Raw genomic sequence first — 72,089 nt, 5'->3', positions numbered from 1 at the left:
AGTAGCACCAAAATATGCTGGTGGTTACCTAATTGAGGAGGTGCATCTAAAAACTATTGGGTTTTTAATGTTTTGCTGAAGATTGATTTGATTTGTTTTTAATTATTCCACAAGTATTTTGGGCTCTTAGATTCACCTGTCCTGAGATTTTGTGCATCGTTCTGTCTGTTTCCACTTTTCCTTCTCCAGTCAATCAGTTAGAGTCCCAAACATGGAATTGTTTCTTAATTTATTCTTTGGAGTTAAGCTGTGATTTATCCTTGTGCTATTTATCCTTGAACAAAACATCAGCATTACACCAAGTCTTTGGCCTTTTCTGTCACTAAGGGTGATGGGCCTGATGTAGGCCCTTCACATTCTTTCTGTCATCACACAGGAGGATACACAAGACATTACTTTACACCCACAAAATTTGACGTACACACTACGCTTATGCTTTAGACAAGGTTGGCTTTGTCTATCAATGCCACCAACAGGATATTAGAAAACTAGTCTTACAGTAATTGCAAATCATTTTCATTTTATCGTAAGATTTCTGTTTAAGGAAAAGATTACCTTATTTTAAGCCGTGGACCACTTTAATTTCATGCATCTAGCTTTAAGCATTCACTCTGCTGTCCAGTGCTGAAAACAAGCAAAGAAAAAAACCTCTTTCTTGCCTTGCTGTCATCCCAACCATTTTCTTTTGATCTTTCAGCTGGTGGAGCGTGGAGTGTGTGTGTGGGTTAACAGGTCTTTAAAAAAAAACAGAAAAACAATTTTTTAAAAAATCATGATTTAACAATTTCCTAATGTCTCTGATCTGTAGGTCATACATGATATCTTACTTTACTTACTCTACTATTTTATCTTTAATTACATTACATCTTAATCAGAGAATGGAAGGGATGTCTAAAGTTCATCTAGTCTATTCCCCACACACATTGTGATAGGTTCACATGGAGCAGGTTGCACAGGATCATGTCGAGGCAGCTTTAAATATCTCCAGAACAGATACCACCTCTCTGGGCAGACTGTTCTTGTGTTTTTTCATTTTCAAGCCAAAGGAGTTTTTCCTCAGAGTCAGATGGAACTTCCTGTTTTACAATTTAGGCCCATTGACCCTTGCCCTATTACACCATTGTAAAGAATCTGGCCCCATCCTCTTAACTCCCTCTCTTTAAGATTTTCTTATGCATTGATACTATCCTTTCTCAGTTCTCTTTCTCCAGGTTAAATGGGCCCAGCTCCCTCTGCCTATCTTCATAAGAGAGATGCTCCTGTCCCCTAAACATCTTTGCCGACATCTGTTGAATTCTATCCAGGAATTCCTAGTCTTTCTTGCCCTGAGGAGCCCAGAACTGGACACAGCACTCCAGATGTGCCTCACTGGGGCTAAACAGATGTGCAGGATCACCTGCCTTGACCTGCTGGCAATGTTTTCCTGATGCACCCCAGGATCTCGCTGGCCTTCTTGCCCACAAGGGCACGCTGCTGGCTCATAGACCTGCTGCTGTCCACCAGGACCCCCAGGTCCTTTTTCACAGGCTGCTTTCCAGCCTGTGCTGGTACATGGAGTTATTCCTCTCCAGGTGCAGGACCCTGCATCTGCCTTTGTTGAATTTCATGGGGTTCCTTTCTCCTTAATTCTCTGGCCTGTCAAAGCCCCTTTGAATGGCAATAAAGCTGTATGGTCTATCAGTAGCTCCTCCAGAACACTAGATGAAGGTGTACTCTGTCCCTTCATGCACATACTCAATTAATAAGTTGGAATCTGCATCAGTACTCCACAGCAGGCCTGACAGCTGAAATTTAAACCTTTGGGTCTTTCCATGTTATGTCTCAGAATGCCTTTAATTTTGGGAATGTGCTGGCAATTTTTTAAGAGATCTTCTTGGAGTGCTTTAGAAAATGCACCAGAGATTGAGGAATTCACAGATTTCTACTTTCTTTAATATGTAACCTCATATATGTACAAGGCTGAACACTGGCCTTTATTGGTCCAATTTCTACAATCATAGACATCACAGAACAAATTTGTGATATCCTGTCTTTCTATAAAGAATATCCTCCACTTTCCTATGGAGCACTATGAAATGGATAAAGGAAGAGAGATAAAGTTCTTAACATTTTGTGCTGGCAAGAGGTACAAGATCACAGAAGCTGACTTTTATACAGGCTTTAAGATTATGTACAAGAGATATAATTAGAGTTTCCCAGCAGACTTGATTTTACCACCGATTGTGATTTTTTTTCCCCCTCCGGGTTCGTTGCATAACATTAAGCAGCTCTGTAATAAAGTTACATGACTACAAAACAATAGCTGCACTCTGCCTCTGTCCACTGTGGTTGCCAGCCACCAGCTAAATGTGAATCCTTCATGTCATTCATAGCTCTGCATGCTTGGAAGAAGGACTGGGTTCAAGTTAAGACTGACATTATTAAGAATGACAGGTCCAATTTTTAACCATACATGCATTTGATGATTTTATTTTTTCCACCGCCCAGTGATAATGTGCAGTACTGCTAAAATTAATTTTTTCCAATGGTATCATGGCCACAGCAAACCTAGAGGAATGGGATGACCTTTGTGCAGATATGTGCAGGTCACAGCACTCTGCCACTCTGCTCTGCTTCACCTCTGTGTGCAGGCAGGGTAATGAAGCATGTGAGACTCAACAGCTTGACTCTAATTATGACATTTGTGTCAGCGTCTCTACTTAGAAGAACTGAATGGACAGGCAGAACAGAGGGGTGGTATGACAAGTTCATCATATACATTCACAAACAAAAATATGCATATTATTTTAGGCTTACCAGCAATCTCTCTTTATAATAAGAGGAACAAAGTAAGTGTTCAGCTCACTAGTAAAGGGAACTTTTACTGTACTAGCAAGATATAATTTTTTATAGGCATAGCTCTGGACCAAGAGAAAGAAGATGCTGTATGAAGTCTGATCTTATGAAACACATTAAGGAAACTGGAAGATTGAGTAAATATCTAGTCCAGATCAGACACAGTCATCCTGACCCTCTGTGGGTTTACAGTCACATTAGCAGCTGTCATCCTCACTGGAAATATTTTAAAATCCGTGACTAACCAAAATAAATTACTATCATGAGTAAGCCTCAATGAACAGAAGCCATAACATCTAGAGTTACACATACGCACTTGAGCTGAGGAGAGTGGCCATTTACATCCTTGTTTGTCAATAGAGAGCCTAAGGCAAATTCATTCATCATGCCTGTATCAGATTTCTGATCTGAGAAAAGAGGAGGTGAACTCAAACTTTCTAAGTCTCTCCTGTACTGTAGTTGCCACCTGACATGTAGCCTTCAGCACTTTGGAAGTGAGGAAATTTCATTTTGTGCTTCAAGGGACAAGTCTCCAAAATATTATGCCTCTGGTCAGAAAGTACATTCTTCTTCCCAAAAACTGAAGTTGTGTAGCACAGAAGCAGCTGTGCCACAGCCATTGCTGAGGTACACCAGCACTATTTTCTTGGAAACTATTGCCTCCAACAGTATTCAGGATTGCACAACATTGGTCTGCAGTAACATGCTTCTGCTTAGGTATCTACGGCATGTCCTGTCAGATCTGTAACTAAAGCAGACACCAATCAACAGCAGGAAAGAAAAGAAAAATCTTGCAGACATGACACAAGCGAGTGGGAACCATTCAAGACAGGGTTTTTATTCTACCTGTCTTGTTACCTAATTTTACTAATGTGTTGGCTGTTTACAAGCTTTGAACCAGACTTGTCACAAAAGAGTAATGTCATATACTTGGTCTCCAAGTTGGAAAGCTTTTCAGCAATATTTTTCTGCTATCACTTAAGCAGCTCATAGTAGTTAACATATAATTGAACTTTCTATAGCAAAGAACCACATTAAAGAAATATTGCACCAAGGACTGAAACTCTACATGTCTTTTTTCTTTATCGACAAATTACTGTGATGATAAGCACCAGCAGATACATCAGAAAGCATTTGAAAGAAGGAAAATGTTATATTTGCACAAATTTTCATCATTCGGTTTAGTCTCAGAAACTGAAGGAAAATCAGAGGTAATGGAAGTGAGTGCAGCTCTTGTATTTATTTAGTCCCATGGGCAGTGCCATGACAGACACTCCTGTAAGTGCAGCTTTTGCCCAGCATTTCATGTTTCCCACGGAACCTATCATTCCCAAACAGCCTTCTTGTCATTCAGCAATTTTCAGAATCAGATCCTTACCCATTACCACATTTTACATTACAATAAATCCCCTGTTATAATGTTTTGTTAACTCACTAGTAAATGAATTTAAATGTGGTCTGCTTCCTCTGTGAATACTTGATCCATTCAATATACTGAGTTCATAGTATTATTCCTCTATCTTTATGTGGATAGATTAATTCATGGACCATAATGCTTACACAAAAATGGTTAGAAGCAGAAAATTATAAGATATATAAATGTAAAGTTAAATCTATACATGTGCTTTGGAAAGGCTTGCAGGTAGTTTTGTTAATATTTGTGAGCTCAGGGTTTTGTTTTTCATCCACACAACTATAGCCATGATGGCCCCTTCAGTGGCGCTGGCTTTAACCAAGTTCATTCCTTGCCTCCTGCCTCTGTCAATTTCTTGTCAACCTTACAAAATGACGCAAGGAAAAAGACTGGTCATTCTTGCCAGCTGCTCACAGCCTGTTGTCAGCATTCTCTGATGATTAATATCTTTGCACTGAATTGCAACTCTATTAAATCTGGTCCAGTAAAACAGAGCTACAATAATAGAAACAACACTTGGGATGTCTTAAGTGTATAAAATAGGGATTGGATTTTTTAGAGCTGGGGCTGATTTAACCTGTCAAATAGCAGGAGGCCTTAATGTTCTGGAAGCCCTTGCTACACATTAGAAAGAAGCACTTTCAGGGGTGGTGCTATGCCAGGATGACTTAAACATCTGGTTTAGAAGAAGGTAAATTGCCAACTAGACTTGCCTCCATTCTTTTGTCAGGGAGCCACCTGCTCACTCTTGCTTTACACTTAACTTTATCTAGGGTGAAGTTAGTTAAGATCACCCTTATCTTTCACAAAAAATGACTGAATTCAGAAAATTCAAGAGCAGCACAGAGCTATGCAAGATCTATTTTTATCCCGAGTCTGAATAAAAAGTATTCACCTAAATTTTTACAAGCTTTTTTTGCTAGAGCTTTGGAAATATCTTGACAAAGAGCAAAGATCTTAATCACATTTCAACTTGCCTATGCCATTCTAAAAAGATAGATGTCTTGACACTCAAATAGCAGAATATTCTGTTTGGTCTTAGTCATGATTATGCATAACACACTGGAGCAGGCCTTCAGTGCCCTGTAAAAGCAGCCCACTGAAAGAAACACAGTGCATGTCATTTACTGATGTAAACCTTACATTTCTGACTGTCACAGTGTTAGTAGACTGATTTATCTGTCCTTTGGGAAAACTCTGGGATGGGATTTGAAAGGTCACTGATATCAGTGGATGTCTGTGCCACATTCTGAAGTACAAAGAGCAAGAGATTTTGTGGAGGATTAGAAAGGAGTTGCGCAACAAAGATTTGGTGATTGTATCTGTGGTAGCAAAAATATTCTACAAAAACTCTTAATATGCTGTCTGTAGAGTTACAATTTGTGCAGAAAAATATAAAAGCAAGAGATAACAGGAGTATATACTGCTTCAATTCAGCACATCATCTCTTATTCACCAGTACAGAGACTGCTGGACTGAAGATTGTACCTGTTTTCACAAGCCTGGGGAGTTTTCCCTGTGAATTCTCTGGCAGCACGGCTGCTTTAGGAGCTTGCTGGGAAGCACAAGAGGGCTCCTGGTGTTTCAGGCCCTCTTCCTGAGGGGCTGGTACTCAGTGCCCCCCTGGGAGCCAGTCTGGATCTGTGAGGGCTGCAGGCTTTGTGGTGCCATCCACTGGACCCCACAGCAGGTCCCTCTCTGCCTTTAAACATTGATGAAACAATGCAGCAGGAAGGACCTCATGGAGAGGTTCCTCTCTTGTTTATCTGTGCTTTGTTCCTGCTGAATTTGCAAGTAGGACAGATGGTGGTTGCAAGGTGACAGACACTTCAGGTGGCACTGGTCCCAACTTGAAACATCCTTCAGGAAAAAGGGGGAAAAAAAGACACCTATGTTGCTCACACTGCTAGGGACTATATCTTGAATTGACTCCTATTGCTGTTTGTAAGAATGATAACTTGGTGGTAAAAAAAAGAGGCAAATAAGACAGAAATATGTATGCTGAAGACAATGAGTTTATAGTATCAGCCTGATTATCAGGAAAACTCAGGTCAGAGTCAACAGAAAATAGGTGAAAAAAAATCTGCTTTTGAAGGTGATCTCAGAACAATGAGGTCTAATTCTAGGAAACAGGCAATAAACAACCACATGCCAGCTTCTTTGTGAAGTAAGGCACAAGCTTGAACACAAAGACTGCTCTGAATATGCTCTAAGTTCTGTCATTTTAAAGCAACATTCCTACACTCAATATAAGTGCACAGATAACTCAAAGCTCTTTGATTTTATCCAAAAGACAGTTGCTGCTTGAATAGAAACTTAACCATGAATGACAGAGCTGGGAAGTAGAGCAGAACCCCTCTCAGCAGGTCCTCCATAGCTTGGCCCATCTGAACTGGGTGGGCTGTACCCATGACAAATTATTTTAGTCACCAGACATGGGAGAAGACAAATAGTAGGATTTGTCTATTGTCTGATAGAGGGAATAATTATTTTTGTGTCACCAGGAAGGGGGAATTCTCAGATTTTTCTGTATTTTAGAATTTACAGGCCACTAGACATCAGGAGTTCTGAGATTTTATTCAATGAGATACATAGCAAGCAAATGTTCTACGTGCATTAGAATTTTATGGGAGTTTTGAATAGTTAAGCATTTTGAATGTTCTCGGGATTGAGTAGAAGCAGTCTATTTTTCCTTTTCACCTACCATTATGTCCTCTCTACATACTCAGTGTTTCTGCACAATTCTTCCCAAGATTCAGCAGTGTTCTCTAAACTCTAGATTAGACATTTTGGAAAATGTTTCTCCAACACAATTACTAATGTAAAACTAAGGGCAAGAGTTTCCACTCTTTTTAGTTAATGGTAAAGCCCCCATCAAACAATACCATTGTTTCCCATTAGACAATTGTGGAAAAGTATCCCTACAGGACAAAGAAAGATTTCCCTTCTTAATGAGACCAAAGAAGCAAAGCAGCTGCTGAAATAGTGTTGTACCCAATGGATTTGAACTGCATAGAGAAATCCTGCACCTGTGGAATGCAATCCATGAAGCAACCCTGCAAATCTCTGACCAGTGTCAGCTTCTTGAGCTTTACCATGAGAGCATGTGTCACAAGGTCCCAATCATCCCAGCCTCTGTCAGCAGATCTCTGGCTTTACTCATCTGCTAGACTCTTAATCTATAAGTCATTGAGTCTTACAGTTTTCTAAACCTTTTAGCTTTTAGCTTGTTTGCCCCTACATTAAATGCAAGATAATGTATCTGACTGCTTAAAGATTTTATTGTCAAGACATAAAACTTTTTCCAAATTATTGTCTTTTATTTTCCAGGTTGAAAAGTGTTTGAATAAGCAAATCTGATTTGATTTTACCTGATACTACAGCTCCATGACTAATTTACTTTTATTGTGTCATAAATGAACTCCATGACCATTTTACTCTTAGTTCCGAGTGCATTTTTTATGAAAGCAGTCTATAATGTTTTGTTTGTGAAGCAATAACACTGAACATGTTGGCATAAGTTACAAAGCCCTAAGTGGTCTGGGACATGTTTTTTTCTTTGCTTTATCTCTTAAGCCATTGAGTTCACCTGGAGTGCTTCTGTTGTCAGTTCCAGTTCCAGTAATGGACAGGAAAATATTTGCCAGGAAAAATGCTCAGTTCTAGAATTTGTTTCCAGCTGGACTGCTAGTCCTGCTAGACCTTAGGGCACAGAGCAAAGCATTTTTGTGTTTCTTCATAAGAAAATCCACATACTTCTTATCTTAGGAGACTTAGTGGGCGAAAAATCCACATACTTCTTCTCTTAGGAGACTTAGTTACACCTGAAGTTTCTAAAGGGCTTTTGTGCTTGTTGATATTAATTAGCTTTGTGATTTTCTTTTCTCTAGGATAGTTGGTAATACATTGTGAATTATTTATTAGGGCTTTTTTGAATGTAAATCCAACCAGATGCTTGGGCAGTGGTGACATATTTCATAGATATGAATGTCAATAAATAAATAAATAGCTGTGGGTGCCTCTCACAGACAAGATTCAGTAATTGTCAGAAGAAAAAAGGTAAAAACAGAGTGAATATTTTGACATTGAGTCAAAATGGTCTTTTTGGCTGATGTCATAGCTTTTCTTTTCTTCAATATCCTCTGAATTCTTTTGTGGTATTTCCCAATAAACTATGTCAGTACTGTAAGTAGGAGGTGCCATTTCTGGAAGGACATTGAATGGATTTTGCAAAGTGCTAAGAGCATACTGGTTACAAGGACACACCTTACAAAACCAACTTCCATTCAAAATATTTTACCCTCAAAGTCCAGGTACAAGACCTTGAACTTAATAAGGGAAATTTTATACTACAGATACAGCCTTCTGCTGCTCTATGCAAACGATCCAAGAGCAGACATGAGCACTTTTACTCATCGTTTACAGCTGTCCAACAAATACTCCCTGTAAATGCATTTCAGGCTACAGGTGGTTCATGAACTATTCAACTGCCTTTGAGTATGTGCTTCTCTCAAGGCTCTGACTCATATTCACTAAGCAAACAGCTGTGGTGGCTAAGGCCTTACTGCCTCTTCTCCCCCATCCCAGCTGTTTGTTACTGACCCTTTGCCAAAAATTCTTGCTTCCGTTCCAGATACAGCAAAACCTGCTGCACCTCAGCTGCTCCAACTCATAATCTGGTGTCTCACTGCAAAACAACTTCTATTGCCCAGTTAAGCTCATGTACAGGGCTGTAAAATGGAACAGCTGAGGTGCAGTAAAAGGCTCTTTTCTGCCAGCTCTTTAATTGGGAGCTATATCTTCTTGAAAGATGTGCTGATTTAACTAGTTCAGCAAGACCTACCAGGGCTTGTACCTGCAAGACCTACATGGTCTCCTGACCATGTACTGGCACTGCACTGCTTTTAGCTGTCTAAAAATATTATAAATAAAGTTAAGAAGTTTTGATGCATATAATAGCACCAAGTACAGTAACAGCACATCATTTGACAGTTTTTTGTTTTAACAACCTGCATAGTAGTTACATATATGAGTATATTCACTTTAAAAGTAGAAATTCTCTACTCTTCTCTAAGCAAGCACCTAAAATTCCTTGAACAGCAAAGATGTATGAACATAAGATGAGAAAATTCAATCAGAATTTGCAAAACTATTCTCAAATGGTTTTCCTCACATCTATCTCAAACTTAATATTAAAGCAGACAGAAAAAAAAAAAAACACTTGGTGTTTTCAGTCTTTTCAGAGTAAGTGAAAAGGGTGTTTCTGTAAAAGTAGCTACTCTGACTTAGATTAATGTGCAGTAAGTGTTTTCAGGAATATTCCATTCAGGCCTGCCCTGTAAAAATCAGTGCACAAGGAAAGATCATACACAACACATATCAATCTCCATTAACTGGATTGTACAAGAAATACAGCAGCTAAAAATTTGGTCAGATATGTAGGTTTCCATGGGAAGAAAATATCTTCTGCTCCAACTGAAGTCAATCTATTACTATACTACACAAGTTGTAAAACATCCAGACAGAGAATTCCCAGGAAACTAATCAGTTGTTCTTTATAACTGACAGTAAAACTGCACCACTGTTGAATTAACACTTGCCAGACAAACAGGTCAGCCACTGAAACATAGCCCAATTTGCATTGTTTTACAAACATAATGTGTTGTGAAGTAGATTAAAGCAGCTGTTGCTTAGAATAAAACTGAGGAGAAATTCAGATTATTTATACTGTTAGACTTCTCCACATTAACAGCTGCTTCAGACCTTTTGCCTTGAGGGAAAGTACAGATGGATTTTGCAATACGAAAAGCACAGTACATGGGACTTCATTTATTGGAAATAACAACGTTTTTAACAGGGAAAGATTAATACCAATGATGATGCAGCTTAATAAGATTTTCATGAAAACAAGTAACTTTTACTAGCATAATCACAGCTTGGGACATAGGCATGTTGGATATATAATTACTCTAATTACAGGGAAAATTGAAGGAATTTGACTATAATTGCCCTGTAGCTACTTGTCCAGAATATGAGATCCACCACACCTGTTTTTGCAACAGCAGATTTCCAAAGGGCAGAACAATACTGGTGACTCTCCATTCTGCTATACAGTTATAGATTATGCTTTCAGCTAACAAGAATTAGTGCTTTCTGAATGTAGCCCCTTCCTCCAGCATTCACTTCTTCTGCTGCTGTGCCATTTACTCTGGCTGTGAAACCCAGGAAGAGAGAAGGTGCACCCAAATTTATTATTATTATTTACTATTATTTACCTTCAACAGTTTTGCTTTGTTTTGTTATTGCTTCACTTCACAGTTACAACAAACTTTGTCCAAAAAATTTATAAGGCAAAAGCTTTTATTTGTTCCCAGAGCAAGCTGAAGCCTTTGAAGAAAAAAAGTTTTTAAAAATAAGTGTATTTTATCATTCCTTAAAATTGCCTTTGGACCCTGAAATTACACATTCACAGAAATACAAAATGGTTGAGGTTGACAGAGATTTCTTGGAGATCATCTAGTCCAAACCCATAACTAAAGCAATTGGCTCAGGACTGTGACCAATAGAGTTCTGAATATCTATATGTACAAAGACTCCACAACTCCTCTGGACAATCTTTTCCAGCTGTTGTTGCACCACCTTCACAGTAAAAATAACTTTTCTTAGCCACACACGGTGAATACACATTCATGAGAACATGTAATATCTTAATTATTGCTTAACAGAGTAATCTTTCTATTGAGTTTCATTTTTCTTCTACATGCTTTATGGACTCAGCCATTTGTCTTCTGCTGGTACCCTCCCCTATAACCCCCAGTGGATCCATTTAACCCTATTTATGTTGACACTCTTCCATTTTATTCAGTGGAGGTGATATTTTGTACTAGGGGAATAAATCCTAGAGAAACTATTCTGGTTTTACACTATGCACAAATAGAATTAGGCTGCTCCTATCTAATCTAAAATATACCTCAATTATTATGCAATTAACATCAAAATGTGATATGATCCATGGAAAAAGCATTCAACAATTAGCAAGTATATCTGGCTACAGTACCTTAGTAATCCTCCTGGGGGGAAAAAATACATAATTAATATATTTCTGTAAGGAATCATCTGATTTCCTATTTAAGTTTTCAGGTTACTGGAATGACCCCATAAGGAAATTCTGACCATTGCAATAGCTTTGCTTTCTCTGTAGTTTTCATAGCATCAATCCAGACAGTAAAGCAAAATCAGGCAGGTGGAAATGCCAAAAAATCTTATCTCAGATACACTATACTTCCATTGGTATAAAAGAATTTGGAGTCTCAAGCTAATTTTCAATCATGTAGCATATATATCATTCAAAACAGCAGAAGAATCACAGGTTAGGACAGGCCTGTGAAATCTTTTCAAGAGTTCAGAATATCTGCCATCACTGTGGTTCTGGCTGTTTGGAGGAGGGGCTGGAAGTAGGAATATTCTCTTATCTTTTTAGAGTCAAGACTCCCCATTTTCTGTTCTAGGCTGGGATCTAAAATTTACCATCAGAAAAAGCTAGATCACCCTTATTAGAACAATTGTGTTTGTTTGTTTATTTATTTATTTATGAAGAAACTGAAATGGGATTCATCTGACATTGAATCTCCTCAATGTACCTCCATGGTCTTTGATGGCAGAAGTATAAGATCTTAAATAAATACTTGAAGCAGACAGCTGTCTAAAACACACACACACACACTAATGAAAAACAAACAAAACAAATAAACAAACACAACAATAACAAATAAAAAAATAAAAACCAAACCAAGGAATACCTTGACAATTTATTACAAAGCTCTACCTGCTGTTTCAAACTGTGTTGCATCCCCAGTCATCAGAGGGAGATCTGATGACTGATCCAAGCAATCCTCCCCTAACTTCTTGTTGTCATACAGTGGCATGGATCACACACATCTGTGTATACAACTGGTGGCTGGGTGTGCTTAGAGTCAGCTTACAGAGGCGCATACAAAGGGAGAGAAGACAAGGTGGCACTTGATATGACCTAGTTTGCAGTCACCCAGAGACCCAAAAGCTAATATTCTCCAAAAGAAAGAAAGGCCAACATGTGAAGAGTAAATCCATATCTAAACAGCAAGCACAGTTGCTGTAGGTAAGCCAACTGGCAGCTCTACCTGCATGTGCTCCCTGGCAGAGGATCACCAGCCAGGCAGCTGCAGAAGCCTGGCAGGTTTGCACACACACATACACACTCTGTCAACACCATTCACACAGGAAAGGAGAGGAAAGGAAGGAAAACTGGATCTAGATCTCCACTGAGATGTCCCCTGAGCAAAGCGATGATACATCTCTGCGTCCTCCCAGTTTATTTCTTCTCCCTAGAGCAGCTTTTCCAGGTCAGTAACAGACTGTGCCATCTGCCCTGGCTGGGAGGAATATGGTGAAAACCCCAGAAGAACAGACAAATCCTGGTAGGGGGAAAACACTGCTAAAAAGCAGCTCCTCAAAGCAAAATGCTTGGAGTGAGTTCTGGTTTGAGTCACCAGCCAAAAGACAAGGCAGAGCAGCACAAATGTTATTAAGTGGATGCATGCCCAGTGCGAAGGGGACAAAATTCCCTTTTTGGTGCCACTGCACAATAGCACAACTGTCCCGTACCTGCAGGCCAGCTTCGCAGGTAATGATGCTTTTACCTTTCGCAAAACCCACAAAGTGCCTTCTCTGAGCATTTTCCTCCTAATGCCCTCAAGGTATTCAAGCTACTGCTGCTCAGAGGCAATGCATTTTCACACTTGTGCTCTCTTCCTTTCACCTTCCACCTCACCACCCCATCTGAGTCCTTAAGGGCTATAATTTGTTTAGTGGTTGAGTTTAGCTGTTCTATAGAGACAAGAAAGTATACCTGAGCTTTTAGCAGCATGACTCACTTGAAAGCTAGTTTTCATGCCCAGCACAATAGCTGAAGTCAGGATCCATTTTGCATGTGCTGTAAGAGGGTTCAGAGCTGCCTTGTTGTAGGAGGATGTAAGGGAGCAGGCAATTACAGCCCACAGGTACAGGTATCCTCCTACCCTGACAGGCTCCTGCAGAAGTCTTTTTCTGTGATTTTTTGCTCATGCATACGGGAATGACTGGATTTATAGCAGTTCTCAGGAGAGGCAGGTACTTAAGGATTTGGAGATATAAGAGCAAATTCTTCTCTTGAACCCACATGGTGGATTGAAGAGGAGAAATTAGCTGTATGAAATAAAGCCAGGTACTGTGACTCTTTCTCGTAGGTAAATATTTCTTTAATTTTTTGGTATATCCAGCTGTGGCCTGTAGCAGAAAGGAATATCTCATAATGAGCTGTGTTATAAATGGCTCTGAAACACAGAGTGTTGGAATGCCACTAAAAATATTTTGTCTGTGGCTTTTGCTAAGGCTCAGCTCCTCAGGAAATACTTTCATTGTTTAATGCTGTCATTTTGTACATATCCAATATTTTCTTAATCTGTCACTGGGAATATTTTATTTATAACATATAACAAGCTTATTTTCCAATTGCATGCTGTAAATATGTCTTAAGTCTTGCCAAAAAACCTAACTATTCACTATAGCTGCTCAGTTATAGACATTTAAGCACTTTATTAGCTTTTAAAAATACCAGAAGTATGTGTCAAATCCTCCCCCTTTTTTTCCCACTGAAACAGTGGACATACAAGTTTGAGTCAGGATTTAGCCCTGAATTTGTCATTCACATCTCTCCAGAAGAAATACCAAGGGGCAGAGGGACTTAAAGACACCTACTCCATGTTTCTTACCTGGCATTTAAAAATTTGCCACTAGCCCATGATAAAAGCAACTTATGGAGCTAGAAAACAAGGAAACCCTCTGGTCTTGCTGGGGCATCTATGAAGAGACTTCAGTGCTATCTTAAGCTGTCTCTTGTTCTCCCCTGGAAGGTACGAAGGGAGCAAAAAAGACCCTCCCTTTCTTAGGTCTTGGGATTTCCTGCTGCATTTTACAGCTGGCATCCAGGTAAAGCTTTTAAAATGTGTTTCATAAGCAGTACAACATATTCTGCCACAGATCCTGTTTGCTTGGAGGAGCTAATTGATCAAAGAGTTTTGTACTCTAAATGTTGCTGAGTCTATACACGTGTGTGCCTGTGTGTGTGTGTGTATGTAGAGGATAAAAACGAAGCTATGTGGAGTACAGAGATCTTGCTAAAGCATTCATACATCTGCCAGCAAGTCTGCTGACAGTTTAGGGTTTTTTAATATATTTACACAGCTGAAATATATATACTTTTATGGGGAACATTTTCCGTCATTAGCTTTCCAACAGGTTAAGAAGGTTATTCATAGATATATCTACACACAATGAGCCAAACTCTGCTCTCAGCTGTAACAGTAAATACAGAGTCACTCATTAAAATTGATTGCTTTTCCTTTTTTTTTTTTTCCATTTAACTTGTACCTGGTAACAAAAAGGAATTTGTCCTCCCTGTATTCCAAGATCTCAGCAAGACTGCTGACCTTCTGTACCCAAGCAGATAATCTGATGGTCATGTCTGTGTCAGAGCAGTGGAAACAGCCTGCCAGCACTTAGTGTGTTCTGCAGTCATATGCTTTGGCTGATAAGATGATAGGAATCAATCTTTCTGCAAGTAGTGTCCAAAGGTTGTCTCTAGGACTGTTTTTAATTCATAAGTGCTGCTTCTACCTTACTAGTGTCTAAAAGACAGTCAAGAATTTCCTCAGATATATATTTCTTCTGACTAAAAGCCATATACGCACTTCAGTCACACTTAGAGCAAATTTTCATTAGAACATCATTAAAATGTGGCTTGTGATATGGGCCCAAAGCTGATACTGCCTCTACAAGTGGAAACCTTTAGTAAATGCACTTTGGTGCTTACAAAGTAATTCCAGATTTCTACTACTATCTGCTAGAGACTGGAGTTTGTTCTTTGTTCAGTCACTCTTTTTAACTGATATGGTTAGACAAGTTTTTAAAGCAAACATTCTTTTTCAGCTGTGTCAAGAGATTTTTAAAAGCTGCCTTGTCAACCATCTTGATGTGGTGGCTCCATGGCTGTAGGGACATTGTGTCTCAGCACTGCCTGCACTGCTGTTGCTTTCCACTGCAAGAAACTCGATGGATGAAAAGGAGCTGGGGAGAACTATGTCAAACCAGAAATACAGGGATCTCCACAGAGAGTAAACTGCACAGTTTTCAGGATCATTTTAATTTATGCATGAGGAAATAATCCAAGTCATCTGAGAAACTTGGGATGCACTCCTGCAGTATATTAGCAAACTAAGCAGGCTGTAAAGCCAAGGTTGGATGTTGGCAAAGCTTGGATGTTGCCTAAACTGAATGATATCTCTATCAAAGCAGTCTTTTCTCTTTGCAAAAGCTAGTTACAAAACAGTGAATTCCCACACAGTGTGGCATTCCATCTCATTGCAGGACAAGCTGCAAGACAAACACGGAAATCACTGAAGTGAATTAGACTGGAAACTATCTTCCACAGGGGCCAAATCTTTTCACATATTTCTACTCTAACAGACAGAACTAAGCCCTGACCCCCCCAATTTAATTCTCTCAGTAAACCTGGAGTGAGTCCCAAATAGGTCCTAGGTTTCCAATTTAATATGGGACTTCCTTTCAATATAAAGATTGGGGTGAAATATGGGAATGTTACCTATTTCTACATTTGTTATACTCTTTCAACAGAAGCCACTAAATTTAGCTTGAAGCACGTGCAGTTATCAGCCTTCTACATCCTGCTCTGCCCAGTCCTCCCACTGCTACCTCCAGCCACGCCTGCCTGTCAGCAGCAGGGACAGGAAGGGGACACGAGCAGTGAGACAGACACTGGGGGCTGCAAAGGGTCAAGGGGTGCTTTGTGCAGCGCCTGTGTGGCAGCAGCTCAGCCACGAGCAGGTGGGAGGGCTGGTTCAGGTGGGACAGGGTCTGAGTGACGGTCTCACTGCCCCTCAGTGGGCTCTGTGTGCTGGGCTGCTCCTCCCCAGGTCGGCTGCATCACTGCTCAGGCTGGAGCTACCTGCAAATCCCAGCTGCCTTCAAGGCCTGCTTTAGCTTGCCTGAGCAAAGGTATCCCCGAGGTCTGGTTACACAGTGGTTTCTGTCACGTGCATAGGAGGAGCGAGGATTTTTCAAGGAAAGGGTATTAAGGTCTGTGATAAGATGCTGAGAAACCCAAACATAAACTCCCTCAAAAATAATAGTAACTGTGTGAGAAATTCTTCATTTCAAGTGTTTGTATAGTGTAGCCCCATATAATGTTACAAGCTGTAGTCCTGAGTGTTGCAATCTTAACTACACCCCAGCATGTGTTTTTAAATGTAATGCGTTTTGATGTCCTGTTTGCATTGGACTCACTACTGTAGATCTCTGCAGGACACTGTTTACAAAAGAGATTACCGAAAATAAAAATTACAAAACAAAGTGGTGTAAGTTTCAGAAATGAGAGTAGGAATGCCTCCCTCCGGAAGTTTTTGCCACAAGTCCATACATAAACAAGGCCAAAGGGACTCATTATAAATCAAGTTATTTTGCTATTATCTCAGCAAGATGGGGGATCAACAGCTATCCTGGTCTTATTTTGCAGGCTGAAACCTGGAACTAGTTTAAATCTACTTTAATTTAGTTCACAGTTCATGGAACAGCTGTATTGAAACAGAACTTTTTTGAGTTGAGTTCTGTACCTTCTAGATGAAAAAAAACCCATGAAAAGTACTTCTTGTTTATCAATAATTTGTCTTTCTAGAAGCATAACATGGTAAAGTTAGCTCCTTTCTATGCCACTAAGATGGATTCAGCTCTGGCTTTTGCACTGGCTTACAATTAAACATGTTATTAGTGGGAAGAATATTAAATTTTCCTGTCACTCTCTTTCCTACTCCACCACCCAGATTTCCAATTCATTGCACTACCCAGATTTCCAATTTATTGCACTAAAAATTTGCAGTTCAATATGAGCTGCTCTTGCTTTATCTTTCTTTCTTTCTTTCTTTCTTTCTTTCTTTCTTTCTTTCTTTCTTTCTTTCTTTCTTTCTTTCTTTCTTTCTTTCTTTCTTTCTTTTTCTTCCTTCCTTCCTTCCTTCCTTCCTTCCTTCCTTCCTTCCTTCCTTCCTTCCTTCCTTCCTTCCTTCCTTCCTTCCTTCCTTCCTTCCGACACTTCCTTCCGACACTTCCTTCCTTCCGACACTTCCTTCCGACACTTCCTTCCGACACTTCCTTCCGACACTTCCTTCCGACACTTCCTTCCGACACTTCCTTCCTTCCGACACTTCCTTCCTTCCTTCCTTCCTTCCTTCCTTCCTTCCTTCCGACACTTCCTTCCGACACTTCCTTCCGACACTTCCTTCCTTCCTTCCTTCCTTCCTTCCTTCCTTCCTTCCTTCCTTCCTTCCTTCCTTCCTTCCTTCCTTCCGACACTTCCTTCCTTCCTTCCTTCCGACACTTCCTTCCGACACTTCCTTCCGACACTTCCTTCCTTCCTTCCTTCCTTCCTTCCTTCCTTCCTTCCTTCCTTCCTTCCTTCCTTCCTTCCGACACTTCCTTCCGACACTTCCTTCCGACACTTCCTTCCGACACTTCCTTCCGACACTTCCTTCCGACACTTCCTTCCTTCCGACACTTCCTTCCTTCCTTCCTTCCTTCCTTCCTTCCTTCCTTCCTTCCGACACTTCCTTCCTTCCTTCCGACACTTCCTTCCGACACTTCCTTCCGACACTTCCTTCCTTCCTTCCTTCCGACACTTCCTTCCGACACTTCCTTCCTTCCTTCCTTCCTTCCTTCCTTCCTTCCTTCCTTCCTTCCTTCCGACACTTCCTTCCTTCCGACACTTCCTTCCTTCCGACACTCCCTTCCTTCCTTCCTTCCGACACTTCCTTCCTTCCTTCCTTCCTTCCTTCCTTCCTTCCTTCCTTCCTTCCGACACTTCCTTCCGACACTTCCTTCCGACACTTCCTTCCGACACTTCCTTCCGACACTTCCTTCCTTCCGACACTTCCTTCCTTCCTTCCTTCCTTCCTTCCTTCCTTCCTTCCTTCCTTCCTTCCTTCCTTCCTTCCGACACTTCCTTCCTTCCTTCCGACACTTCCTTCCGACACTTCCTTCCGACACTTCCTTCCTTCCTTCCTTCCGACACTTCCTTCCGACACTTCCTTCCTTCCTTCCTTCCTTCCTTCCTTCCTTCCTTCCTTCCTTCCTTCCTTCCTTCCTTCCTTCCTTCCGACACTTCCTTCCTTCCGACACTTCCTTCCTTCCGACACTCCCTTCCTTCCTTCCTTCCGACACTTCCTTCCTTCCTTCCTTCCTTCCTTCCTTCCTTCCTTCCTTCCTTCCTTCCTTCCTTCCTTCCGACACTTCCTTCCTTCCTTCCTTCCTTCCTTCCTTCCTTCCTTCCTTCCTTCCTTCCTTCCTTCCTTCCGACACTTCCTTCCTTCCGACACTTCCTTCCTTCCGACACTTCCTTCCTTCCGTTTTCCCAAATTTTAAATTTTAACCCTCTTGGACGATGAAGGCAATATATTTGTCATCCAGAGCACTACTGAACAATTATTAATGTTCACCTTATCCCTGATGAAAATAATTTCGTCACCACTCAATGATATCCTTAGTTTCTATTACAGGAGTATATAGAAGTCTTGCTCATCATCAAGGTCCCTTCAGCCTAAATGCTGTTTAATTATATATTCTGTAGTTTTATGGCACAGCAGAGTGTGAAGAGCTGGGAGACAACATAACTTTGTCAATGTGCCATTTGCCTGAATAAATTAACTTTCACAATCTTAATGGTCAAACGGCATGCTGGTGTTACTATAGTGATTCTGATTTAGGAATATGTACAGAGCTGGTGAGGACTTCAAACTAGTGTACCATGTCACTCTACATATCAATAGAAACAATCCCTGCCCCAAAATTCCTTATAGCCTGAATAGGCAACTCGGACAAGAGGGTACTTGGAGAACAAAAGCACAGAAAGGAGAATATCTATAGCCACATCCACTGGCCTGTTCCTGAGAGTGAGCTATGCACTCAGCTACCTCCTCTTGCTGCTCCAGTAGCAGAGGCAGCAGAGGCAGTCTTAAGGACCTAAGAGCTGTGAAACTTAACTCAGTCAGGCAAGCTGACATCCTTCCTAATTATGTTGTGCAAATAGACTCATGAGTGAAGTGTGTTCACATCAACACTTGAAGGAAATAAATATAAGCCCTGCTTGTTTCAACAGCTCCTGGCTATAAATCTAATAGGAGATAGCTTTGTACAAGATCAGATCTGAGTTGTACACATGGTCTCCTGCATTGTCACGCTGCTACTGAGCCTGGCTACAGGAAAGAAATCTGCCTGAGCAAGGATTTACCACTCCAGGCAAGTGGTGCACTCTGGTTTATAAGTATAAATTTCCACAGGTAGGAGAAGCATTTTGTTTCTTGGCCACAGTAGATGCTGATACATGCCTTAGCCGGGATCCACTGCGCTCCTTGCTGATGGCTGTAAGGGGGCACAGTAAATGGATCCTGTGCTGGCTGACAATATCACAGTGACAGATGAGTATTATGATAATCACAAGGTACTGGATAATCACCTCTGTTACTTGCTTGCTACCTGAGAATTAGGTCTCCTCTTCAGAATAAGGAGCAATTTTACTGCAGTCAAACTCCGTGATTTTGTGCTGCTCCAGACACGACTCTGACCTGAAGCTGGCCCTACATATTTTTCTCAAAGACTCAGAATAATGTAAATATTTGAAGATTATGCTTCATTTTAGATATATTGGCCATTGAATGTAGGTGTTCAGTTCATCTTCAGGAAATGTGAGCTACAGATCATCCAAGGTAATGGCTATCATTTATAACTCTGTAATGACTAGTACTCTGTAACATGAGCAACTGTATCACTGAGATTTTTCACTGTGACTGAAGAATTTTTCTAAGTGCCCATCATATGTATCAATTTAAAAAAATAATCTGAGAAAGCATAATACTAACTCCTTTTGGAGAAAAGCACTCAGTTCAGGTTTTATGCAGCAGCAGAAGAAACAAGGACTGTTTACCACAGCACACATGTCACAAAAGCTGCTGGTATTCAGCTGAGCGTCTGATTTCTCAGTTTGAAAGAACAGTCCACTGGGTGCAGTTGAAATGCAAAGGAGAATATAAAAAGTGGAATCCTGAGTGGGTGAATAAGCAGTTTCTTTGAAGCTCAAATCTGACATATTTCAGAGCTCAACAGAAGCAAAAATCAATTCTCAGATTACTCTTCTTTCTAGCTTTGGATGAACTTGAAAGGAGAGCTGACACCAGCATGTACAAACATGTCCACAACCATTTCTGGGCCCTTTGCATTTCCAGGAACAGGCAAAAACAACCAACATGAGGAAATAGCTTGGCAAATAGACCCAGAACATTGTCTCTATTTTTTTACTACTCTTACCTTCTTTGAGTGACTGACCCCAGAAGATCTAGGGTTTCTGTTTCCTAAAGCTCCCAGCTGAATATTTGTCCCCTGAGGAATGTTAGCTACAGATTCTTCATGAGAACAGAGACAACGTGGCTCTGCCTTCTGCATCAGCATCTCCAAGATCAGACAAGTACAGGGAGCTGTGTTATTCCTCCCCTCCTTACGTTCTCTTCAGCCAACAAACCTCCCTTCTGCACCTGATGAGTAGAGGAAGAAAGAAGAGATGGAGAGGGAAGTATGAAAGAAGAGCAATTTGTGGTTTACCCAGAGAAATTCCTCAGCAGATTAGGGCCACTGGATCACCTCTCAAGCACAACCTGGGGCTGATATCTGAAGATGCCAAACTACATGGTCAGCTTTGCAGGTGGAGCCTGAGGTTCTGCTGGTGCCCTGAGAACTTGCATGGGATGGGAACCTGGGCCAGCACATTGCTCCACAAATAACAGTGTAATCCACAGTCAAGGGCTCAGCCTCAACCACCCTTGGCCATGAGATACTGGTGGCAGGCTCCCATCCTTACCCATCTGGTGGGCCATCTGTCCAGGAACTCTTACCTTTCAAACCCAACCCCTCACAGAAAATGTTCACATGGCTCAAGCCCTTTGAAAACCATGGGGTGGCAATTTTCTGTACAAAATGCCATGCTTGGTGGAGGAAAATATTTTGTAGGAAGGTTATTCACAATTATTCCTGATTAACTGAAATAGAAATGTATAGTGTATTATTTTGATTATCTAAGTACTGCTGCTACACTAGGAAAAGTGATTCGCCCAGCAGCACGGGGTTCACAGGCTCTTGCCATCACTTTACATCCTGCTTTGAGCAACATCCAAACTCAATTTAATATTTGTATTCTCTTCCTAGTGCTGTTATGAGGTAATGGTTCTCTTAATTTAAATCTTATCTGCCCAGCTGCAATTTTTATATTTTCTTCTGACTGTGTTAGTCACATAAGATTGAAGAACATGAGAATTTAGTAAATCTTTCAGAGGTTAAGATTACAAAGGGTGGAATTTGTTTCATCGTCAACTTTATTAATAATCTACAGTCTGAATTGGATTTGAAATTGAAGTGAGTAGCACTCACTAACAAAAGAAATAAAATGCATCATGAGCAACATTTTGTCTATTAATGTCTGTTACTTTTCAGTTGTAATAATGGAAATAGATTAAATGTACAACAAAGACTGAAGAAAAAAAATAAAGTCTCTTTATTCCTTTCCTTCTCTATTGTTGCTCAAATAAGATATTAAGGTATACATTGTCATTAAAAAATTGCTTTATAATCTTTATTCAAGCAGTACTCCAATAAAGGCAGAAAAATTAGGTTTTTCAGAATATAAATTGAATACCATTGATCTGTACATAGATCTACCACCTTTCAGATGCCATCAGCTGTGGAGTTTATTATATTTTAGGCATGAACTCTATCTTTACAGGGAACAGTGAGGCCTAGGTTGTGGCTGACATTTCTGTGTGACATGTAAATGAATGCATGGGTGTTTATGGACATGCAGGTGTCCCTCTCTAAAACATCTTACCTCAAACTTTTCTAAGGATTAGGCAGCTGACCAGCTTCTGTAAACTTTTTATCATTTGTCCAATCTCTCTCACTGCTTTCCAAAGGGAAATTCTCTCCCCAGGAAAATGTGCACAAATTGCTTGCCCAGAAAGGAAATCAAGGACTCAAAAATTGTGATCAACAGAATGCATTTTGAAGATAGTCAGTCCTGAGAAATGTCATCTTTGTCAGACTAATTTCTATTCTCTAGTTTTTGAATTTGGGTTGTTTTTAAATAATGGAAGCTGAGGTAACATGCCCTTCTTGGTGGTGCAAGTGTCCTGGAAAAGAGACACAGCTTTGGGAACTGCGGTTCCAACCCTGCCTGTGCACCTTATCAAATCCATATCAGCACTGTTTAAAAGCCAGAGTACAATTTCCATGCCATGTCAAAGATCCATTTTGAAAAATATCCTTACCAATCACAGCAGTTCTGCTTTGATAATCCATTACTATGCATAATTTCAGGGCGACATCAAGCAAGGAGGAACACGCATTGTTTTGCTGTGTGCTACAATAGTGAGAATGTGAAAAGGAGAAAGAGTTAATTTCTAACCCTCTTGGAGGTGGAGAAAAGCAAAATGGCTGTTACCCTCCATCCTTAAAATGTGAGTCATTAAACATGAAGATATGTTTATTGCAGAGTTTTTACATATTTAAATGGCCCATCATTCAGGGCTTAGGCATAGTCACAAGTCACAATATTCTTCCACTTCTCATAAAAGTGAGGTAACTAACCTGTGAGATACTTATTTTATACAGGCAATTTTCTATCAAAGATATTTTTATATTTGATCAGTATGTATCCCAAACTGCTTATAGTGTCAAAAGAGTCTTCAGCCTGGAGTTGTGATGAAGAGGAGTGTGTAGCCTTTGACATGGTGGCCCTTCCGGTCAACAACAGTTCACCAGTATGCCCAATTGCCAAAAGCCAAAGAGAGACAAAAGATACTGCTCTGATTTTGTGTGATCCAGAAGGAAGACCATATAACACGTAGGTGTGATAAATTGGATTCAATCTCTTTAATGAAAAGAGAGTCGCAAGGTTTTTAGGGTAAGATAAGAAGGCTACAAACATCTCTGAGTAACTTCTGGTGAAACCAGAGTAGCATCTTCATTAAAGGCTTTTATGACCCTATCCAGCTCCCTTGTTTCTTGGTCTTATTATTACTGTATGTATTAGAGAAGAACCAGCAAATGAATTTAGTGCAACAAGGGAAAAGAGAGCAAGGAAGAATCAGAAACAGAGCCAGAACAAATACTGGCATCTATCCTTCAGAAATGCCCGAAAAGACATTTACGGGATGAGTGCTCCCAGAGGAGAGCTTAGAAGTATCACCAAAAGAGTGGCTTCTTAACAAGTTTCTGCTGTGTGAGGGGAAATGGGACTTTGCATACTCCTTTTAAACAGACAGTTTGGCAGCAAAGATGATCAGTTCCACTCACTCCATCAGTGAGCTAAAATTTATTTTCCTATTGGATCATAGCCAAAGCTAATTTGTGCCATGGAAAGATTACGATTGATTTCGGTTCCAATGGATGTTGTCCTTAGGCCCCAAACATAGGCTTTCTGTTGCACCCCTCTTAATGCAAGGTTTGCAGAGGGAGACTCAGCCTGGCCTTCATCTGTCCCATGGCAGGTTTGACTTGCACTTTGAAGCAGTGCCTCCCTAGAGTACAACAGGGAAACAATGTCATTTCTTACCTGCCTTTGGCCTATGGAGATGAGTCTTGTTCGAGAATTGTTTTCCATACAGGTTGCAAGGTCTTCTAAGACAGGGATTTTGAAATTAGTACATCTTTCTGTATCAGTAACTGTAATTTCCTATTAGCAGCTCTACCCAGAGATGCCAGCAAGAGAAGTACTTAAGTATATATTTAAGGTGAATGGCAATTCTGTTGAATTAAGCACATAGGCAAGAGTTTTACTGACTGGCTTCTCTTGGTAGAGTACATAAACAAATGAAGTCCATAAAAAAAAAATAATGACAATATTCAAAATAATTTGGTCTCGGACTCAGAACTAAACAAATTTAGAAATAAATTAGAAAAATAAATTTCTGGGTTTAACTGACCTTTTCCTCTGGATTCAAATCCTGGTGGCACACAATTACCGATGTAAAACAAGAAACATGGTGCCTAATTTAGGGAAACATATCAGATATGAGGAAAACAACTACTAAAGAATCGTATTCATGAAGAAAGGGTAACATGACAGATTATTTTGAATGTTTTTGTGTGTGTTTATTTTTACACTTAAAGCTAGATCACATAAGTAGCAGAGATGTCTATTTTCTCTCTGCCCAGCAGTGCACTGAGCAGCTGCAGGGGCAGAGCCGTGCTCACGGAGCTCTGTGCACGTCATGAGATGAGAGCCAGCAGCGTGTGCAGCAGGCACAGCATCAGCATCAGAGCCTCTTAAAGCTCCAAAGGAGCAGCTACATCCCTCGTGCCTCTGAGCAATGGTGGATTTATGCAGTGGGCCCTCACAGCTCCAAGGGATACCTAATTTAAAACTCCGATCATTTAAATTCTCATATACATATATATATTTACTGAAGGGGCTGTGAGCCATTAAAAGGAAATGACTGAGAATAAACAAAATATTGTTTTGAGGAGGTGGCCATGTGTGCCATATAGCTTTTGTCAAAATACAAAGGCAGACATGTAAATCTCAGGTACTCAGCTGGGAAGAGGTGGGAAATTCAAAGCCAAGGCTGCTACTCTGTCCTAGATTGGCCTTTTGGTGCCCTATGATTTTAAGAACTTCACCTCGGTGTGTGTAATCTTGTTTATAAAATGTGTCACAGTACTTACTAACAGGGGTGCAAATTCTGCCTGCCTGCAATGCTGTTGCTTTATCCAGTGTGCATCCAGGATGAAATTGGCCTGAGGCAAAAGTGAATGCCACAATCCTGCCCTTCATTTTGCAGGATTGCTCTCTCAGTCAGCACCCCTTGTTTATTGCAAGCGGTCTGCATGGACTGATTTGAACCGTCCTTTATCATGTGACAAGAGAGGCAGAAATTATCAAGGAAACCATTAAAGCAAATGCTTACGAAGATGTCTGCTGCATTTGACCTACATTTCACCCATCTGTTACAAATCTGATTTATGGAAAAACTGAAATTATAATACTTCCTGAAAACCTAAACACTTTTAACTTGGCCTAATTTTGTTGAGTCACATCCTTTTTCTGATACCTATCTCTTTTCTTACTAAGCCAAGATACTTACATTTAAGACATAGAATGATAATGTTCCTCAGTGCCAGCTGATTATTTTCTCTGATGTCAGACATGGGAGATGCATAACAGCATAGAAGTCAGGATAAGGAAATGGTGGAGCAGCACCAAGTAGGAGAAATTACAGGCTTTGTAGTGTGATTGCCAGCTAGGAGCCTTAGCAGGTCAGCAATCTCAATGATCATTTATGCAGACCAGATTTGCAGGGAACCACATGTCTTTGTGCTAATTTCAGTGTCAGAGACATACAATGCTCTGTCACATTGGGAAAGGGAGGGGAATGAGCAAAAGTGCTGCAGAAAAAGGTCTGGGAAATGAAGCTTTAATAAATTCTGCTGCAGTAAACCATCTGTTCCAATGGGAAATCTATGCTGTCATAAATCTGAGTGTTGTGGCTAGAAAGACGAAGGGCATGCAACCCAAATTTGTAGATACTGTGTCATGAAAATGCAGACTATAGCTAAGGCATTAACATGATACAGTTGGATTCTTTTCTGGTTGGGAATGCTTCTTGATAATGCTTTGGTCCCCTTTATTTAATTCATTACATAAGCTCAGTAGGTGACAAGGTTTGTAACAAAAACCTAACACAAATATTGACAAAAAGTTGACCTGTGTTCATTTACTGTGAGTAATTACTGAGCATAGCAATGTGTTTTCTACTCCTTTTGGTGGGCAAAATTTTTACAAGTGGAGGGTTCTGAAGAAATCACCAGACCTTGGATTCTTAGGGAAAAGTCAGGTGAGTATCTGACAATAAGCAGGATAACATACCTGAGCAAAATATGAATCTTCCCTCTCTGTCTTTTAATTCCTACCTGACTGAACAAATGTAGCAAGAGCAAGATGCAACATAATTATTGATTTTTTAATTAAATTTCCTATTACCCACAATCCATATTCATTGACAAGGACTCCTTAAAGGCAGCAAAAAGAGACCAAAAATTAGTCTCAGTTCAAATAAATGTCTAATATAACCTTTTTTTCCTATTTTTTAGTATTCACAGATGCACAATATGCCTGCTAATGTTGCTTAAAACAGGGATAATAACATCACAGGCAGGATAATACGTGTGCTCTGTGACAGAGCTCTTTTGAAAGGGATTTCTCTCTTTCTTCCATGACTTCCAATGCCTTCTCCAATGGAATACAAATGAACTCTAACATAAATACCAATGGACGCCCTGCTTAACATTTGCTTTTTTGTCAGTCCTGTTCATGTACAGCTCAGTCACAGAAATGCAGTGGAAAATTCTGATATCCATGCAGGATTTTAGAAGAAAAAGGTAACTTATTTTTGCAGAACTGTCACTATCCAGAAAACATTGTAGCCCTTAGAACTGGGACAGGGGCTAATACATACCAAGCATGTGGTATGCAAAAACATATTTTTGTCACTGTTGGGCATGCAAAGTCTTACAAGCTCACTTTCAAATGGGCATTCCTTTCCCTGTTCTATCCATTTCCACTGTTTGCTCAGAACCACAGTTTGAAAAATCCTTTATGCAGCCCCAGAAAAATAATTTTTTGCACTTTGTATATATTTATATCTATTTGTTGGTATTGTAAATAAAATAAATAAGCCTATTAAAAATCAGGGTCCATCTCTAAGCAAGAAAGACTGGAATAAAAAATGTGCAGATTGATGGTATGATCAAGGCTTAGTCATAGCTAGTGACATAAAATAATAATGTCATATATGCACCTTTTGAAGTACAAGCAATTGTGTGTAAATATGCTTTGAAATCCACTCATTTGTTCATGTAGGACAATTTCAAAATCAGGAATTTTGGATGGACTAGAGGGCTAAGTCAGGTTCTTCACACACTGATGCTAGCAAGTTTTTTTCAGCATATCATATTGCTTACAAAATCTATATAATTTCATGACCAACATGTAAGATGCACAGCACAGGACTACTGGTCAGAAGTGCTGGACTCTGAGTGGTTCTATTGGATCAAATCCCTGGACAGCTTTTCTATTCTGTATCCACTGCTTTTACATTTATTTAGCTCAGGAACAGGAACTCACTGTAACAGGTTTTACTTGCTAGAATGGCCCTGGGACAAAGATGTCCTTTCTGTGACATGGCTCCAGGAATTGGCTACTTACAGAAATATGGAAGCTAAAGATTGCATATCCAGCTGTGCTGGGATTTATATCCACTCTGGAACTGTGATTTGCCCATGCCTCTGAATACTCAAACTGCCTTTTCAAGGGGTAGTGTTAAAAAAAAAATGTGTTGACATCCACAAGAAGTAAACAACATATATATTGTTCAAACCAGGTATAGGATAAACTTTTTCTCTTTACCCTCCCCACGCCTTCTGCCCTGAGGCAGAAGAATGGGGAGGACGTGGTTGGAGATGACAGAATGGAACACAAGAAACTCCAGCAGTACTCAGAAGAAGGTGGATTGCCACACCAGAGAAATGCTTTGGAAAACATTTTGGGCTGTTCTGGTGCTTCAACAATCTGAGTTTACTAGGTGCTTTGAGAGGCACTTGCAAACTGAACAGTCTGCAACAGACCCATGAAATAGATAAGACATAGCAAGCTGGAAAGAACAACTGATCTTTTGCTTGGAATCATACTAGGATTTGGCAAGCACACAGTGAGCTATAACAGAGATGGTTCAAGCTTTTCCTGCATTCTGCAGGACTCATGACCACAAAGAAAAGGCTTGCCTTGCTGAAGCAAAAGGTAGGAACGGATACACTTACCAAGATTCTCAGTATGAATCAATGAGTGTAAAAACACAGCAGAATCACAGTAATATACAATACCTGACAACATTCACCCAGATATTTCATGTAAAGAGCTGAGGAAGATTGAAGAAAAAAGTGTCTTCTGGAAATTATTTGTAGGTTTTCACACTTAAAAGGTAGACTTTCTCAAAGAGTTAAGTAATTGCAGTAATGCTATCCTAAAATCTGAACTTGGAGAAGATGACAGTTACTGAAGAAATTATGGTTTGATTTATCATTTGTACTGTGTAGGACACAGAAAGAAAAAACAAAAGACTAAAGAAATTTGCCCTGTTCATTCACAGAAATGTAGGCACTTTTCTCTGGGCACTACCTGAATGAATGGAAGTTTTTGTCTGCCACTCTTATTCAGGCACCAAAGATCTAAAGTGCTGTCAGGCACCTACGTCTTTGTCCTTAATAGGAAAACTACTTTCTATCTCATTTATAACAGGTCACTACGTAGGAAGCATAACCACAACCAGAAACAAAAGTGCAGTCTGTAGGTCTGGATGGTGCCTTGCAGGGCAACAAAGTCCTTTGCTGGATCTACACTCATCCAGTATCCCAGTGGACATGACTGGTGTCACAGGAAACTGAATTCAGGTGTCCCAAATCCAAAACTAATAACACCTAAAATTTCTGTTTCTCATAACAGAACCTTAGTGCCAATCACACAGAAACAACAGAATATCTGGTTTCCATTGGATTATGCTGAACTACCCATCCTTCTTGAAAAACAGGCTTAGATTCATATTTTGAGGTCGCCATATGAATTATGGGCACCATTTGAAAGAAAATTACCTCATTCAGTCAGAAATTGGAGGCTGCCTGTGATTTGCTGAAGAGACAGGATAGTGAATGGCCATGGTATATCTAAGCAATTGTTGTGATCCTCAGACTGAAACATAAATGAAGACTAAGTGATTTCCACTGTTTCCATTGGTTGGAAACACTCTGCTTACTGTCTTATCACTATTATAGAATAGAAATTGTGAAAAAGAGGATAAATATCAAGTTTGTTGAGAGTCATTAAGACAGGCTAGCATCAGAATAGTCATCCATCAAGCTGTCTCTTATGTCTATATAAAGATTATCAAATACGTGGTATTTCAAAGTGCTAATCTCTGCCTAAGTAATGCATTAGCATTAGCTCCACTGTATTTCTAGAAGAGGATCCTTATTTCCCAAGAGCTCAGGAAAGCATCCCAATCCTGTGGGATGCTTCCATAGTCCTATGCTGTCACTGGACTCTTTCTCTTACTTCTATTGAATCCATAGTCAAAGTGGAAAGTGTGCATGTTTGCTCTTAACAACTTGTGCAGGATTTTGCCTACAACACCTACAGAGAAGGTCAAAGGGAGATTGTTACATCTGACTCAGGAAGGAAAGACTGAATCAGCTATGCAAACAAAATAAATCTGTATTATGGGGTAAAGAGATTGACCTTTAGACATAGCAATGATAGCAGAATGGAACAGTCATAAAGATGTTAATCAAATGATTTGGTCTGACATTCTTGAATCAAACTGAAAAAAACCCTTTTTTTAATCTTTCATTTCTGCAATTCTTTGTTGCAGTATTAAGTTGTCTTTTGTGATCAAGTTTTATTTAGGTATCTAAAACATGAAAAATCCCACATTTGATGCATAATAAGTCCAGAACTGGTTGGACATCTCCTGGACTTTATTTCTTATATATAAAAATTAACAGAAGTTCCCAGAATTAAGGATTTATAATCTTGGGCATTGTGATAAATTATTGCAGGTTTGAAAATATGAACTTAGCTGAAGTGAAAAATTCACTATACAGCAACAAAAAAATTCACTATACAGCAACAAAAAACCACTCAGGGTTTTTAGCAAAGTGGGACCTTAAAAGCCAAATTTATAACTCTTTTGATTTTTACAGAGTACCAGTGATATATGGACTAGAGTACATTTTCAGTGCAAACACACCTGAATTTGTTCCACAGCACTAAAAGCACTGTGCAGTTTACCCTTGAACCTGATCCATAAGAGTCACTTTAGATCTGAAAACATCATGACAACGAACAAGGAGTAAATATTAGCCACTGCCCAGACTTACTGGGAAATGTGTCTTGCTGTAAGGAGTCTGCAATACAAATAAACAAGATAGGGAATGACAGGAGGAGATAACACTGAGGAAGTGATTTGTCTAACAGAACAATGGCTGACTGCAGTGTAGCATCTGGCTCTCCACCCTTCATGAGTTCAAGTCACAAGTGTTTTGCCCATTTTACAGACATGTTACTTGTCCAAACACAATTCTGATACTTATTTTAGAAGTAATATCAAAACATAGTGTTATTCGCTTCCCAATGAGATTAAAACACATTTAAACATCTCAAGTCATTTCACATACCTAGTGAGAAAAGTACACTGTTTACAGACTCTTGTTCTCCAGACACCAGTGGACTGTCTTTATTCTCCCTCCTAATGAGTGATTAAGTGATCAATGTAAAGAGGCATGCATCCTGTCACCTGGGAAACTTGTGTTCTTAAATGATTGTTCATTTGGACACTATGATTCAGACTACCATGGGGCATGGAAACACCTGTTCTTCCCAAAATAAAACCAGAGTAGCCAGAGCATTGATCTAAGGCAGTTTGTGTCCTCTTTCTACCAAGGTACAGTGCAGGATGCTTTCAGGAAAGATGCCAATCCTCTCATAATGGATAATTATTTTAGACTCTTCTGTCGTCCACCACTGCTGAATCTCATCTTAATGGCAGCTTGAGATATGTGGTCTGCTACATAATGGGACATTATCTCAAAAGTTCATTCCTCTTTTTACATTCTCAGTAGGCTTTGGGGAATAATAGATGCAGACACCTGACAGGCAAACATTTTTACTTCCTTTGCCCTTCCTCCCCTCCCAAAAGAACTGCTAGGAAGACACCCATTATCTCAGTTTGCAAACACACAATTGCCTCAGCCAACTGAGTGAGATGGAGAGGAAATGCTAGGGTAACCCAGCAGTTTGAAACATAAACTGTCCTTACTCTGGCTGCCTACTTGGCAGAGATAAAAAGCTATTTGAGAGGGACATGAATGATATTTCAGTACCATGAGCTCACCAATCATTGTCACCTCTCTAGGACAGGTTTACAGTGCATGCTGGAAAGATGCTTCTAGTGATTGAACTGGTAGGTCCCGTGCAATGGGACTAGTTTGGAATTACTGGCTCAAATCCAGGACAAATGTATTTAATCCTGAGCCTATCTCCTCTTAGTCTTTTGCCTTTGTAATGTCTTTAAGTAGGAAACTCGTTCTGAGGAACTTTTCCTAGAAAGCCATGCACCGTGCGCAATACGTTGAGGCCTTGCCTATGATTAAGGCCACAAGTTTCCAGCTAAACACCAATTCAAAGACAAGCATTCGATACTGGTTATTTGCTCTTCTGAGCATTTTCCGTCCTTAAGGGAATGCCAGAAAATATAATTGTTAAATGAATATTTTTTTCCCAATGCTCTATATTTCCAAGGTGATTAGAGGTTCTGGAGAATATTATGGGCATGTCTAGAGCAATGCCAGCAGCACTGCACAAAGAGGCACTTTGTTCAAATCAGTGGAGACCTTTAACCAAACACTTGTCTCTTGACTGTGAGGAAGAAAGAGCTAGAGGCATACTGGAGGTTAGAAGGCTACTGAAGTCGTTCTTGGAGATGATCTTTTATATTCTCCTAGAAAATAAAAGGCTTCCAGTGAGAGGAAACAAAAGACCTGAACAGTAGGAATATTTTGGGACTGGAGCCAGGAAAAAGAGTCAGTAACAAAGACTGGTAATTTTGCATGAATTGCTGTTTTGTGTTGTTGAGCACCAGGACACAGCTGGTGTACTTGCAAACCTGAGGTTTTGTATTAACTGTATTGAAATGATAATGAAGTTTTTATTTTATGATTGCAGATGTTAGTGGATTATTGTTATTAAGCCTATTAGTGTAATAGTACAAATATGAGTTTCTTTTTCTTACAGTCTTATTTGTTGTAGGATAAATTAAATTTAGATAGGTATTAAATATTTTAAAACATAAAGGTCAATTAGGAAGATAAAAACACAGAGGAGAAGGTAGAGTACTTTGTTTCAAATTCTTGAGAATTTGGAGTGAACTTACTGCCTTCTGCTATTAGACTCCAGGCATGTACTTAGTGATTCTGTATGGTGGTCCCAGGTATAGTTCATACAAGAAGGTTGTTTCACGAAATATTGAAAGAGCAATGGTCTGTTTTGCAAATTGGCTTCTCCCTGTGCCTCGTGTGAAAAAAAGAAAACAAAACCCAAACCAACTGAAACTGCAAAGTATCTAACTTCCTGGGACATCTAGATTTCTGCCTGCCTAAGGTGGAGCATCTCAGAGCCGCTCCATTTTCAGAGAGGACAGTCTGCCTGTTCACATTTTCAGTGAATTAGTATTTTTCTGAGTTTCTCAGCTGAACACCCAGCAAGCTAACCATGATTGCCAATGTTAGCTTATTCCATAAGTAATGCATTTTTCAGTTAATTCAGAATAGAATCATAGAATCATTAAGACTGAGGTCATTGAGTTGAGCCATCAAAATACATTACTTATTATTCAAATTATTTATTGGCATAATAATACAAAACTCATTAGTCACCATAGGTACAACATAAAACACATCAAATGGGTGTACCATGACATTTGACTCTCTGTGTATGCTTTAGGAATTCATTACTTACATTAAGGCAATTCACTACCCTTGTGAACTTGCAATCTCTGTGGCCATTAGAGAACAGCTAAGGATTTTCCCTCTAAGACCCAGTGGTTGCTCCACCCTAGGCAGTGGGACTTTTTAAGACAATACTTTCTGCCATGTCACAACTACAAACATGAAGCTCTGTTTCTCAATTCACCTTTCCAGGCTGTTATAAGGGGCCTTTGGCAGCTAACCAACCAGGCAGTGACAGGTGGTGGGGCACCTGAAGAAAATCATGCTGCAATACAAGCGAGAGCTTCATTCTGGACATGAGAATCTAGTATATGAGTCCTCAATTGTGTTCAGAGCAAAGAAAATTACAAAAGGACCATTTCACCCCCTTGTTTGGCTACAGGCATTTGGCTGTGGATGATCCAGCGTCTGCTGATGCCCCTGAAGCCTTACCTAGGGCACAACACCCAGACAATGTGTAACTCTTACCATGAGCCTCTCTCTTTTCTCATGCGTGTGATTAGCCAGCTCAACCACAAAATCATGGTAACTGATTTCTCCCAGAGAGTGCTATCTGGTTTACTCTTCCTCTGAGCTGTGAATAAGGCCTCTGCTTTCAAAAGGAAGAATAAACTCTTGGTTTTGAAGACCTTGGGAAAGAACTTTAAATTCTTGTCTATGTGTTTGCTTTGAGACATATAAACAAAATAAAACAGTCATTGAAAACTCAGTCCTTAGAAATTATAAAATAAATATTTTTCACTTCCTTTTAACTATAGGAATTTATCACATATACTTTGTACAGCACTTTCTCATTAAGAAAATTCATAACGATAAATATCTTGAAAAACATCTGGTTAGACACAAGGTTTACAATTCTTAATATTTCTACTTTGTTGTTAACTGGTCTCAATTAGTTTTATTCACTTTGCAATGAAAAAATACTATCCAAAAAAAAAAAAAAAAAGGAAAAGTGTTGTTTGAGAGGTGATAGCTGTAAGGTTCAGAGAAAGACTGGTGAGACTTTTGTTTATTTTCTTGTGAATCCCCTTAGGAGCAGAGTCACTTATGAGAGTCTGTATGTGTGTGCCGTGTACATGTGTGCATGCATTTTATATATAATTGAACATTTGTACAGATATGCACACACAAACGTTTGACCATTCTTTAAGAAGCTGTAGCACAGTTTCCTACTTGAAGGCAGTCAGAATAAAATAACCATTAATCTTCCAGCACAGCATAGGCAGTGACAGGGTAAGCTCCCACATTATGCTGCCAACAAGCTTCCTGGACTGAGGAGACCTTTCCTTTTTTGTCCTCTTGGCTGAGCCTACCTGTAGGCATGCCAACAAGCCTTAAGAGTTATAGTGCTTTCTGCTATGACACCTGACTCTTCAAGGTACTAAACCACCTGCTTGATTTTGAGCATGGGAAATATGTCATTATTCAGGCACATTCTACAGTCCCATAGCCGAGCAGCCATGGGATTAGTCAGGAAACATAGCTGGCAGGACTTACTCTCTCATTTCACATAGACTAGCAAATGGTGACAGCAAATAGTCACTGCTTTCCTGACCTCTATGTAAATTGTTGCATCCGAGTCAACATTTTCTGAAAGTCCTGTACTCACAGATATTTTTTTATACATTCATTTTTATTCAGGACAAATTTCTGTATCCAGTATGTACAGGCAGTTCCTATTGCTTTATAAGAGACTGTATTTGCAAACATGGAATGGACATATTTTTCACCTCTTACTATCAGCAATGTTGAAGCTGCACGTTACAGTACCAAAGTTTATGGCTGTTTAGCAGGTCAAAGCCTAACAGTAAAGTACTATAACCTTAGTGAGAAGATAATTTTAAAATGCAAGTAGCAATGGGAATGATCCTTTCCTTCAAAGTACAGAAAGTTATGTAAAGATTAGTGACTTCAAAAATGTGGACAACATTGATCTTTCCCTGCAGTGTAGGTCTGTCAAGAGGCAAGGCTGAAAAGGATTACATCCATTTATTTCTTTCACACAACTTAGTACTGAGAAGCAGGGTGCTGCTCAAAATGGTTCAACAATGAACAGAGCAGCTTAGAATCACCACACTGCAGAAGACAAAAGTAAACCAAAAATTGTGAGATGAACTCTAAGGTAATGTAAAGGGATTGTGTTCAGTATTTAAGGTGCTTTTATATTTGTATCAACAGAGCCTTGTTGATTTAGTATGATTACTCTGATACATAATTTAGTTGATGGTAGTTTGGAGCTAAAAGTGCCTTGTGATTTCAATGCATATCAAAGTATTGAAGTGAAGCCAACACAAGATTCACATAGCAAGTGGTTCTGCAGGATCAGATTATGTTGGTTCATTTTGGAAGTCCAGAAGACATTCAGCGAAAACATAAGGACTGTTTTCTGAAGTTGATGTTACACGACTAGAAACAGCATGTATCTACCTTAATATCAAACTCACACAAACGTTCTCTTGTCACCATTTAAAATTATATTGAAAAGCTGAAAAATTAAAATCTTACAGGCTAGTCACAGTAAAACCTCGACATTAGGTATACAGATGTTTCACTCTTCAGTTGTTTTGTTTATGGATGGTAGGACAAGAACATGAGCCTGACTAACTAGAGATAAGTGGATTCCTTATCAAAACATGTTCACAGAAAGTTCTGCAAGGAGCTAAACCTGCCCAAACGCAATCTTAACTTGGGCACATACCCAATAATAATTCAATTCAACAAGAAAGTGATTTGTATAAGAAATTAACCTTCATGGAACAATCTCTGAAAGCAGAATTTCCAGTTTCACACTATGGCAACATAAACCAAGAGACCACCCCTCCGTTACACCTGTAATGACAGTGCTGCTCTACCTTTATCCTTAGCAATGACTTCTCTTCTGCACAGGGTTTAGGTTTCAGGGGGTTTGCTTCTGGCAGAGCTCACTGCCTAGCTAGAAGTACTATCTTCCATAACAAGGATGATTATCATCAGACTGCATTTTTCACCAGTCATTGCCCTCAAAAGACCTGCTTGAAGTTTTCAGATTGATATTACATCTTTGTCTGATTTCTACTAATTATAGTAGAATAATTTGCTTTACTAGCACTGCAAAATTAATCTTATATTTGAAAGAAGAAATACTACATATTCAAACAGATGCATAAGAATGTTCTGTGTCACATACAGCTAACAAACTTATCAAACAAATATATATTAATTATCTTTTAAAAACTGCTTGAATCATAATTTTAAGCAAGTACAAACCAGAGAACTAATAAACAGCAGCATCAACAACCATTAAGAACTGGGGAAAAAAAATATTTTCATTATTTTTTTCTCCTAAATTAGCATAAAAAATATAATCCAGCTAGTTTTAAAGAACAAGCCAGAAAATACCCAGTGTATGGTGCTCTTCAGGATCCAGGATTCCTCAGAACAGCAGCCAGCTAAAAGAGATCTTACAGCACCCTGAGAGGCATCTGTATTTACAGATGTTTTTATTTATAGAGTTCTGTATTTACCTTTTCTCTTTCACACTGGATATGAGTTGCCCTCTTAGCACTTAGCAAACCCTTTTCTCAAAAGAAATACTTTTTATAGAATTTTTTCTATCTTGATAATCTAGTATTTTCCAGTTTTAAAGCATTCCACTTACCTCTCTACAGTTCAGCACGGCTTCTTATAAGCAATTCCATCACAGCGCCAAAAAACCAATCAAACAGGTGGCCACCACATCAACATGGCACCAGACCAACAATCCTCAGGCCAAACTTCAGCCATCAGCTTAGCTGAAGTCACTGTGACATCTAACCTTCTGAAAAATCACCTTCCCTTGTTCAAATAGAGAAGGCAATATGTTACCCAATTCTCCACAACTTGACAATGACACTGCTTTGAAAATTTAATTCCTAAGTTTTTGTATAAGCATCTTCATATCTCCCGTTCTTTGGGAAATTTTAATTTATTTAGAAGTAATCTATAAATTTTCTTCTATTTCTTCTAGAGCTGATGATACCGTAAGAGCTACTGGATATGTGTGAATTTTTACAGTTTTCTTTGAGCAATTTCTGAAGGTTGAGTTTATTTTGTTGACAAGAGACTGAGCATGTGCAGATGTTCCTGTTTCATATGAGTAGCAGCTTTGGAGTGTTAAGCCTAAATTCAATTGTGTGAAGGATACAGACAAAGCAAAACAAAATTGCATTTTTTAAATTCACCACAGGCAAATTGCTACTGACCTTGAGGAAACTGTCAGAAAAGTGAGTTTGTGGGAAGTAATTTTTACTGAAGCACCACATGTGATTCTGCTTACACTACTGCGGAACCCTGTGAGGAAGTCAACATGAACCAAAATTTATTACACAATCTGAGAACTATTAACATTTAATTTGGGATTATTTTGTATGAATTAATTTTGCATCAACAGTAATGCGTGGCTTTTTTCAGATTGTGGCAGTGTTTATTCTTCACTGTACACTGACTGCAGGCTGATTGACAACTTCAAACTAAATACCAGTAGCCCAAAATAATGTACTCCCTCTCTCAGCTTGTGCTTGAATATTCAAAACTGCAGATGGAGGAGTAAAATACAAGACAGAAAGTGTAAAAGGATTCAAATCTTACTGAGATTCAAGGTGCTGAATGTTTGACATAGGCTCACCTCACTGAACTCTCTCTCCTTGGACAACTGCAAATGGACATTGTCATGCCCACAGAGAGGTTTCAAACTTAAGACTCTAGGCTTGCAAATTCTGTTCAATAATAATTCCCATAGAGTAGACCAATGAACTACTATGCTTTTCTTACCCAGTATGGATTTGCTGGGTTAAAGCCTGAACATGCATTTTTAAGAGATTCTGAAATAAGTAAATAAATAAATAAATATAAAGATAAATAAATAAATAATCTGATGCCTCAGATCAGAGAACTCAGTGAGGCTGATTTCTTTTCAATGTGAGGTTTTTGACCAGAATTGTATCAGCAAGGTACATTGTGGATATGCAGGCAATATTAATATGTGCAAAATGAGTTTAAGGCCCTATTATCTCCCTTGCATAAGCAAACTATTTGCTTGTGCAACAGTTTAGCATCTGGTTTTACAGCAATAATAAATTATTCATGTTCATTACTGCACTACTGCTATGGATAAAAAAGGGAAACCCACTTCAAAATGAAGACAGTTCTGCAGTTACATCTTAACAGCCTTACACTTAGCACAGAATAATCTGTGATACTTACCACTTCTGTTGAGTAAAATGGAGGCTACCCAAAATGAAGGACTAAATGTTCCCCCCATCCTCTAACATGCTGATCACCTGGACAAAAGGCTTATCAGACTCGAATTTAGTCATTCATGAATGTGGAGCATCAGTCAAAAGCTACAACCTCCCCCACTGAAAATTAACTAACAGATATTTTTGTACATATTCAGGCTGTTAAGATTTGCAGTAGAGTGCAGAAATAGTATCAAGTGACTTCAGAGATTCTGTAAACTCCATGGTCATGCAGCAAATATGGAATAATTTGGTCTTTCCAGTTCTTAGTTAATATCTCCAGGAAATAAATGTCAGCCCATAAAGAAAGGATAGAAACTGGGAAGTACAGTGAGGGTGCCATAGATTCCTTCTCTGAATTGCTTTATCATGTTATGGAGACTAATGAGGCATTATGAGAACCACAAAAATAATTTCCATCAATATATTTTTTCACTGCCATGAAATATTAGACCTTTATGCCTTCATCACAAAGAAAAAAAGATTAAAATGTTGACCTGAAACAGATTTACTGGTTTCTTTGACATAGCAGTATGTGAGTAGAATAAGAATTGTTTTGCACAGTAAGACAAATGCCAGACTGCTTCCTTCCCACTTCTGTATTTCATTCTAGGTGTAGGGTGAGTGAATGTTCAGTACACGGAGAACATGCAAATTACAGGTCAGACTATCAATACATCTTGTCTGGCCACAGCCCAGCACAATCAAAAGTCACTCCAATTTACTCTAACTTAAAAATATGTCCTAAAACTATAACAATCTAAAAGATATCCCCAAACATCAATCTAATTGATATCTCTGTGTCAGTGGTAGAGCAGAAAACAAATAACAGATGCAAAATGGATTAAGTGTGCCCAGATTTTTTCTGCCATGTAAAAATTTAGTGAACAAAAGCAAAATATTTCACAATGGGGATTTTTTTCATATTTCAGGGCATCTTTAATGTAGAGCTAAATAAAATTTGGAAACCAGGCTAGAATAAACAGAATAGAAGAGAAACTCAGAAGAGGGAGGTGGCAGAACTGTTGATGCTGTGATAGCTCCTCCCCTGGAGCCATGATGAGGGTCTAAAAACCAATCAAGCAGGGAGTGGTAAGTGTTCAATGACCTAGATAGCCCTATGGAAACCTTATGTAAACTAGTTTTTCTCTCCATAGTGAGCACTGCTAGAGTGGGTTTTTTTTCACAGTATGCCATGATTTGCGTGATAAAAATAGCAATAACCATGCTAGAAAAACAAGAGACTAGGCAGGCTGATTTTTCTCATTAAATAATTGTGAGAAACAAAGATATCTAAAAAAAAAAAAAAAAAAGTATTAATGTTGCCATAGAAAATGCCGAAGTAATAGAAAGTTAAGCATGAATCATAACATGGTACAAGAGTGTTTTATATTTACATTTGCAGGAGTGCATTCCAACCCTTGCAGACATACCTAGTGTAATTTTAAATTTCATTTCAGGTTCTAATCTCAGCAGTAGAAGAGGCAGCCACCAGCCCAAAGGAGGCTGCAAAATATGCCCCAGAAGTAGACAGATACAAGGGCAGCTAGCTTGGGCTGTCATGATGATAATGTTAGCAGGTCCCAAATTAGCCACCTTACAGCAAGATCAGTTGATTGACCACGACAAACATATCTAAGCATCTGAAAAGGCCAATGCAGCTGTGACTCAAAATCCACCAGGCTACAAAACAATCCCTCTTTCAACTAAGTACTGTTTTTATGTTTTGTTCAGCTGTTGGGTTTTCATAATGGTATGTATGAGGAAAAGGGAAAAAAAAGGTCATCTTGAGGAGGAAGCCAATTGTGAAGGGTTAAAGACTTGACACTGCACATTTTTAAGTTCAAAATGTTTGCTTCTTTGGGATTCTTCTAGTAGCAGTTCCTAGGCACGTGAGTTAGCATGTACCTTTGCCTTGTGCAGTCCTGTATTTCACTGTCTCCAGGACAAATGGTAGAATAATAATCAAGGCAAATAATATGCAGCTGTTCCATAGGTGTACCAGCCATAAGGATCCAAAGAAGAGTTCCAATGCCATATGGTATGGCAATGCCAGAATTTCTGCATCTTCTAAGCCTTAAGCCAGATCTGGGCCAGTATGAAAAGGTAAGGCAGCTGGAGAATGCATGCTCTCCTATGCTGTTATGTTTGTTCTGAAAACACTCAATTATCTTTTTTTCCAAAATTAGCAAAAACAACAACAACAGCCAACCAAACAAACTAAAAAACCAAACAACAAACAAACACCACAAAGTGGTGAGGTATAGAAAGAGACCATGCATGTCTCAGGAATGATCAGTTTACAAACAGGAAGAGCAAAGAACCAGTGTCTTACATCTACAGCTTTAACAAGCAGACTCCAATTCTCATAGTTAATCTAGACTTGTCAGTGTGCTTTAATTCTTCAATAGTGTGTATCAGCTCTCTAGAAGCATGCATCCTGACTCAGTGGGTTTGAAAATTAACACTAAAGCACTCAGCTAATCTTCTTTTTCCTGTTTTTAAGAAACTTTCAATTCTGCATCTCCAGGATATGTGACCAGCTATCTTGAAATAAACATAATTGTTAATTATTGCACTGACAGGTTGATGTTCTTAATGAGTATGATATTTCATTTCCATTAGCCTGATGCACTGGGACAGGCTATGTCTCATCTTTATTTCAGAGAACAAGGGTCATCATCCAAACACCAATACATCCCACACATAGTTAAATAAGTCCACCACAGATCTTTCTCCTATAATTATAATGCAAGGTAACTATGGTAACGATAGTTGGCAAATCTTGCCTTTTAAATGGCTTCTGTTGCACAGGTTTTTATATCTTCTTCCCCCTCCCCCTTCCTACACACATTTTCTTATTATAACAAGAAGATATGGGTAACTATTATGAGATCTATGGATTCCTGTCCTCAGCATTGCTGAAGATCATGGCTTCATCAAGACTGGCAATCGCATTTAACCCAGTCAGTTTAGGTTGCCTTCATGTTTTATGTTCTCAAGAATCCTACAATCCAAGATTCCTGCTCACTAAAACCTTTACTAGGTCAATTTATATTCCCCTTTTTCACCAAATTCTAACATTTCTCAGCTGAATCAGCTTCAAACAAGATTAAAATCATGATTTTTCATGAAGGTTTGGCATTTATATCTTAGAATTAGAATGCATAGAAATTTGCCTCCTTATAATTTATATAATTATGGCTGCTCACAGTCTGTCTGAGGTAAGAAGAACTTAAAAGAAGGCTACTCATTTATACCGTAAGGGAAGACTGTAGTAAAAAGTTCCTGCACTCAAAGGTCTGTGTTGCCTGTGAGCTCACTGGCCGCATCTCCCATCTCATCTTTTTTCTATTGACTCACCTTTGATTTTTGGCAGATTCTGAACACATTATTCATTATAACACTGGTGATGTGTTATAGAATAGATAGAATGGATGGCACTACTTGCTTTTTAGAACAAAACAGTACTTTGTTCTTTTGACTAGTTTAAGATGCATTATGCTTTTTCCATCCATCAAATCACTTTATTTTAATCCTGAACAGGATGTCAAATTGTGCCTAAAAACTTTGGCTGTACATTACTTGTAGCCAAAAGTACAAAAATTCAAGGGCAGAATCAAAGGGCTAAGGAAAAAATTATATTCTAATTATAATATGCAATGCTATCAGTTATCAGTTGCTTGATTATTGGAAGAGTAAAGCTTAAAAACATAAAAATATAAATAGAATTCCAGTGTGCAAAGAGATATGGAAAAAAAATTAGGTACAGAACCTGATCTATTGAATTATCTTTATATTTAGCATTTTAAAAGGCCTAAATCACAGTGATAAAATTCCATTGGGTTAAAAAAAAAATGAAATCTATGGACTAAATTCAGCTGTGATATAAATCTAGACTAATTCAACTGTAAGCAGTGGTGATGTTCCAGATTTACACCAGTGTAATTGAAACCAGAATCAGCATCATTTATTAAACTCCAGAGGCCATGTTCGTCTCTCAGTATGTTTATTTAAGTCTCATTAGCTACTGAGAGGGAACTGTATACCTAATGGCATGCAATGGATAGCAGGCATAGAAGCAGGGAAGGCAAAGGGATTTTCAGGGCTCAAGAAAGTCAGTCTGCTCCCCAGAAAAGGGACAGTTGTCCCTCACATACCCAATTATGTTATTTACTGCCATGGTTTTGTTTGGAATAGAGATAAAGCTAGTATAGTGCGGTGATTTGGATTTAGCATGCTTATTTTGTTCCCAAGCAGAGTGCAGAGTAAGTCAAAGATTTCTCAGCTTGTCATGCCCTGCCAGTGAGAAGGCTGGAGGGGCACAGAATCTGGAGGGGACGTGGCCAGGGCAGGTGACCCAAACTGGCCAGAGGGATATTCCATGGCATGTGGCATCATGCTCACCATGCTCATGGGGGAAAGCTGGCTGGGGCCACTGCTGCTTGGGAACTGGCAGCTCAGCAGGTGGGGAGCACTTGAATCGTGCATCACTAGTTTTGTATATTACTATTATTAGTAATTTTATCAATAATATTATCTTCTTCCTCTTCTGTCTCATTAAACTATCTTTATCTCAATCCACAGGTTTTCTCACGTTTTCCCTCCCAGTTCTCTCCACCATCCCCACATACCGTGTGGAGCACAGTAAGTGAGTGGCTGTTTGGGAATAAGTTGCCAGCTGGGCTTAAACCACAACATTTACAGAGCCACAGGAAAATAGCAATAACCACAGACAGGGAGATTATAAAGTTGGAATTTGTTGAAATGAAGGGAGACGACCCATCTTTGTTCATCAACATCGACTCCGCTTTATTGATCAAAGTCACCTTTTATAATAGTGTTAATTAACTTCATGCATATTGCAAAATCCGAGCTCATGATAGGTTACAGAGAAAACTCTAACCCCTCCTTTTGTTTACAATACCCGTGGTTGTTTATTGAAACCAAAATTAGTGCTCTCACTGTGATATGAAAAGTTCTCAAAACCTTCATATCTGTTCCCAGAGCAGCCAAAGACTGTTATGAGAAGACTGTCTGAGAATACTGCTGTTTATAGAAAAGGTGCCTGAGAACCTAGTTATTTACAAAATCAAGCCTGGGAACTGCTGCTTTACAGCTGCCTTTTACTTTCCCATCAGCTGTATACCTTCATGGCCTCTTTCTTTAAGCCATGCTTGAACCAGGCTCTCAACAGGAATTATTATATCTGCATGTCCAGGCCAGTTATGACATTAAAGTGTAGCTAAATAGTTCCAGTTTACTTTGATAGGACACTGCCAAAATGGTGCAGTCTTCTTCTGGTGCAGAGGACTTTGGTCTCTTCTCCAACCTATACCTCTTTTATTCAGACCTGTAGACACCTGTGTTTCAGTGCCTATGTTGAGAACAACTTCTGGGAACAGGACAAAAAATATAATATGACAGTTGCTAGATAGGCTCTGTACTCTTGGATCTTGCTGGTACAATCATGGCTCTTAATAAAAGAAATAGAAATAATTTGAAATCTGAACTAGGTATAAATACAGCTATGGTAAAAAGTAGCCATTTCTTCTTTTTGGAGAGAATTCGGGAAAATGTAAAATTAACAGGCCTATGTAGCTAAAGAAGGACTCAAATTTATAATGAAAAATAGTCCAGAGTAATTTCAAAGTTTCTTATTTTATGTACACAGAGACCTGAATTCCTGTATTTGTCATGTAGGTCTCTATACATTAAAAATCATTCTCTGAATTTTGTAAATATACATACATTTTATAGCACAACCTGAGCACTAAACCAGGAAGATAGAGAAGTTTTGTATACCCATTTCCTTCTTCATCCTGAGATCATCTTGTCAGTCTGAGTTAACCTGAAGATCCCCTATGTAGAAGATAGGTCAGCCTTGCTCTTTCTATTACACTAGCCAAAAGATCACTCTTATCTGAAGATCTGGAAAGCTCTGAGGACAAAGCTTTTCATTTGTTTGGTATGAAACTCCATGCTTCATTGTAACAAAAATCACGAGCAATACATGTGTCTCAGCAATGCAGTTTCCCTTCCTTGGCTTAGGTTACCTTCATCTCCCTTGTACTAGCCATTCAAGAAGACTCCTAGTTTATTTTACTCCAATTTGATTTGCATGACCAAACTAAGGGGTTTAGTGTATATATTTACTTTTTTGAGCACATATAATTCCTTATGCACAAAAATTAAACTCAGTCACAGATACCAAAATGAAGCCCTGCAGACCTAAATACTTTAAGGAGAGCATTTAACTTTTTTTTCTGTACAGGCATCAGAAATCAAAGTCCCAGATCTGCTATAAACTACTCATATTGGTGAAAGGTCTCAGAAATTACAAAATATATAGATACATACACACACACACACACATATATATATAAATATATATATGTATGTCTGTATGTGTATATATGTACGCACACACATACATAAAAAGATATTTTTAATCTTTCCTTTCCTCTACCCTCTATAAAAATTATGTTACTGGGCAGTTAAGATTTGTTGGCCAGGGGTGGAAGAGCTGCATTTTGAATTGCCTTCTAGCAAGGCCCAATGATCAGAGAAGTTCTAGAAAGACCATCTTAATTCACCCTGCTCAGTAAAGCCTTTGGTTCATTCTAAGTCCTGAGCTCAATAGAAAACTTCTTTAATTTCAGTTTCTGCAACAGGTGTGATTCATCTAAAATGACAGTCTGGCCAAGCAAGAAAAATAAAGGCTTTTAAAAATACAACTCCTCTAACAAATCATTTGTCAGAGAAAAATCATTTTATAAGAGATTCAAAATCAGCATCACATTTAATCCAAGATTCTTTCTAGATTTTTAAAAGCTGAAATAATATAGAATAAGGCAAAAAACTATGGATCTCTGTACAACATGTAAAAATGTCAAAGCTGGTATTTCGGTTTTGAAATAACAGCATAATATCTTAGCATAAAGCTAGTGAGTCATCCACATGCTAAACATTTGGAAAGTCCAGATGCTCTTGGCAAATTTGTTTTTAATAACAGGAAAGATTTTGTTTTCTTTAAGTTTTTTTTAAAGTGGAAGTAAGAATGATTTATTTTCCTCCAGGTTCTGAACCTGGTTCACTGAGTTGGTAATTTTTTCCTAAGGTATCCCAAGCACCTTCTACCAACACTTGAACAGAAACTGAAGTCATGCTGAAGTCTGCCTATGAAATGTATTTTTTTGCATTCACTTTGACAAGAATAGCATCAACATCCAGATTGAATTATAAATACATAATTATTTTTCTGTTCTTTAGACAGTATTCCCACTTTATAATGGGGAGTCCTGAAGACAAAATTATTCCTGGGGAATGGATTTTTTGGTGCTACCTGCAACACTCTTGCTTCAGCAATCACTTTGATGACTTACCACACATCTTTCACTTTGCCAAAAATGTAACTGGAATATTGCAGGAGTCATAGGCTTTGGATTATACTTGCCCAATTCTTGATTAGGCAATTAATAACAGAGATGTACAGATAATGGATGGTGAGAAATAAGATAAACTTGTTAACCTCAGTACCTACACTGTACTTCTGTTACACTCATCATTAATTATTTCTGCCCTCATTAATTAATTACTTGAGACAGAAACATAACATCCAGTATTTCCAGTGCTTAGGCTTCATGCAGGAAGGTAGGCACAGCCTCTCAGGGCTCTGCTCAAGGCCTTACAGGACCACCCCAAGGCTGCCATGAGTGACTCCCATTCTGCTGCACGGCATGACACTATATCATGCTGCATGGCTGGTGTGTGCCTGGCATCACCAGAAAGACAAATAGATTTGGAATTTAAACATTTTCCTATTGCATTTATCATGGAAAGCTTGTTGTCTCTATGGTAAACTATTTATTAGATTACAAGACAGTAGAGAATAATCAAGGAAGGAGGTACCTTCTCAGTGATATGTGCACAGGACACAAGTTGTCTAGATTAAGGAGATATACTGGGTTGTAAATCAGGCATGTTTTTCACTCACTCATAACCAAGCCTTTATTAACATTAACTTTTAAAATGGATGCTTTCCAACCATAGGTCCAAGAAGTGCTTCAAATGGTATGTCAGGATACACAGGCATTTTATACTGTTGGAGAATTAACATACAACACATGAAGAGTTTCTCCAATGCATTTTGGGGAAAAAAAAAGACAAAGCACAAGTCTTTCAAATAACCTTTAGATTTTCTCAGATCCTAACAACTATTTTGATTAAGACTCCAGGACTTAACTCAACCACCTATTTATTAAGAAGTCAAGCCAGTATTTTCTACTAATGGTAGCTGAGTTAGCTACTTTCAGAAGTTCATCACCATTCACCTTTTGCATTATCAAATTAAAAGAGAGTGTCATTTTTATACAGTGTCATTGGACTTAGCATCTTCAAATGCCAAAGATGAAAATGAAACCTTATCTACCAGAGTACACTGTAAATTATATCATATCTCTCCCATACCCTTAGGACACAAATAGAGGGAATTGTTTTCCCTGTTAAGTATGAAACACAGTAAAGGTTAAATTGGTTAGTGGCTTGAGGTGACACATTTTTCAGATGTTCTGGATGAGATCGTCCCTGAAATTCTATTCTAGAGGTCAAAGTCCCTTTTTTCCTTATGGTAAATAGGCAGTGACTAACTGAAGAGCAAGGATAACACTCAAGTTTATTAGGTGTTCCACAACTACTTGGAAAATGTTTACATCTTTACTTTAAGTGAGTTTGATGGTGACTGAAGCCGGTGATCAAGCAGAGAGTCTGGTAATGCAGAGTGCACTCTGGAAGAGCAGCACTGACTGGAACTAAGTGATCGCTTGTGATTCTAGCAGGGGAACTGCAGTCATCATTTAGTCAATGATGTTTATTATTAACTGTGAAGAATGAGCTTTAGGCAGCAGAGTGGGAAATCACTGTGGGTGCAGTGGAATAAATGAAGACTTTTGTCCACTCAAGATAGGTTCTTAGCTGTTTCAGTTAGATATTAATTTTTATCCTGAATAGAATAAATCATATTAAATTAATTCTGGCTTCCTATAAATATAGCTGCTGTGCAGTTCTGTTCTTTTCCTTCACCAACCATTTATTGCTCACCAACCTACTGGCAAAATACAATTGATATATTATAACAATTATGAAACAGTAAAATGGGAAAAATTTTCCTTAATTATACTGTTAAGATAAGAAAACACATGATCTCTGCTTTGGTGACACTGTCAGCAATTTACTATAACATAAATAAGTTTTGGGAAGGTACCTTTTTTTTTTGCATCTCTCTTAAGCCATATACTATTTGCATCTAGTCCACTCAAGTGCAATCCGTGAGTGGGGGACTTCCAGATGATTCCAGAAGGTAAAAGCAAACCAACAAACATGATGCACATTTTCCTTGAGCCTCTGTCCTTAGGAAGCATGAAAGTCAACTTGTGCCTGTGCCTCATTCAGAATCATTTTTCTTTTATGCTCCAATGTACTCTGAACAATTTCAGTTATAATGTGATACATTTTCTCAAAGTCAAGGGGACATGAAACAGTACATGTGTTTCTTAACAGATAAATCCTGTCCACTATAATGTCATATTAACATTTTGGTTATCTAGCCAAAGTTCAGGGACCTGTTTAAACTTAAATGATCCACCTAACAAGATATTAATCGGTGAAGAAGAGATACCACGATCTAATATCATTCCAATGATTTTATGTTATAGCAGCTTTATTGCAAGAAATATTTTAACTGCAAAGGTTATGGTCTCAGATAAAATTTTGTATAAAACTTTTCCTGTTCATGTTTCAAACATTATCAATAAATAAATATTATGAACAATATAATGCATTTTGCAACAAAAGTGATTGATAGCATTATAGCTTCACAATTACTAAGCTGCCATAGTGGTAGATATTCTATAGCTATAAAAAACCCACAGAAATGTAAAAAATTATAAGATTCAGCCTCAGTATTTCTCAATTATTCATCAAAAAACCAAAGCTACTTCCACTTCAGGTTTGTGTAAAGAAATACTGCCCTAACGGAGTTGCAGAGTTTGCTGTGGAGCACTTAAGTATACCTTAAATTAGATGGCTTCTCTAAGTTGCACCCAAAATCATATGAGTTCTCACGCCGGCATGTGATCCTCTCACAAAAGAACAAAGATGGATATTTGTACAAAACTTGGGAATTACTTAAGGTCTACAGTCTCAGGACTTAACAAATCTCAGTCATTATACCGAGCACATGATCTGAATAAAAATATATCAGATGTTTCCTAAGCACGTGGTTGACAGGCACCATATGGGAAGTGGGCTTGCCCATGTTCCCACTAGTTTCCATGGGCGTTTTGTCCCTTGGTTTCAGCTGCAGCAGGGGGAGAGCCTGGTCCAACAAGCGTGAGGAGCACGGCAGAGCACGTGTCCTTGGGACACTCGTTGGGGCTGCCTGGAGTTATGGCTGAGGCTGAGGCTGAGGTTTCTCAGCCGCTGTGGCTGCTGAGGAAGGGCACAGAGAAGTGGTGGTGGTGGTAAGCCATGGCCACCTCCGGCAGGCACGCCTCACCTCACGCTCCACACAAGATCTCAGCGTGATCTGCACTGTTCCATTTATGCACCACAAAGCCAAGGCCTCCATCCCACTCCAACACTCTGTGCCACTGCTGCTCAGCCTGGCCTGTGGCTGCTGACCAGCTGCAGGCATCATGGAACAGAAGCAGACATGCTGACCTGTTCAGTAGATGCACACCTGTGAAATTCAGCAAGGTCAAGTGCAAGCTCTGCATGTGAGTTGGAGCAATCCCAAACATAAATACAGGCTGGGCAGAGAATGGATTGAGAGCAGCCCTGAGGAGAAGAAGAACTTGTGGATGTTGGTGCGTCGATGACAAGCTCAGCATGAGCTGTCAACGTGCACTTGCAGCCCAGAAAGCCAACCATATCCTGGCCTGGCAGTAAAAGAAGTGTGACCAGGAGGTTGAGGGAGGTGTTTTTCCCTTTCTACTTTGCTCCCATGAGTGCCTGCTTGGAGTACTGCATCCAGCTCTGGTGGCTCCAACATAAGAAAGATGTCAACCTGTTGGAGCAAGTCCAGAGCAGGGCCATGAAGATAATCAGAGGGCTGAGAACCTCTTCTATGAAAACAGGTTGAGAAAATTGGGGTTCCAACTCCTGGAACAGGGGTTATTTGGTCTGGAAAGGAAAAGGCTCCAAGATAACGTCATAGCAGCATTACAGCACATGAAGGGGACCTACTAGGAGGCCAGAGAAGGAGATTTGACAAGAGCATGTAGCAACCAGAAAAAGGGAAATGGATTTACACTGAACGGGGACAGGTTTAGATTAGATATTAGGAAGAAATTCTCAACTGTGAAGATGGTAAGGCACTGGAACGTGTAGCACAGAGAAATTTTGGATGCCCCATCCCTGGAAGCTAAGTTGAGTGGGGCCTTGAGCAATCTGCACTTGTGGACAGCATTCCTGCCCATGGCAGAGCAGTTGGAACTAGGTGATCCTTAAGGTCCCTTCCAATCCAAACCATCCTATGATTTTGTGCCTGGACACCTGCCTAGTGTGTCTGGCAGGCAGCTGTGTGGATGCCACTTTACCTGTGGCTGCCCATTTATTATAGCTGAGGTTTTTCATATCATTGAGGCAGAAAGAATTTTTTTTTTCACGATGTAACAGTCTGCCAAGAACCATGGATGCAAACTCTTGAAATGTGCCTTGAAATGCCAGCTTTCACTCCATCCGTCAAAACTGTATATATAAACAAATTCATGTTTGTTCAAGATGCATAGCTGCAGTAAGCAGAACTTGCTCAATTTGCCAGGAAACAGCTCAAAGCAATGAGAGCAAATGTGACAAAATATGTTTGGCATGAAGAGCAAAGTCAAAGCCTAGAGACCCTGTAGCACACCTACCCCTTTTTTCTCAAAGTGATTGTAAACCACTTTGCCTTGTTTTATAAATTCATTCAAGTATGAGAAATGTTTTCTCTTTCCAGAAACAATGCTGTTGAACATATAGCTACTGAGCATGTTTTTGCCTTCAGTATGATTTCTGAGAAATGTTGCTTTAAATATGAAGCCTGTACCAAAAAGACAGCCATTTGCATAGGCAGCTTCTTCTTCTCTATATCTTTTAAAGTATTGCCTGTTGAAAATACATTGGGCCTCTATTTGCTTGCACTTTAGTACTTAATCATAAAGGAAGCTCAGGTTTTATTGGACAGCTTCATGAAGGAAATATGTTGGCACAACAGAGGCAGAAGGCAATACTAGGAGAGGGACAGCTTTCATAGAATTTTAAGAGAACTGAAACAGATGCAGCTAATATCAGATATTTCCAGTGGCAGGTTCATTTCCAGCTTTTCCAGCTCAGGCTGTTAAAAGTCCTTCTGAAGCTGAACTTCCTCAGTTTCTCAGCTGCCCTTCTACTCTCCTTTCTTGGTGTCATACAATTGTGATGTCTGGTGAGGGGATGTTTGGCCTACAAGCTGTTCTGACACATCTGGCTGGGATGACTCAAGGCACATGAGCCAGGCAGCAGCCACATTACTCTCCAACCTCATCTGAGTTTTACTAGAAGTAAAGAAGAAAACTAGAAGGCAGAGCAAACAGAACTTCTGTCCATCTACAGTTGTCTACATGTCATGTGGCTTCAAGCCTGAAGCAGGAGAAAAGAAGCTTATATGAACCTTTCTGGGTTTGGGTCCTTTCTTAAGGATGCTGAGGTGGGTACCACCGTGGTCCACAGGAGCTGATCTCTTCAGCACAGGGAGATTCCTCAGGAGATTGATAGCAGTGATTCTTGCCAGCACATTTTTCATTCACAACATGTGCTATCTTCACAATACACACATGTGCATCTCATGCTTCACTGGCTTAAATAATTTTTATCTTTTTTACCATTTGGCAGTAATATACAATGTCTACCCTCTGAAGTCCCTGTAGCGCTGGAAGAAAATCTCTAGCCGAATGGCAAACTCCGTGGGCAGCAAACAAGTATTTGCAGTGCAAAGGAGGTTTCTAGAAGGCTGCCAGCAAAATAACACTGAAGCTTCTTCCTCTGCATGTGCTTAGATTTGCTTCCCACAAGGCAGTACAAGCAGTGGTGGAGTGGGCTGGATTAAGAATGAGCAACAGTGAGTCACTAATCATTGTCAATTCACCGATAATCACCAGAGCACCACTCCACAATGACAACCTGGCATTGCCATTGATGTCTTGCTGTTGTTGAGGGGATCCTTCACAGGATTGCAATGCAGCTTTACTGCAAAATTCAGGTACCTGCAAAGTAAGATTAAAAAAAAAAAAAAAAGGCACTTTTCCTAGCCAAATACAATTCAATTATAATGAGTTCACTTTGTGTGCTATTGCTAAAGGAAAGAACAGTCTGCAATGTGACACATGCTGTATCTATCCTATTTCACAGCCTAAGATTTCTTGTTAATCTTCCCTTCTGATTTTTTTCTTGCTGTTGTTTACTCTGGTTTTACAGTAAGTGCATGATGAATACACCCCCAATTAAGTGCTCTTTAATTGCCCCACAAAAAATTAGCCACTCTTTTAAAAACACTTTCCTGGGATCCTAGCCTTTATCCATTCTGAATTTAACATAAACTCCCGTCTCTCTGATGTCATCTACTAAACAGTGTCAGACTGGGGCAGTGCTTCAGTGAGAAACTTCCAAGAAAAATGTAAGTGCTGCAGTGACTCATTCTCTTCCCTCTGACTCAGTACTAGATTGCTCTCCTAAGATGCTCTCCTGGAGGTGTTATCTTTCAGATGTGATAAAAAACTCTGTTCTGACCACATACAGGAATTTTTTTTAACAGGGGGAGGAGATTTGTGCTGCATTTTGCTGTATAGCCCCCATACCCCAACGGAATTAACTCAGAAAGTGTCTGGAGTGGATAGGGCGCTCTCACCCCCGATGTTTGTTTCCACTCCCCCCTTGGAGGGTTAGCGGACAGAGAGATAGCTCACATACTGCTTAATCTCCTTCAGCCAGAGGCAATTTTAAAAAACAAGAGTAGGTGATTGTTAGCTATTCCAGCTTCCTTCGGGTGAGTCAGATAGGCAGAGAATTCACAAGTCCTCCCACAAAGGGAGACCGGGCCAGGATGACCCCCAGTGCTACTGAGCACCGATAATGGTGCAGAACAGTGATGTGAGAGATGTGGGGATGGATGTCCCTCTGGGGCCTCCTAGGTGTATCCCGAGGAGAGTTTCTATTTCTATTGGCTTTGATTTCTTTGTGATAGTACCTCACACCATTCACATAATTTCTTTCCACAGGCAATCTGTGAGGGAGGAGTTGCCTGATCAGCTAAATCACAGTAACTAAACAGATTTTATTTTTGCCCTCCCAACCCATATGCCTTTCTTCCTTACCATTTCTAATTTGCATTTCACCCAAGCCTTCACAAAATATCTTTCCTACAAGCTTAAGATTTCCAGACCAGACCTAATGGGCCAGATCACAAAACATCAATGAGCTGTTGTTCAATGAAGCTTCCATTTCCATTCCATGATCCCAGATATTTTCCTGAAAAAAAAAAAAAGCTTTTCTCCTCCACCATCTCAGAGAAACTGAATAAACTCCACCCCCCAGAGTTATAGAAAAAAAAAACTCGTGGTCCTTTTAGAAGTCAGATGATAAACTGATACCTTTAATTGCTGCTAATAGGCTGAAAAAAAAAACCCATTCTGAAAATGGAATGAGCTACTCGAGCCGTGACAATAGGTGATGATGATGATGACAATGTCTTGACTTTTCAGTCTGTGTTTGCTAATCATTGTACATCCATGTGGGGAAAAAAACAAAAAACAAAAACAAAAAAAAAAAAAAAAAAAAAAAAAAAAAACAAAAAAAAAAAAAAAAAAAAAAAAAAAAAAAAAAAACCAAAAACCAAAATCTCACAGGTGTCCACAGGTTCTAGGCCTTCCCAGAATTTTTCTGCTTGGGCAGGCATTACTATTTTCCTATACTGCCCTAAAATTTTGCCCAGGGCAGCAATGCAGGAGAAGAGCCTGGTTCATGGGTGCTGCAGCACTCTATAAAATGGAACAATACTGATGAATCCCCTAATCCCCTTCCCCATCAGTGCCTCAGGGATCAATCTCTGCCCTTGTGAAAAGCAGCCAGAGTATTTATCCACCCTACTGCTTGTGACTCCTCAAACAGGCAGAAAAGAAGGAACAAGCAGAGTTTGGCAGGCTAACCCTGCCATTTGCACCTCTCCCAGCTCAAACTCAGTAACTACGAATGCTGCAGTTCTGCAATGAGTAATGAAGGCTGTGCTGTACTCGATGATTCATTTCTTAAGTCTGCCTGCAGCTTTGAAGTCTTTCATTAACTGTGTGATATGCATTCAACAGATTAGCTAAATGATCTAAGTATTATATAATTAATCAGCAGAGTGTAGGATACCCCATCTGACATTTAGCTGGGAGCACTGAGGTGCTTGTATTTTATGGCCTTGTACAGGCAACTCAAAGCAAATATTCACTAAGTGAATGAAATACCTTGCCTAATTAAAACAGCCCTGGTAGAACTCCTAATGTATCACATTGCATCAGTCTGATGTCAAGCACAAGGCTAATGTGATGTAATGGTATGCCACACAACACCTTAGGTACAAAATAATTAATTGTATCCAAGGCAAATAATAGGAAGACTTTCAGATAAATACAGCTACGCTGTGTGGGTAGGCAGAGCCCTTTTCCAGTTCTGCATTAAAACAAGCTACTAGCAGCTTCACTGGTCTCCAAGGAGCCTGGGGGAAAAGTGTTTCTCTCATCTGCCTCCAGTTTTTCTAAGTACAATTTTATGAATAATGGCCTTTTAGGTTTCATGAAAAAGATTGGTTCAGACCGGCTCAGAACACAAATATGTTTATGTCCTTGTTTGTGGAATCTGTTTTCTTTGAATAAAAAAATGTCTTTAAAATAAAAAACTGCAAAATGTAAAGATTTACAGACTAGAAAAGTAGACATAATTGTTTAACTATTTAAACAAGTATTTTGGGCTTTTCTGTCACCTCTGAGACTCTTCTGTGAATTTGACCTATAATTTAATTCTCACAAACATTCCCATAGTGGTTTTTTGGTCATAGACATACAAATTAGTAATAATTTCTCTCCTGCATTGGTTTTGTGAGATTTAACATGACCTCTAAAAATTATATAGTCCTTAATATTCACTATTATATTAGATTTAGGCATCTTTGAGAGAGTGAAAGAGAGATTGAGGAAGAGAGAACCATGAAGGATTTACTCTTCATAAGGAGTAAGTGGCAGTCAGGAATTAACTGTTCCCATAACCCTCAAGCCGCATCCCTCCTCCTGAGATTAGTTATTGAAATGACAAGAAGGTCTTTAAATAGAATTAAGTTTCTAAGGGAAGCAAATTCCTTCACAATATTTTGTTGCCTTCATTCCTAAGGGAGGCAGATGCCTGCTTGTGCTACCTTCTACTAATTGCTGCTTATCACAGTCTTTCAAGCAAGTGGCAGACAAAACCTGCAGCTGGACAGATGAACGAGGAAACAGGACTTATCCCTGAGAACACCTGGTCTGGAAGCAGGTGTTCCTCTTCTTGTCTCAGGTCGAAGCTGGCTCATGTCAGGGACACCAGGAGCAGCAATCAGCAGAGGTGTGAGAAAGGGCACGGGCTCAGAGCTGGATTCCCTGTGCCAGAGGGCTGCAGCCAAGGGAGGTGTCAGAGCGTGGGGTGAGAGCTGTGAGGATTAAGCCAAGTCCTCTAAATTTTCCAACTTTGCCCTGTTCCTTCTTGTGCTGCAGACCCTGCTCTGACTGTCCTTCCCACTGCAAAATTTTCCTTTTGCCTCAAACTCAGAAGCTGTGACTCAGCTCTGGTCCAAGCCTGGCATGCACAGAAGGAGCAATTTATACATTGTGAGGTCTTTCAGACTGTGCATTTTCTTCAATCCTTACAGATCTGACACTAAGGAAAAGGACAAATATCTATAATGCAAACCTCCCCATCTGAGCTTGTAGGCTAAACAGCCTTTAGAGCTACGAGGGAGAAACAGGCACTCAGAGGGTGCCATCTCTCTAATCTGAAAGGAAATGGCTAAGATAGGGCAGCTCTTTCCATTGACTATAAAAGGACTAGCATAATTTGGTCAAAGGAGATATCTACAGTGTGGGTGTTTACAGTTAGATGAGATGTCTCATATCTCCATCTAATAAAGAAAGATAGCAGAATATCATTGATTTGACTTGCAAAAATCATCCATACTTCCATTCCCTTTCCATGTGAATGAGTACCCTAGCATTTCAAATTCATGTGTTTCTTTAATGGCATTGCCCAGGTAAAAGCTTTTCACTAAATATTTGCAGTCAGGAGAACAGTAGCAACCACTGGCATGAACACAAAGCAACCAAATCATCTCAAAACCCACATAAAACCCTAACAAAAGACTGTTATTGTGGTATGAAAGTAGTGTCCCATGTAAAGACAGAAAAGTAGACGCTAACAAGAATGAAAAGCAAAAAACAAAACAAAGTAAAAAACACAGAAAAATTAACTACCTTGCCACCATAAAGTTACATTGCAAATTTGTAGTATTCTTTTTTTTAACTATTCCTTCATGTGGTATATTATCTTAAGCATTAATCAAATTGCCTCATATGCTTCCTTTATCATTTCTGTCTTCAGTTCTGCAAGGGCACAATTTGCCACATTAGAATAATACTTTTTTGCTTAGTTTCATGATAATATTTAACTGTTGTTAAAAAGGTACATTTTGCATGGAAAAGAAGTGGGTGAAAATGAAATAGCAGGATTGCACTGAAGCATTGTTCATAATGAGTATTCTGGTCTCTCTTTGCTTTGTTTGTGTTGGTAGGACCTAGGAAAGACAATCTGTCACTAAGAACAGGCACACTTTTACAATACTGCTCTTAATTGAAATGCCTTTCTTGTTGTGGCAATGCCCGAGGACAAACCAAGGTTTAGCCCCCGTTATTTGTACAGCACGTAGCTGCAAAGGATGCTCAGAGTATACAGTCCAAGTAGACAATATAAAGGAGAGGAAAAGCATGAAGTATGTGAGCAGAGCTAGCAGCAATAGCAACATCAGGTCAGGTGGTTTTCTTGGGGTTTTTTTTGTTTGCTCAGTTGGGTTTTTTTTGGGGGGGGGTTGGTTTGGGTGTTTTGGGTTGGTTTTTTTTTTTGGTGGGCTTTGTGGATTTCTTGTTTCTTTGTCTTTTTCGTTTTGTTTGTGGTTTTGTTTTTAGGGTTGTTTTTTTTTTTTTCTGTAACAATTTTTCTACCGTTTTTTCTGCTGTAATGATAAAAAAAATTAAATTTGTTCAAGAAATGAAGAGACCAAGGAAATATGGCAGGCCAAGAAGGCAAAAGTAATGACTGCAAGGATAATAATGGGGGAAGTTTGGATCATAACATCATTCAGCACAGGGCACAGCAGGACAAGGTCTCAGAAGCCTTCAGCTTCCTTCTTCAATTGCTCCTAGTGCACATTGCACTCTGCCTTCACATTTCCATCAGAGGCTTTACTGGCAGGGGGACCCAAATGCCACTGGTGCTGAAGGGAGAGATGGACTTGAACTGTGCAGCCTTTCCACATCGAATGGAGTGTCTGCTGCTTTAATTGTTTCTGAGCAACTCCAGCAGGTTAAACATGCCTATTTAACCAGGTGCCCGTTGGCAGGTTGGAGTACTTTAGCAAGCATAAATTAGCATAGCCTTACTGACATTAACAAGATGGGACTGATTTACAGTCACTAAGGAGCCTCAGCTTTGTATCCAAGTAGCCAGTAACATTCCTGAACCTTTCCATAGGAAAAGAAGGCTTCTCTGCAGGAACTTCTTCAGACAGCATTTGTCAGGAAAGAATTGTTTTGAATGTTAAAAAGTCTAATTTGTTGTTCAGAGCTGCAGGGAAGAGTGATTAAGCAAGGAGATGTACAGCAATTTTTATCCTCGTTGTTCTGTTGGCTCTCTTTGTATGAAATATGTAGGTGAGGGGTTACAATTTCTTCATTGTCATGTGGGTTTGAATTAAAGATATTTCAAATTTTATCTGAACGTATGGCACTTTTTTCATAATTTCTGTGAACACTCTAAAAACAATGGCAATTTCTGTCCCTCCACTCACCCTCTCACCCTTCATTTAGCACAAAGAAGAGCTGCAGCATGTCTCTGCCTGTGTGTGTATTCCAAGAGATGAAGTGCAATAACAGGTCGGTTGCACAGTAGATTTGCTGTTGCCAGGATAAATGCAGTGATTTCAGACCCACTGGATGGCGAGGCTCAAGGAGCAGGCAGCCATCTATTGGTACAACACTGGGGGACTTGAACAAGCACCCCTGCGCTCACCTGCAGCAGCTGCCCAACCTGGACTAGGAAGCAATGTCTCTGGAAGGAGACAAACGCTGTCAGACGAGGATTCCCTTCTGTATGTAGGTGTTTAATTCTGCATTATCATAAAAACAAAGGAAGAATAAGGCTTCTGGAATTATGGATAAGGCTATTAGCTTATTGTTTCCACTAACACTAGTGGATGACATGCAAACAGTGGTCTTTGCTCTTTCATAGCAGCAAATATTCAGAGAAGTCCCATACAGATATTACATTTCATAAACAATCATGGCAACTTATGAAAAAAAAAGCACTTAATCCATTACTGTTGGTACTGTTAACCAAATAAAAAGCAACATGTGGATGCATTAAAGATTAAAACCTCAAACGCTGAAGGAGTTAGAAGGCAGAATGGTGATCCCTGAGAGTGGATGGCAAAGAAGGAGGCTGGGTGAGCATGAACCATGTGCTCTCCTACTCATGCTCAGGAGTTTGTGTGGGTGTGTATGCCACTTAGTAGTTTGCAAGTCACAGAGATAAGCTACAGCCGGGACATTTTAGGATCTATTGCTATTATTGTGTCATTGTTATTTATTTGAAAGTCACAGCAGTTTTCTATCTCTTTGTAAACTAGTAGTTAGCATCTGAAAAGCTCTTGAACACTGAGTCTGAGGTCTGTATGATTCTGAAGAGACAGGAATGGGATGGACACTGACAGACTCTGATTCCTCTTTATTCATTCCTGAGAGCTAATGGGTTCGTACAGCTATGGATAGGAGGGGTGAGCATTAAAGTTAGGGCAGCCGCAGTGTGTGTGTCAGAGCCCACCTTGTGCCTCTGTACTGCCAGTTATCAGTCCAGCCCATAATCATTTGGCTCTTTTATCACAGCAGACATGACTTCCTCTCACTTTGGAGTCCATTCAAGTTCTCTAAGGCTGCTTGGTGCTAGGGATGCACATGTGCTTCTTGGTCTCACACTGCTCCAGTTGTCTCTCGGGTACTTGGAGACACATTTCATGTGTGAGCGCAGAACCGATCAGAGCAGCCCTGCAACTGCAGCACAGAGTTGTGTGCTTCACACATACCTCAAGCACATCTCTGCTCACAGGGCTTGGCAGCAGCTGCTCCTTCCACGGCAGGCAGCCCCACGCCACGCAGCTGCCTTTGCTCCCGACATCTGCCATCCAGAACTTTCTCATCTTTGGGTGAGCTTGGCCAGTGGCTGCAGAGCCTCAGCCAAGACTGCTGCTCGAGAAAAGGCACTCATGTTAAGAGGATATTCATGCAGGAAGAAGTGAAATTCTGTTACCAGGCCTTCATCATTAAACAAGCTCTACGCAAACATGACATTTCACAGCCTGTAACAAGATAGATGCATAAGTATTTTGTTTTGCCATCAGTAGCCTAAAGTAGTGTTGGAAAGCTCATTCAGATAACTGGATAGTTTTGCAAAGTACTCCCTTACTGATTTACTCATAAAGAAAGAGTTCCTTTTAACTTCCATCCCTTTAACCCTTCCGAATTTTTCCATAATGATAAACATTTTATACATATATAAAACATGTAATTTCTTGCTTCCTACATATAGAATAAATTATTCTTGTATGTTTGTACTTCCTAAGGGACATTTTTACATATTTTAAGACGCTTCTGTGATTGAGACTCCTGAATCACATAGAATTTATTTCCAGACACCTGTAAATGGTCAGTCAGTACTCACTTGACTGCATCTAGAATGTAATGTGTTTGTGATTTCTTGCTTCAGCCATTGCATTATTTGCAATTTTTACAGCCCAAACATAACTGTGTACCCATACCTTTGAAATTAAAGAGGGAACTGTATTTAAGACGGCCACTATTTATCTGATTGGGATAAACCATGGAAACTTCTTATCTCTATATATCAACATTCTCCAGTAGACTGATAATATTATACAGCAACAACAAACTGGCAAGTAAAGGAGAAGATTGACAGTTTATATCAGCCCACAAAATTTTGCTTCATTTGAGGATCCTTGACTACACAGTCCTGAGTGATATATTTTAAATAATCATTTTGTCCACCTGCTCATCACCTTTTTTTAAGGTGTCCATTGAGGGGAAAATAGGTTTCAGTGATCTGAAACATTGTAAGGAGAGTTCTCAGCTATCACTTTGCTAATAGCAAAGGGAACGTTTTTATCTCCCAGGCTATCCCAGGCAGAAGCAGTGTGATCACAGTTCAGACAATTCCATGACATTATCAACAATGATGTCTCTGTATCTAGAAGGCCTCTCCCATGTGAAGAGATCTACCTCAATGAGGCGTCAATCCATGATCTTTCCTACCCTACACATCCATCTTGTCTGGAAGAGTGTTAGGGCTACTTGTACTCCATGTGAGAATCCCAAAAGTAGTTGCCTACTACCTCTTCCAGTACAGAAAAATTCTAGTAACACAAGTGTTTGATGCCTGTGCACAAAGTCTAGTTTAGAATACAGGATAAAATTTCAGTAAGGCTAGTAAATGTCTAAAATCTACTTTACTGCCAGCTTTCAGTGTCACAGGTTGTCATTTAGTCATAGTAAGGACTGGGAAATACCTTGCTGCCAACACTGAGTTTGATTTTTTAATTAATTTTATAGCAGTGCCCATCTTATGGAATAAGCTGCACAGCATTTCAAACTGACAAAGCCAGCAAAGATCTCTCAGCTAATGAAGGAAGAGAAACATGGTTTAGAAAGGAGCTTAGCCTAGATAAAGTTTAGGAAAATTTTAACCTTTTATATCTACCATCCTCCTTAATGCTTAGCTTATCTTTTGACTTAATTACAAATGGATCCATTATCTACAGATAGCTCCCAGACTTACTGTCAGGGATTGCAGTTTTGGTTTGCAGACATAGAGGCAAAAGGTATATTAATAATTTTGGCTTTCAAAGTGTATGCTTTATCAGAAATATAATACTGTCATCACATGAACCCATGAAAATAAGATTCCCAAGATTTCACTCAATTTCCCTGGATTTCTTCAGTAGGCTCTTAGTGGCCTAGAATCCAATGTATGCAATGATTTGCATACATTGCAGTAGAATGAAGGTACATTTAATTCCAATAAAACTGTAAAGGACATGTTTCTAAGTCCGGCATCCATCTGACATCCACCCTTGACTATAAGTCTTATGTATGCACCAGGTACTAAAGCATTGGTGCACCATTGGTCTTACCTTGGAAGGAAAAGTGGCTGAGTCAGTTTGTAGACCTTCACAGGCTGTTTTTGGACCATTTCTCATGAAAGAACACCAACTAACACTATCTAATCTCCAAATGGTACAAGAAAAATTCTTCCAAATGCTCAGTGTTGGTTAAACGGCTCCTTCTTTTTAGCTGTACTCAAACATTAATTGTGGAATAAGACCTCAAAAGGTAGGTGACTCTTCATTAGTCACTCTAGATCAGAACAGATATTGAAATCCCAGCATGTGATTCAATAACTGCAACGTTAAATACATTCCATTCCATATTTATAGAAAGGGACAATCACACAGATCTCTTTTGTAAAATGCTTTGAGGACAACTTTGTGTAAACATCAGGTATTATGTCTTTAGTAATAGATAACCTGTGTAACAGGTAACCACACGAAACAAAATAAATTATTCTTTTCATTAGACCACATTGAAAAACTTGACAAACCACATGTTGATTACATGTTGATTAGTTGTTGCTCAGTAGTGCTTACTCTATGTCAAGGACTTTTCAGTTTCCCGTGCCCTGACAGTGAGCAGGTGCATAAGATGGCAGGAGAGAGCATGGCCAGGACAGCTGGCCTGAGCTGGCCAGAGAACATCACACTCAGCTCACCAACTGCAGGAAGCTGGCAGGAGGGGCTGATCACTGCTCAGGGACTGCCTGGGTACCAGTCAGCAGGCAGTGAAAAATTGTACTGAGCATTTGTTTTTCCCAGGTTTTTTCCTCTCTTTTTGTTATGTCCCTTTTCATTACTATTATTACTAGTATTAATATTATTATTTTTGTTGTTATTATCATTATTATCAGTATTAGTATTATATATATTAGTATATATATATATACTATTTTATATAAATTTTTAAGTTGCTCTCAGCTCACAGATTTTACCTTTTCCCAATTCTCCTCCCAATCCCACTGTGAGGTAGGGGAGTGAGCCAATGGCTGTGCAGTACTTAGTTTCCAGCTGGAGTTAAGCCATGGCACGACATTTTATTAATATTATTATAAGAAATACATACTTTTGCTGCAAAAATAATTTCTTTCATGATATCTGTCATCTCAAAAAGCACAGGGCTATTTAAATCATCAAATCATCTTGTCATACTTTTCCTACTGAAGCATTAGTAGCTTGATCAAGGGTTTGAATGCAGCTGAGACCTTCAGCCTTGATTTAATCTGACTCCCTGCTGACACTGAATGGAAACAGATAAATCTTATTAGGCTTAGAGTGATTTCCTTCAATCATGAATTTAATAAAGCAGGTTGGTTTCTTTTAGTGTGCCAAAAACTATAAAGTTCCAAAAGCTAAGTACCTTTCTATTAAGTAAACAGAAAGTCAGTGTGAAGGAGTATATATAAAAGTGCAGTATACAGCACCAAGACCAGAACTTGAGGCATCATTTGCAAAACTCTGAACCTACTATGAAGTTAAGTTCTTGAAGGGCAATACTTGTGTTTTGGCAATGAAATCCTGTCATCAAATCTGGAAAGACCTTCATTTTTTATTAACTGTGCAAAATTAGGCTAACATTAAAATACAATCTAACCTACACAATTCTGTGCACCATTAAAACAGGCACACAAATGTTTCATACTCATCTGTAATGTAGCAAATAGCAGGACAAATTGTGCATTCAGTGATCCCAGTTCACTCTGGTATGGTGTGGGTCAAGTTTTCCCCAAACTCTTGGCCCCTGATATCAATGCCTGTGTAACTTAAGAGGTCATGCAAAGGCAAGGATGCTGGCTTGACTGAATCTGAAATTTTTTATGGAAAACAGAAGCCAACTTTCTCACAAACACAGAATTGAGGAGATAGAGAAATCATGTGTAATATCTTTTCCCCTTTAACCTCAGCAGGCAGCTGCCATTCATGTATTTGTAGCTACTATACCAGGTGACAAGAGACTGGTGCCCTTCTGCTGCTCTCGCTGTTACTATAAATGGTCCTGTATCTGAACTTTTTAGTGGAACAGTTAAAGTTAACCTAAAAATCCTTACAATTAATTATTAGAGGACTCATTAAAACCTCAGGTGAACTTCATAAGCCCCAGTGAAATCAGATGAAGCGGTATGTGTGTGTCCCAGAGGAAAGCTGTATCCTTAGCTAAGTACTGCTTCTATTTTCCAGAAGAGCAGACCTACTGACAGCCAGAAGGAACAAATTCTTCACAGTTGATGACCTCAGAAAAAATGTCTGATAGATTTACCATTAAAACTTCTGACCTATTTGAAAGGATGCTTTAGCAGAAGTTTTATCAAATCTGACATAAATGCCCTGAGCAGTTTCCTTCATCATGAGTTGCTGGAGCCACTGTGGATCTAAGTGGGTGAATCCTATGATGTCTAGTCAGATTAGAAGATTGCTTCCACATTCTGGCTGCATCAAAAGCAGCCAGCAGGTCTAGGAAGGAGATTATGCCCCTCTATTCTGCTCTTCTGAGGCCGCACTTGGGCTGTTGCAGCCGGCTCTGGGGTGCTAAGCGCAGGAAAGCAGTGGGTCTGTTGGATTCACAAAAATGATCAGAGAGATGGAGCACCTCTCCCACATCTGATAGAGCTTGGGTTGCTCAGCCTGAGGATGAGGAGATTCCAGGGAGACCTCATTGCAGCCTGTCAATACCTAAAGGGGGCATAGAAGAAGGATGGGTGCAAACATTTTAGTAGGATCTGTAGCAATAGGAAAAGGGACAATGGTTTTAAACTGAAGGAGGGTTGATGGAGACTAGATATCAGGAAGAAATTTTCTTTTATGAGGGAGATGAAACTGGAACAGGTTGCCCAGAGAGGTAGATCTAATCTAAACTTTTTTCCCATCAAGTATCTTAGAAGATATATTTATTAGCAAACATATGTAAAACCAGGACTGCATAAATATGAGAACACATATTTGTGAGTGCTGAAAGCTTGAATTCAATAGAGAGTGCATTACTGGCATTCAAAATGACCACATATATTATATTGGAACATGATTTTTAAAACCTTGCACACAGTGTGTATAGAAGCATGACTCCATTGTTAAAATGGAGGTACTATGCCATTGATGACCAGTTACTGTCATCAGTTATCTGTTATTTTTAATGACATTTTCAGTGAAGGGGCACATATTGCAGAAGCTATCTACAAGTTGGGTAGGACCTGTTGAAAAATATTAGCTAAAAAAATCAATAGAATTCTTTACAAGCCAAAATATTTTCAAAATTTTTATTTTGGAAGGGACATAATTTTTCTGTGGTTTCTATGCTTACAAAATAGAATTTCATAGTAAATTGAGTAAATGAGGAAGAAAGGGTTAAAAGTCTTAAATAGCCCACAACCAAGTGATATTTTATTTTATATTAGGATTTTTTTTTTTTTTACTGATATGGAAATGAAGCAGCATGGGATTTCCTTTCTTTCCTTTCATTTTGCAGAAATCCTCCCTCATCATGCAAAGTTTATTTTGCCTTGGACTGGCTTTATTTTTTCAATGTTGTGGGTTCAATGACTGTATTTATTTATAACAGTAAGTCATACCACAACATTAGCATTACAAGACAACTATAACTGAGTAGTAAATTTAATATCTTTGAGAGTCTAAAGATTAAGGACCTACATATTCTTCATTCTCTTTTCTACTGAGTGTTTTCCTTGGACTACCGAGATTTGCCTTTTGTTTTATTTGCTGTTTTATAACATAAGTGAGAAATAAGTAGCTCAGACACTTCTTCAGAACTTTATCCATTTTAAAATATATATCTATTAGTTTTCATGATGTGCTAAGCCCACTGCCATCAGCCAGAAATAGTTGAATGCTGTTCCAAGGTGCTCACAATTTAACAGCCAAGAAGACGGAGAGAAGGATGGGGAAAAGAAATGCTGCTTTAAAAGGAAAATTAGTGGACATATTTGAAGTAAAAATATAAGCTGCATCATATAGGTTTCCTCATTTTACATAGGAACGTCAGAACATCTAGTGTCAGTGAAAAGGTATCACTGAACACAGACATCAAACACCACCTCAGGATGTCACACAGGCAAAACTGCCCTCAAGTTGGAACAAAGGAAAATAAGAATTATCTCACAACTCTGCTGCGGGGATTATGCAAGTTGTGCTGTTAGACAGCTACAACTGATTCAGGCCCACAGCTCCTCTGGCAGAATATGACAGACTGAGGAAAAGAAGTAGCAAGTGAGCTAAGTGGGAGCTGTGTGTGTGAGCATGAGCAGATACAATGCCTCGGTGACTCACACGCACTCCATATGCACACGCACACACAGAGCGTGTAAGTCCCAGGCAGATCCAACTGCAGCAGCCATGTGCATGCCATCAGTCTCCACACCATTTTATCCCCAAGGCATTTCACAAACTGTGCCCATCAGATCTGTGTGGGTAGTACATGTGGAGGAGGTTCTTTTTCTTCCTAGATATTGGTATGGCAACAGTTAGCAACAGTTAGTTATATCTTGGTTGCATTCACAAAATGATAGAAATTCTTTGGCTGGATCACAAACAGGCAAAAAATGTGACAAATGTTAAAAAGTGTTTCTATCAGATAATTTTTAATTGGATAATAACCTACTGCATTATGGCGGGGAACTAGTTTTTTTCCCCAAATGTGTTTAACTGCTTGCTAAATAGTGTCACCCCTGTGACATAAAAAGACCTGTCAACCATACTGTCTTAGAGCTCCTATTGATAGAGAAGGTTTACATCATACAGATAGATAGTTTCTTTCTAAGACTCACAGAAAAACAAAATTAGATAACTTTTCCACTTTAAACTTTGGCACCTCTTGGAAACCATGAAAGAAAGCATCCAAGCAGAGCAAAACCTGAGTTTCAGCTTCCTCCTCTCCTCTCCTCATGCAATGCTAATGAATCGAAGCAGATTCAAACATTCCAATGTTATAAGAAACTGAGCATTTTTTATGCCAGAAGTAAAATAAAAATCCTCATAGAATCACAGCAGATATATGATTTAGGAATAAGGTCTCATAAAGAACTCTGTTCTACATCTTGGTTTCTGCAGATTCAGTTTTCTGAAACATCTCTGCTGAGGAAGTCTCTTGACCAGCCCAGTCTGAGACAACAATTTGAAACACATGGCTGTCGTCAGCCCTGATGGAACTGAAATAAAACATCCATGAACTCTGTGGAGGGTTGGGTCCAGGTACAAATTCTATCACTAAGAGACAGCTATGCTAATTATTGCCTAGGCAAGCACTGATAACCACAGTGCTGTAAAGTGCAAAACTTATGCAAGGCTACCTTCCCTTCACCATCAGGGCATTTATTTACTTCCATTTATAAAATTTTGGGAAAGCTGAATCTTTTCCAGTGATTACATCCTAGATCTTGGGATATATCCAAGATGCATGGGCATGTATGTGTGTATAAGACATTTAATCTTAGTCCCACAAGCTGTTCCAAAAATCCTTTCTTAAGATGTTTTATCTGCAAGGAATCATCCTGCTTTCTGATTCATTCTGTGAAACACAGATTGGCTAATCAAACTGTAGATTTTTATTCTGTTATTAAGGAAGCAGTCCCTTGTTATTTATGCCTAATAACACCCTTTTTAGATGATGCAGTAAAGTCTACCCTCAGAATGAATCAGAAAAGAATGAGGAAAATACCACATATCTTCTGCAATGAAAATTCTTGTTCTGAAACAAGCTGTTTATGGCATTATACATCTTTTTAACTGTATGACCCTGAACAAACACAGATTTATTTTCTTCTCCAAAAACATCCAGCACTCCACATCACGGAGTGAATTCAAGGCTTACTGATGCTGTTTCTAGCACCACTTCTACATTGCAAAACATATTTTTTAAATGTTATTTCCTAGAGAAAATGGTGCTGATGTCCTGCCACCAAGTCAAAATTATAAACTATGACATAATCAGTTGGATTCACAAGTTTTGCTGATTAGTCTTCCCAAAATATGTGAGATGGATGTATTATTTTTAGAGAAACACTTTTCAGCATATCTAGATACTCAGAACATCAGAGACTAAAACTCAAGTGAAAAATCTGATCTTTCTTGGAGCCAGATAGTGAAGTCTAGATAGCAGTGATCATGACAAGTAAAATCCATGTTTAGAGAATCCTTTATTTCCTACAGAATTCTTGATCATCTCTAGCTATAATAATTATAATTCAACTAGCCATCTGCAATGTTCTTCAGGTATGGTTTACAATTTTTTGTTGAGTAGATCATTGGTTATAATAAATGATAGAAGGCATCTGTGAAGGGCTTGTAGTGAACAAAAGTTATTTCCTAAGCAAAGTGGAAATCAAGAGAGAGGTCATTCCTCCGCTATGATTTTTCAGATTGTTAGATCCTTGACTACATATGCTAACAAACACAATTTCATTAAACAAGAAAAAGAAATCAAAGTAATGGGCAACAATCATGCAGGATGGCATTAGTTTGATAACAAAAAGGGTTGGTGAGGTCTTTACATCCTTCTCACATGACAAGATTGTCCCCAGTTCTCACAGACATTAGTGACAGGCCTGAGGAAGGTTTCTGAAGTGATTCAAAACAAGATATTTTCTGAAGAGCTTGTCTGTGTAACCCAGACAAAAGAAAATCTAAAACAGCCTCCCATGTGCAATGCTGCTTGTAAGGGTAGTCTGAGGAGCACAAAGTCTGAGGTACATCACATCTGATAATGCCATTGTTTTCTCCTGATCTATTTCAAAAACAGCTTGGGAGATCAGTCGGGTAATTGTAACTGACATTCATGTGTTTATGAAGTATTCCTCCCTTATTCCTGTGGAAAATCTTAGACTGATTGGTCTCTTGCAGAACTAGTTGGGAAACAAAATTTTGTTCCATAGAAAATTAGTCTCTTCAAGACAGAATGAAAAATTTGAGTATCAAAAAAAAACCCAAAACCAAAACCCAAAAAAAAAAAAAAAAACCCCAAAAAAAAACCCCAGAAAACCAAAAACCAAAAACCAAAAAAAAAAAAAAAACCAAAACCAAAACAAAACAAAAAAAAAAAACCCAAAACAAAAAAAACCCAAAACCTAAGATGAAAACTATAAGAAGTTTCAAAATGAAAATGTCAAAGTGAAAAGTTACCAGACCTCTGATTGGAATAAAATTTCCTGAGCAACTTGACCTGTTATTTTGTTTGTTTGTTTTAATTCAAACGATTATTTGGAACAGAAAAGTATCTTTGTTTCAAACTGTCACTTTGAAACATGGAGGGCTTTGTTTTGATTACCCGAATTGTAATATAAAAAAATATGCATTGAAATTGACATTTTCTCACAGAAAGTTCTTATTTCAGCAAAGCCACATTTTCCAAGAGGAAAATTTTTCAACCTGCTTTACTTGCTTGCCAGGAAATATGAAGCTGTCTAAAAGCAGCATCTTACTAAAATTTTTCCAACATGAAAGCTGCTTCAATTTTTCAGTTGAAACTTTAAAATGTTCTGTTGATGAAGAGAATTTGGCCATGAAACAGAACAGCGCTTATTATAGCAGCAATGCTCAGAAGTCAGCTAGCACACTTCATGGCTATCACATGTTCAATTACAGTGGCAAATTCTAAGCATGGGTCAAATGCAAATAAACCCAAGCATTTAAATTTCTGCGTCTTTAAACTTTCCAGATGTGGGAGTTTTCCATTTGCTTCACCTCAGTCAGTCGAGTTCAGTGTGGTGGGATAATTAACTCCCTCAAGTGTTCTGCAAATATTTCAGCCCAGATATGGCTTTACCTCTTTGTGCAAGTAGATATACTTTCTAACAAAGGTATAAGAATAAAGTGATCTAAATCCAATTGACAGATTAGAATCAATACAAAATCTTACCAAAAAGTCTGTAAAAAAGAAGAACATAAATAACATGCTTTAAAAATGTTTGCTGTTACTACAAAATGCAATGCTGCATAACCAAGGTTATTTGCAATAAGACAGTCTTATTTGCAATAATTTTCTGGGCACTAGTAGGTAATTGAGCATAATCTGATGTTTCATGTACCTCAGTGTTTTGATATCCACACTGAAAAGTTTTACAGATGACAGTTTTCCATAAAGTGATGAAGATCTACTCTCAAAAAATAGGTCTGTTTAAGGATCTGAAAGTAGTTACCTCAAAATTACAAACAGCATCATTCTTCCAATTTTAAAGTTTTGTTTGTTCATAGTACTTTACCTCCATATAAATGACAGACCGATAATATCACAAAGAACTTAATTTTAAAAATTAAACTAGTATTGGAAAATTTAAACTCTGAATTTGACATTCCAGTAGTTCCTTAGACACATCAAAATCCTTTTTTTAGCCTCCTTTGTATCCAGGTTCATAATTCCACCATTACTCAAAAGCATGTGAATATTAATATGCATATACACACATTTACAAACAATTCTGCCAGTATGAATTCCATCCAGCACTTAAGACACCAGTATAGGAAAGAAATACATATTTCAAAACAAAGCTTTGACATTTCTGGATAAAAGCTCATGTGTCTTCTACATTGAAAAGCTGCCTTTGTGCCGTGTTAACATACAAGGTTAAAGAAGGGCTTCTCACAGTAATTTAACATATTTTTTGTGGTCAGAGCACAATTACATGGCCAATTCAATCATATATTCCTGAGAATACTGTGTATGTTGAAGCCTTGGAAGAGATCTTGAAACAAGAATCCTATGCAGTATGGAATATGAGGAATCCTTTTTGTCTCCAGGATACTGAGATTTCTCACTCTGAACCAATTCTTCCCACACAGTTACCTTAATTCTTTTTCTCATGAAGTCATTAGGCTAACCTTTACAACATGAATAGAGGAAGAGGGATCTTTGTTTGTCAGCAATAAGAAGCATAGACCCTTAATTTCAATTATGTGGAGAAAACCATAGAAACAGAAGGAATGAAGCAACATTAGTCTAGGTAATATCAAGGTCAGTTGGTACCAAAAGCATTCAATTTCTGCTTACATAATATTAAAACCTCATGAGAAAAAGGGTGGAAAAGCAGTAGCAATGTAATATGGCCTACTAGGAGGAGGTTGACTGCTTTCTCAACTGGTCTAGAATTACTTAAGAAATTATAATATATTCAATAGCACTATAGCTGGGACAAGTTCTACATACAGGTAAAGGAGTAAGTTGTCCACAGTAGTAGAGCCAGGGACAACGAATGGGTATTAAAAGTCATAGAAATCCAGACCTGCAGGTGTTGCTAAGAAGGAAGTATCAGAGGATGCTTTCACCTGTGGCTGCAATCATGAAAGGATGGGAGAACCTGGGAATAGGGGCAGAAATGTAAGTGGCACCATTTCCAGGCAGAAGACAACACTGGCAAAACCGATACTTTATAATACTCCTTGCACTAACAAAAGGTGCACCGACTTCAAGGCTCTCCTCTGGCATCTTGCCTTTGCATGGAAGAACTGTCCAAGTTTGAATGCTTCCAGGGAATGCAATTCAGATATTTCCATATTCCTGAAGAACTTTCAGCTATTTGTGATTGTGGTTTACACAAGAACAGGCTCTTATATCTCCATTTTGATCTTCCCTAGTCTGGGAATCACCTTGGGCAGCTAGTTCCTCTGGCTGCCCAAGACTACAGCAGATTCATGAGGAGCACTCCACCAGCCCAGAATGGGATGAATCCATAAGGTGAAGCTCAGATTTCCTCATAATCCAAATCTCCACTTAAGACAGTTCTCTTAGGCAGAATCATGGATATGAGTGCTGTAGAAGCTGTCTATTCCTGATTTAGTATTTTCTGGCTGTAAGGAGAAGGGAGTAGGAGTCTGTAGCAACAGGGATTAGATTGTACTAAGAGCAGATTCCTCATTGTCTTGTACTGCTTGAAAACCTTGGGGCAACTGGACATGAGGCCAGGGACCTGACCTTTAAGCAAGATGGAAAATCATATAATTACTGCTCTGTGTAAGTCCACTGCTTCTCCCCTCACAGCTTTTTCACAAGCTTGGCTGACTAAGGATCTACTTTGAGATTTAACATATGTTAAAAATATTGTATTGTATCTTACACAGAAGTTGATTTACTTACTTTTACCAACTCATGTTCGTATTATCAACTTGCAGGTCTCAAGCTATCTTCTAGTTGGACTGCTTTTTAGGAATCACACTTTTCCAGTTGGAGCAGAAATTATTTTTCAATTACTAACTAATGATTATATATATATGTATCATATACTTTCATATATATATATGAAAGTAATGGTACAAAATAAATTGACCATACAACTATACACAAGTATATCAAGACAGAGCCTATCCACAATGGACAAGAACTAAAAATATCTGCTCAAACAAAACAAGCATGTAAATAACTCCAGAACATTCAGAAAAACATTTGGAAATTAACAAGTCAGGAAAGTAAAATTTAATTAAATTGCTATACCTGCCTAGAAAAATTATTTGAAGTATCTTTAAGTTTTTTAATTACATATTTACAATCAAAGATAATATGGAGAAATAAAAAAGAAACAGCAATTAATGAAATTATTATTATGAGTTATACAGCATTAAAACTCAGTGCACTGTCACCTCAGTGAGTCATCATTAGTCTATCTTGACTATTAATTAAGTGACACTATTAATTGCCATGTGTACCTCGTAGGTCCGTAACTCATTGGAGGAGCCTACATTCTGAAGAACTGGCTCCTTGTTAAATTACTAAACTGCCTTAGGAAGCCATTGCTTAGTTTATAGGTCCAGGTTGGAGCATAAGAAGCAAAGAGGCAGTGAATGTTTTTGGAGCCAGTCAGACTTAATGAGTGCTGTCATGTAAGCTTTTATGGCAAGCCCTTGGTGAAGCCAGCACTGGTAAGGACAGGAGGTGGTGTAAGGCAGTGCTGGAAGGAGCCTGTCCCTTCTGTGAGAATCTGCCTTTGTCTCCTACTGTTATGGGCTCTTTGTAGACTCAACCTGATTTAGAAACCTTTTTTGGAGCCTTTTACTGTAACTCACAATTGAATGATTTTCACAGGCATTAAAAAAACCCCAAGCCAAAAAAGTTCCCCAAAACCCCCTCTACCAAGAATCTGAAGTGATTTCAGGATTAAAGACTACTTTGTTGTGCCACAGCAACATCCTGCTCATGTGATCTGAACTGGGTGGCATCTGCTCTTTTCTGCATTCTCTACAGATGCAGAAGCACTTGTCTAGCACTCAGATAAGTGTATTAATCAACTGTGTTAGTGACAGCACTACCAACCTCAAGCATGTAAAATTTATGAATCGTTTCTCTCAAAAATAAAAAGCCGCAACTATTTTTTTTAATTATATATGTGCATACTTT

This window comes from Ammospiza nelsoni, chromosome 5 (genome assembly GCF_027579445.1).
Source record: "Ammospiza nelsoni isolate bAmmNel1 chromosome 5, bAmmNel1.pri, whole genome shotgun sequence".
NCBI lineage: Eukaryota > Metazoa > Chordata > Aves > Passeriformes > Passerellidae > Ammospiza > Ammospiza nelsoni.
The sequence above is the reverse complement of the archived record's forward strand: the minus strand, read 5'-3'. Positions refer to the sequence as shown.